The sequence below is a fragment of the Gastrolobium bilobum genome, unplaced genomic scaffold, assembly GCF_033153095.1.
Source record: "Gastrolobium bilobum isolate Gb01-03AN ecotype WA unplaced genomic scaffold, APGP_CSIRO_Gbil_v1 utg104670, whole genome shotgun sequence".
In the NCBI taxonomy this organism is placed as follows: Eukaryota; Viridiplantae; Streptophyta; class Magnoliopsida; order Fabales; family Fabaceae; genus Gastrolobium; species Gastrolobium bilobum.
Genome location: NW_026899565.1, coordinates 8,252 through 80,340, shown reverse-complemented (window position 1 = coordinate 80,340; position 72,089 = coordinate 8,252). Strand labels below are relative to the sequence as shown.

Genomic DNA, 72,089 nt, shown 5'->3' with positions numbered 1-72,089 from the left:
TTTGTTTCTCTGAGATGCATGCATTGATTGAAATGATTAAGGCAATTTTATTCTGTTAGCCATGGCCAGATAACCCACCTGTATGAATTTTTCCATTGCTAGCCCCCTTGAGCCTGAACTGTTTTGTTGATAATTGACCTGTGGCCTGATTGATGGCTTAGCCTATATCCAAGTGACTTACCTTAATTGAGATTGAATTACTGATGTGTTGAAAATAAAACAAAGAAATTGAGGTAAGCTCCACAGAGGTCAAGTAATTAGGGGAGGTAAAATTTCATTTGTGCCCTTAACACAAAGGGAGAAAAAGAAAAAGGAAAAAAAAAGCAAAGCAAGAAAAAGAAAAAGGGTGAATGTAAAGAAAAGGTGGTTGATAGGAATTTATTCCCGAAATTCTGTGGGAATGTTAGTGGAGAAAAATCATTGAGTTGAATGTGTTAAAAATGAAATAATATCAGTTTTTCAATCTCATTGTTGTTTGAGCTACTTTCCATATATTCCTACCCATTAACCCGGCCAAGTTACAACCTGTGAAGTCCTTTTGATCAATTGATGCATGTGTTTGATTCTTCATTTTTAAGAATTTTTGAGAATATGATCAAGCTTATGGTAATGTTATTGTTGTGATGGATTGAGTGATTGTTACTCCCCCAAACACTTGAGTGCTGAGCGTTATATGTTTATCTTGGTGAAGGGTGTTCAAGCTAGATTCTGATATTTTCATGAGAATAGAAGACATTGTTAGGAGTTCTTTCCATTGATTCATTCATGCTTAGCATAATGATCTCTTGATTGTCTGTGTGATGTTGTGTTGGAATACTTGATTGTTTCCTGGATTGAGTCTTGTACATTGCTGGGGACAGCAACGTTTAAATCTGGGAATGGTTTGATGTGCCTCTGGCGAGTGTGATTTTCCAAGCTGGAAATTATAAGAATTGAGTAATAAAAGAGCAATTTAAATATATATTTACTTATTATATTGATTCTTCTATGTTAATGATATTTCTCACCTATTGGTTGTGTTTTTACAGGAAAAAGATGTGAAAATTATAAAAAGCCTGTTGACGCGACTCTACATGGGTGTATCACAGTATAATTTCCAGCAACATGGCGCGGACTGGCGCCACACTGACGCAGACCCGCGCCGAATTCTGCATTTCACAGCGGTACTTTGAAAGTGGCGCCAACTAGCGCCACTATGGTGCCAACCGGCGCCAAATTAAAACAAAGCAAATTCCCACGCCAAAGTCAAAGCTAAATGGCTCCAAGAAGAGACAAAAGTGGCGCCACTAGGCGCCCAAAACATAAGAAGAATGGCGCCACTAGCCGCCCAAAATACAAGGGAAAGTGGCGCCAAGTGGCGCCCAAAAAGGTGAAGAATGGCGCCAACTGATGCCAGTTTACGTGCAATCAGGTCCGACTTTTCTGAATTGGTTAAAAGTGTGACGCGAACTGGCGCCACACCGACGCCAACTGGCGTCGGTTTGCGGGAAATTTGTTCGTGCTACGCGAAGGGTAATTTTGGAAGAAAGAAAAGAGGCTTATAAATAGGATCCTTATGACAGAATTGGGGATTGAGACCTATTCTACTGAGAGAGACGACGGTGGAGCTCCGAGAGGATTCTGAAGAGCAAGTTCTTCTTCTTCTTTCTTTCTCTTTAATTTTATGCTTTCATTGAATATCGAATTTTTAGCCATGATTATGTTTGGCTAATTTACTTTTTATTGTAGTTAGGGTCACGAGCCCTATGTGCACCCTTTTTACGCTGGATTGATTTATAATTATTCGTTTATATAATTATCTTTATCTCTACCCTGTTCGTAATTTATATTTTCTTTATTAGAATTGATCACTCTAATAGTTGATAATAGTCTGAGGGTTAGAACCCTAGATAGGAATATTGGGGTTTTAATCCTGAAAGGGGGTAGGATAACGGTTCGTATGCATACTAGGAATAGATGTGTATTGAATTGCGGATGCCTAAATTATTGATTTCATTGCTTAATTTTCATAAGGGGTTGCTAAGGGATTAGGATTCCAATTGAGATTAAAGGGTTAAATTGCCAAGGGATTGGGATTTAACTAATTATTTTAGATAATAATTTATCCGAGTAATTTTATAAATGAATATTGTAAGTCAATCCAAAATAAGGTGAGTGCGCTCTAGCTATAATGCTTTTCTCATTTTTATAAATCAAATCATTCTTGTTCTTATTTTTATTCTTCATCACAGAAAAATTACAAAAATAAGTCTTTAATTTCAGTTCTCAATTTCAAACCAATCGACAATATTTGTCAAAACCATTTGAACTCATCCATTCTTGAAAAGAATTATTAATTGATATTCGACCCAATCCCTGTGGAGACGATACTCTACTTATCATTATATTACTTGTGCGATCGGTACACTTGCCGGTGAGCATCACTAACATTGAATCAAAATGAAACTCAACAACTACTTGGCTAAGTGAAAAAGTTTAAATTAGTTTGAACAAATCAATTGATCTTCGTCAATCATATTAACTACTGATAAGCTTTCAACTTGTTATGTATTAAGAGTCAAATTGAGTATGAAATTGATCTAAATATAACCAAAGACATCATAATTATGATTAAAGTGCTATTGTACTCTCAGGAGTATTTTCATAGGAAATTCTTATGTTCTTGTGCTCTGTAGGGTTTTTGACTCATTGGAAGAAAATCAAGATGGAAAGCGTAAGAAAAAACAACGAAAATAACCAAGTGAGCTGGCGCTAAGGGTGCCAACGTCATATTGCCTCTATTTCTCCACGTTGGAAGTGCCAACACCACTGGTTGCCTCTGCCTCTCCACTTACATGCGCCAGGACCATAATAAACTTACTAGGATTTTCAATTCACTCACACTTCAATATCTGAGGGTATGTGTTTCACTCATGCTATAGGCTTGATTATATTCTCACTCTCCTGGTATACACAGTAAATCAAGAGGTCTTTTATTAAGGCTGTAATGGGGCTTGGCTAAAAGGAAAGGAAATTAATAAATGGAAAAAAATGTCTCTAAGACTAGAAATCAAATTCAAAAAGGAATAAGCATCATTGTATATCACATTTGCAAAACACATTTTCTTTTTCTTTTTCAACCCTTCCTCTTTTGCACTTTCTCACACCTTTTTGTTCATGAAACATAATAACTTTGCAACAATTAAACTTCCTTTTTTTTCTTCTTTTTTTTCTTTCTTTTTCCTTTTTCTCTTTCTTTTTGTTTTTCTATGCATACTTTTTTTTCTAACGACATCATATGTCATTGACTTTTGCCCTTTCTACCTTTACCTCTCATACATCAACAATTCAATTTACGATAATTATGTTCAATTCTTACTCTAAATCTGCAGTCCAATCTAAATTGGGTGAGGATATGTATGTGGAGTAGCTACTCACATGAATATGTCATCAAAGAATAAATAGGCCTAGGCTCAAGGGCTTGATCAAAGGAATTAACATACAGGGTGGTTTATTTGGCTATCTAGTTACTAGAAAAAGAATGCCTCAATCATTTTGACAAGTATATACCACATACCATTTTAAGTAAGAAACAAAATAAGTTTTAGAGTTTTTCATGTAGTGAAGTGCACACCAAATAAATATTTAGCTGTTTAGGCTCAAAAGCTCACAACTACGGGTGCAAGACTAATTTCCTACTCTCCAGCTCAATCACTCTAAGTTCTCCTAATATTCCAGTGAATTATTCAACCTACCCAACTAGTGCTCATCAGTGCATAGAAAATAATAACTTACATCATCATACTCTTGATCAAGACAATAATCAATTTTCTTGTCAATCATCCACTTATGCACCATCACTAATCAAACATTTTTTTTCTTACGCTAGAATTTTTTTTTCTATTCACCAAAAATAATAAATGGAGATGGGGGACACAACAAACTGAATAAAAAAAGTTATATAAAAAATAAAAATGAAAAATAGAAATTTTAAAAAAAAAGTTGAGATAGTTTCTTGTTCTAGTCGGATAACTCAGTACATGCTCATGAAATCCTCTCCAACCTCACAGTGTATCAAACGATGCCTTGCATTCCTCCATTCCCATATTTAATATATTGATGTCCTCAGCAATCAAATTAAATCGCAAACATCACCAAAAATAAAACTTTCTGCACGTACTAGGAAGAAGATGATCATGAATGTCATAGAAGTTAGAAAAGTTAGCTCAAAAAATTGTCAGGGTACTAAATTCAACATCTCCTATTTATTCAAAATAAACTAAAAGTAATAACGACGGAAAACTAAAATTAAATTAACCGAAAGCCGAAAATTATTGGGTTGTCTCCCAACAACCACTTGTTTAACGTCACGAGCCTAACGTACCTCTTTGTGATCATGATGGTTGGAAACATGGGCTCAGTAATGACTTTACCCCCTCAGTCAAATAAAATGCACTTCCATAATACTCCTATTCATATGGATGAGATAAAGTAGCTTCAAGAACTCTAAACTTAGCTTTTACATGTTTTCCCTTGATCCTAGGTTTTTTCATCTTAATCTTTGGTTTGCATTCTTCATATGGTTGAGTAGACTTCTCCTTGTGTTCTTCCCCATCTCTCTTTTCATCAATAAAGCAAACTTGGTCTTGAGGTTGAGCTATAGGCGGTGGAACTACTTTCTCGAAAACTTTGAATATTGCTCGCTCTCTTGACACCCTAAAGATTAACTCACCCTTAGGTACATGAATCAACGCTCCTGAGATTGCTAAGAAGGGTCTCCCAAAGATCATAGGAACAATAACATCTTTTTCTATATCAAGGATAACAAAGTTAACAGGAATGATAAATTTGTCTACCTTGACTAGTATATATTATATAATGCCATAAGCTTGCTTTGTGAAGCGGTCATCCAGTTGCAATATTGTCCTAGCGGTCATCCAGTATATCTTATAACAGGAATCTGCTGTTTGAGTCTCTGTGGATAAGAAGCTCGCGCATAAGGTGACTTCCTAAGGCTTGTCTTGCTTCTCTTGAGATTCCTTCCTTTTAACTTTTTCTTGAGTGGCCTTCCTTCCTATAGTATCCTCAACCTCTTCCTTCTCGTTTTCTTCAACATTGGAATCAATAGCATTCTTCTTATCCTCAGAAGATTTCGTTATAGGCTGGATCATTTTCCCACTTCTGGTAGTAATAGTATTGCAGTGTTCCCTTAGATTGATAATTGTGTCACTAGGACAAATGCCTTGACTCCTCTTAGCCAATTGTCGTGATAGCTGCCCAATTTGGTTCTCCAAATTTCTTATTGATGCTTCCTGGTTGTTAAAAAAGAATATGGTCTCTTGCGTGAATGCAATTGTCTCATTTTTTAAGGTGTCGGTACCTTGCATGTAGTCAATAGTAGTCCTTATAAGTTGCAAAAGCGCTTTTTCTAACTCTGAAGTATTGTTCTGCTGAGGAGGGGGTGGTAACAACTGCTATGGTGATTTGTATGAAAAGCCTAGATGATTCTTCCATTTGGGATTGTATGTATCACCATAGGGATTATTCTGGTTCTTGTGGGTTCTCTATATAGTTGACTTGAGCTGGGTCTGTCCCCCAAAAGCATCACAATTGCTACTAAAATTGTTGCATTCCCAATACTCACAAATTGGAAGATGTGCTTGAATAGCAGAAACTTGATATCTCTCAAACAGATTGATGAGTTTTGCTATTTGTTGAGACGAGACTTTTTGCTAGGCCAACATTGCATCATTATTTTCCAGTTGAATGACTCTTTTCTTAGGTTGTGTGGGAGCACTTTCATTTTCTAATGAATCTATAGGCTCCAATTATTCTAATGCTTGAGTTGAGTTTTCTGTCTCAACGAACCTTCTACAACAACATTAACGAACATTTTAGAAGAAAAGGTTAAAAAATTAAAGAAGATGTGCACTTTCTGTCCAATAGATAGCTCATATTGCGAGCATCTCCTAAGCAAAACTTTAAATCTTTCCCATACAGAACACAGAGACTCTTCTTCCTGTTAGGTAAAGTTGGTGATCTTATTCACCATCTTATTGTACTTAACCATTGGAAAGAATTTAGCCAAGGACTTAACTGTTAGATCATCCTAAGAGTTGATACTGCTGTAGGCTGTTGATTCAACCAACTTGGTGTCTTGTCTTTCAATGAAAATTGGAACAACCTTGATGGAAAGCGTCATCAGACACGCCATTCATCTTTACAGTATCACAAATAAAAAAGAATTTATCAAGATAAAGGTGGGTCTTCCACATCGCCTCCTCCAAATTGATTATGTTGGACCAATTTAAGTAGTGATGGCATATCAAAATTATTTGCAGCAATTGTTAGTCTTATAATGCTTGATGTGACCTTAGTGAAGTTTATAGTCATGAATGCATCCATCACCTATTTATGGGGAGGATTATTGTCTGCTATCGTGGCTACCACTATTGACAATGAACTAAGAGCTTCTTGATGTCTTCTTTCCCTTGTAATGATGTCAAAAACTTGTAGCAAACTCGGCAAGTGCGTGTACGAGAAATAAAGTGTATAAGTACGAGATCGTTCCCACGAGGATTAAATTTGAACCATTAATTTTGCTATTTACGCTTATGTTGGATAATTAATCATGAATATTATATGAAAACTAAACTAAATAACTAACAAAAACGTAAAAGTTAGATTACTTGACAATCAAGAAATGTAGCTAGGGTTTCGATTTCCACCGATCTCCCCATTATGTTATGAATTAAACCTTTAACAAAACGTCTTTTTCATATCGCCAATCAATTTCCCTAAGTTAATTAAGACGCAATCCCTTGAAATCCTAATTCTTTACTGTCTTTAATAAATCCCAGTTCCTCATTTATTCTTCAAAGAAAATAAGCATTAAATCCAAGAATCTTAAAGATTGTATTATTCCTATGTCTATCCCTAAAATCATAAGAATTAACGATGAATTTACCATGCATGGTTCATGTACCAACATCACTATTGTCATACACTCACCCTAGCTCAATATACAAGATCAAACTCATAGAAGGCATGAAAAAATAAAAAATGCATTCAACATAAAAAGGAAATTTGACATTAAAGATTATTCAAAAGATAAATCTTTGATTGGGTTATTCTGATTTCTCTTATTGTACCAAATCGAATTCACTTGGGCTAACTTCGGTGCTCCTATAATATCACACTCGCTACTAGCATGCTTACCTCCACAAACTTCACAAATTGCTGGTGGAGTATTGACTGCAGAAACTTGGAATGTTGCGAATTGGTTTGAGCTTCCAATTGTTGTTGTCGTCTCTTGTTTATCTGCATTATTTGCTCATTTTGAGCCAACAACGTATTATAGCCCTCTAACTGCATGATCCGTGCTTTTATCTGCTGCACTAGAGCATTATCAAACTCCTGAGATGCCAAAGACTCAAGTAACTCAAGTGCTTCTTCTAGAGTCTTGGATTTAAGAGATCCTCCAACTGCAGCATTAACCATCAATCTTGAAGCATGAGTCATTCTAGTAAAAAAAATTTGAGCTTGTTCCCAAATCTTAAGTCCATGTTATGGGTACTTCTTGAGTAATCCTTTAAATCTCTCATACGCTTTATAAAGCGACTCATTTTCCTTCTGAGTATAGCAGGAAATATCAGCCTTAAGCTTAGCTAATTCGGATGAAGGGAAGAATTGAGCTAGAAACTTTGTCGACAAATTATCCCAAGTAGTAATGTTCCCCTGAGGTAGTGCCTGTAACCAGCTTCTGGCTATATATTCAATGAGAATGGAAATATCCTTAGTAAAATAGCATCTCGAGGAACTCTGTTCATCTTCAAAGTATCACATAACAACAAGAAATTCTCCAAGTGAAGATGAGGATCCTCTGCACCTCCTCCACCAAATTGCTCACCTTGGATCAGCTGCAGTAGTGATGGCTTGATTCAAAGTTGTTTGCATCCATTGGCGGCCTCACAACACTTGCAGTAGGCGAAACTCTGGATGGAGTCATATAATCTCCCAGTGTCCTTAGAGGAGGTGGTGGTCGATTTTTGCCATGATCTCTTCCTCCAATATATAGGAACTTGATGCTTTTTGCTGTCTTTTTTCCTTGCGATCTTTCTATTTGTTTTTGCAATTTTCTCTATCTCTGGATCAAACTGTAAAGACCTAGTGACAATGGTACCTCGAATAAATCGAAAAATAAAATAAAGACAAACAAAATAGCAAAAATTAAATTAAATAACAAAAAATAAAGGTCCAATCTAAAGTGCTTATAGTTATTATTAATGTTGAAATAGACTAATCCCTGACAACAGCGCCAAAAACTTGTTACGACTTCGCCAAGTGCACCTGTAACACCCCGTGTATACCCGGTTTGTTAACATATCATCGTATTAAGCTGCGCTTAATTAAAAATGCAGAATATCTTTTTCTTTTCAATTATGACGCCATTAAAATTAGCCAAGTTGATTACTTAACCATTTTAATAAAATATCGCCTTTATGTAAATTGCAAATAAACATCTAACTGGAATACCTCATAACATAGATAAAGTGAGTATCTAAGATCACAGTTCTACAACACGTAGTCCGGACAATATCCTGATACATTAATACAACTCCAAAAGAAACAAGACATAACCAAGTCTATATGGCATGGACAATCCCCATGCTCACCAAATCAACAACATAGCCAACAAAGTCTCAGCATAGAAATCCATAACTGAAGCTAAAATCATAAAGCAGTAAATAAGATCCAGCATCCAACATAATTGTCATAACAGCAAGTAATCAGCTAAGCAGCATAAATAAGTATCAACTAAGCTCTAGCCTTCTGCCACTAGAGGTATCAACCCCCTGGTTACCTGAACCTGAAATAAACATTCCCCAAACGTGGGGTGAGATCTCTAAACCAGAAATCTCAGTAAGACAAGGGGTCCTCAAGGATCTTCCACCCCAATTTCACTTACATGTGCAATATAAGTTCTAAAAGCAGTATATCAGTATAAGTTCCAAAACTATGCAGTGCAGCAAATATTCATGACATGTGTGTTATAACTATTCTACTGGCCAGAGAAATGCAAGAATACGTCTATTACCTACAGATAGTACAAGGAACAGCGCTTGCACCTCACCCACAGCCTCACCATATTGTATGTATTACATACTCAGGCTTACCGTATAGGTGGAACACCACATGCATATCATAAAGGCACTAGCATATAACAGCTCAATAGCATTTCTAAAACATCAAAAGCATGTAACACAACATGCATATAACCATACCCCCATGGGACATGGTGGAACCACAACATGGCTAAACCGAGGACACGAAAGCTTACCTTGCACTCTCTCAATCCAATGCCAAGAGTCCAATCAAAGCTCAAAGCCCAAAACACAGCAGATCACAATCTGATGTAGGACCAGCAAGCATATCAATAACATAGCTCCAAAGCATAAACATAAAGACTACGTTTTTTCCTTTTACGTTTTACGTCTTAAGGCTTCCCACAAAGCCACAAGCCCTTAAACACTTAGGTTTTGACTTAGATAATCTATCATAGAAGTACCACTTCATCAAACTAAGGTCCACAAACCCAAACAAGACCTCTGTATGAACAGTACCTTACTGTTCATCGAAAACCCAGAATATCAGGATATATGTTGGGGGCATATCCGGATATCAATATCCGGATATCTCACTGGCAATATCCGAATATCAATATCCGGATATCCAGATCCCCATATCCGGATATCAATATCCGGATATCAATATCCGGATATTTATCGACCAAATATCCGGATATTTCGCGACAGAATGCAGTTTCTGCATTTCGCGAAGATATCCACCAAAGGTCCAACTTTTACCAATTAAATGCGTTCAAGACTCCATTTTTAGGCCTATACAGGTTCATACACATGTTGGTTAATTGTTTAACCCATTTACATGCAAAGACATCACCTTTAAACCCTTAAAAGTCATGATCAAGGTTAGGTAACTCACCAAAGCTTCAAACTCAGAAATGGAAGGCTCTTGGAGCTCACCAAACAGCTCCAAATAATCAGACTTGCAAGGAGCACGAAACTGAGATGAAAGGTTGATCCTTTGAACAACAAAAGGGTTTCTTGAAGCTCAAAGTGCCAACACAAGGCTTCCCACCACCCAACCAACCAAGTTAGCCCTCAAAACCACTCATCAAGAGTGGTTGAACACTCCCCAAGGTCACTCTTCACACTCACAAGACATCCACTCAAGTGTTTACAAGAAGAAAAGAGAAGAACCAAAGCAAAAGGTGCCAACTTGCTCAAGAAATGGTGAAGAAGGCCAATGGACAATATTTCTGGTCAGCCACCCTCACAAGTCACGTAACATGAAGGAGTTATCTAGGGTTTTGTGCCTTAACAAGCCTATATATAGTCACTTAAGCATTTAACACACAATATTAACTTTAATTTTTACGCTTAGCATTTTAATCTCAAACTTAGGATTCTTAACCTACTCAATTTTACAAGAATTATCATATTTTTCTTATATTTTTCGCAGCACCTTTCTGGTACACGCTTTTCATAGCCAGTATCAGTTTCTGGCACCAGTTCTCATTATTTTAACTTGAAACTCGTTTTACAAGTCCTATATATGTTTCCATGCTTTTGACTATACAGTATAGATGATTTTATCCCTTAAAACATGGTAAACTATAGGTTTATCAATTTTTTCACGTTGAAGGATTAAAATTACCGCCTCTTTTTTCATTGCTTATAAATAGAAGCGTAGGTTCTTATTGTTTGTATCAGTGAGTGTGAGAGACAGATACTTTAATTTCTATAACTTTCTTTGTATACTCAATTTTTGTGTATTATCCCATGAGGATTATGGGGTGTATTGGGATTGGAGTTTGAATGCTAAAGTTGTTTTCACCTTTTGTACTCTATTTTATTTTAGTAGATATTTTTTATCTGTCTTTGACTATGGAATAGATACGCTGCAGAACCACATAAATACTTGTGTCTTGTGTGTGTGTGCCATTTTATTTTCCCTTTTATTTTTTTTATCTCATATTGCTTTACTTCCCATGCAATTTTATTTTGTTCCTCTGCGCATAACACACTTGCAAGGAAAAACCATCCTCCTGAGCCAAATAAAGCATCCGGCTAGGTGTAAAAGTAAGAAGTTGCTACCACAAGAAATGAGAATAACTCGACTGAGTCAGATGAAACATAAAGCTCAGTCCAAAGGCATTTCAGCATTGAAAGAGGTGTCTGAGGATCTTATGGATGGGAATCTGTATTGCAACAAACTTAAAGGACAACAATAATAGGGAACGTAACGGTGTGAAGGGTGGGTGGGTGGGGGGGCATTATTTGAACATGGTGCACTTTCTTTATGTTGAATGCTTTTGTTTTTCGCATAGATATACTTAAGTAGTGCAGTACCTATACAAGCAACTAGAGAATATCATGTAGTTTATAATTTATTTTGTCCTTCAAATTGGTTGCATAACAGAAGAAAACAGAGCACTTTTTCCTTAATACTCATATTCACGCCTTTGATTAAACCAATGGTAAAAGAAAAGTGATAACCATTGGTTTAATCAAAGTGATTGCAAGGGAATTTATAAAAGAAGATATCTTTTAAGGAGATAGGGCTTTTTCTTGGCCTTTATCCTTCTTGTCTTGTTTCTTCTTTTCTGTTATTGCAAGTTGCAATAAATTATTATTTTTGTTCTTTAAAGATACAAGTTAATTTGGTCATCAAAAAAAAAAATTGTCAATAATCTCGTCTTTCAATATTACATATTGTCATCGCTTTAATCTTTTAATTTTTTTTATATCAATTTATTTCTTTAATCATACAAAATGTTATAATGAAATTTGGATGCCTCTGTTTAATCAAAAAAAAGTATTGTCAATCTCTTTCATACAGATCAGAATCCTCACTGTAAAGAAAAAAAAAAAAAAATTCATTGGACGCAACTGCAACTGGAACTAAAGGTGATGAAGACCTGTTTCCCAAAAAAAAAAAAAAAGTGATGAAGACCTCTTTCATTCTCTATAAATGGGGCAATATTGTCATTTCAAACTGGGAGGGAGATGCAAGAATTACTTACTAGCCATAAAGAGTCGCAGAGGGAATAAATTGTCATAAATGCATATATAAATTGAGAGAGATTGGTATAATTTCTCAAATATCAGAGAAACTCAAATTTTCAGTTCTATCGTAGGATGCGAAAACAATGATTTAATCTTCCATTTTATTTATGGGTTTTATAAGAGTTATGTTGTAAGAAAAGTGATTGTGTAATGTTATAGAGATTGTTTTGCATGCTATAATTTTTTTTTTCTTTTTGCTTCAAAAAATATGAACCTCACAAAATATTATATGTATAGAAAAATTTTTGTGTCATGTTAAATGATAAATACAAATCTTATTGAATAGATGTTAGTTATAATATAGCATGATATCAAGATCCAACACACTTTCTTGGAAATCGGTTTTGATATTTACGTACCACACAAGTTAAGTTAGGTCAAAGATTAATGCCAACCAATCACATGAAAAAAAAGGACAAATGCTATACACTGCAAGTCACATGGGAACTGAAATGATATTTAATTTCAAATATCCATGTGTGGTAAAAGTAGGCTACCTTTTTTCTGTTTAATTCATTAGGAAAAAGTAAACTAACTAGGATGTAGGTATGCAAATACAACCCTGGTGGATGTAAATGTATATCATTATTTGGTACTCTACATTATTAGTAGAGTTGCTGAAATAGGTTTATAGAAGCCTTAACCACTCAACTTCATGGCTTGAGCTGATTTACAATCTGCCTCACGGAGATGTAGGTACCCAATATTCCAATGAATGATCCCATTAGCAGAATTCCTATGATAATTATCAACTCGAACCCAAATCGCCTAGCAGCTTTGTTTATCTTCAGGTAACAGAGGCATGGGAACAACAATGAGATTGCCACACTCAGGAATGCACCAATAAATGCCATAACGTACCCAAAAAACGGAATGAATAATGCCATAAGCACAGTGCTGACCACGATGATTGTTCTAATGAGGATGGCAATAGGCCTGCTCTTGCAGAGAAGCGATTTGTCCTCAATAGCATTGGCTATTGGGGTGATTACAACTGCATACTTAGTGAAAGGATTGATTATTGTGGTATAGATTGCTATTTTAGTACTTATTTTATTTGTCGGTAGGTTTAAGGTGATTTGAGACTTCAAATAATCTCCGAACATTATGTAGCCTAAAATAGAAATGGATCCATAGATTATGGTGCTTGCCACGAAGCAAACCAGCAAAACCTGCATTTGGCAAACAATATGAGTGTCACTTCTACAGAAATAAAGAGAGATTAAATTTAAAATAGAAGTTACTCATTTCCCAATTCCCAAGCCACTTTTCCAATAGATGGATTTGAAGAGTCAAATAACAGGGATTTTCTTGGTTTAATTGCAATTTTAAGGACAACATACCTTGTAAGATTGACTTCTATCTTTCATGGAATTGATTAGTGTGGGGAGTACAGCATGTGCACCGTAACAAAAAGCAAAAATGCTCAAAGCAGTAGGCAATCCTCCCCAATTTACAAAGTGTCCTCTTTCATGAAACCCCACACTATCAACTTCACCCACCCACACAACACAACCAAGTAAAATAATAGAAGCCAGTACCCCACCAACAGAAATGTAGGCCAAAACTCCCAAGCTTCTCAACCAAGTTGTTGGTAATATTACCAAAGCAGAAAGCATGATAAAACCTCTTTTACCTCCAATTCTAAGGCCTGCAATTGTGAAGTTCACGCTTGGAAACAACTTCTCCAAATTGTCACCTTCTAATATCAGAAGCTCCACGGCAATTAAAAACAGCTCCATATATATTATAATGGCTACCACAGCTCTTCCTTTGTACCCAAATGCTACCTGACCTATATCAGGGTAGGATTTTATTTGTGGATTTCCATTCATACACCTTTGCAGAAGTAACGCTGTGTACCAGCACATCATAGCAAAAATAAATAGCAGTATTAAACTCAGCCACCCTCCTTTAGAAACTGCATATGAAATTGAGAGTATCCCAACACCTAAAAAACCATATTATCCAAGTTAGAATATTATAAGCACGCAGAGCATACCCAATCAACACTTCGAATCATAATTGTGAAAAGCCATGCAACATTCCCCAAACAATATAATAATTGAATGATTATTATGTTTCTGACATTTCAATCAAGAATTTCAAAAAATATTCTTACCTCATAAGTTTTACTAATTAGCATTGCATAATCACATGTCATGCAAAAATATTTCCTTCTATCTTGCTAAGGCTTGTAAAGTGGGAAATGTATGTGATATTTCATCCTCTTTGTATATATGACTTACTGTTCAGACACAGATTTTGAGAGAGAGAGAGAGAGAGAGACCTGACAAGGAGTTGATTCCATTGAAACATGTTTTTAAAAAGGTGGTTCCTCTGCTGTGTTGCCCTGAATTTGAAACTTGTAGTTGGCTTTGGCTCTCCATATTCTTTGAATCTTTGCTGTTAGGCAAGCCAATCTTGTTGCCCCCACATTATATATATTTGGTCAAATTAGTGTGACATGGTTGATTCCATGAGGAATCTCAATATATAATGAATCATCATGCACTTATATCGAATGTCCAAAAGACAATACGTGGTTCATGAGAAGAGATTGTGACTTAGTGAACATAATTAGATAACGACAATCTTCAATAATAGTGTTAGGCAGGTTTGTGCTTAGGAGGCGAGCAATCATAACTCAGAGAAGCCCCGTCACATGTCATGATCGCCTCTTTATAAGGCTGTTCGTGCATTCCTTTAGGTTGCTCTAGTGGGGTCACTTTTTTACTTCTATTGCATAAATTAGTATTAATTTACTTATAAAAAACATTTAAATTTAGAAGTGGATAATAAACGTGCTAATTTCTTCTATGATTGAAAATTTAGAATTCATGTCACCTTTTTTTTTCCATTTAGACACCGATATATGCAGTTCTAATGGGCCTATTAATTTGGTTTTGTGTTTTTATCTCTGCATTCTGAGGAAGAATAACACCTACTTTTTAGTATTGTCACATTACGTCAAGAGTTGTATAGGATTGAAGTGTGGACAATTTTATAGTTGTCCACCGCACCAAGAATTTTTTAGGATTTGAAACATGGACATTAAATTTTTTTAAGAGCCTTTTTTAGGGTTTGAAAGATGAAATTACACTTTTTTATTGGAAAAATACGGTGGTAGGAATTGAACTCAAGACCCCTCAAATCATAGAAGTTTTGATATTATATAAAAAAAATAATTCAATCCAAAAAATTAAATTATGATATGGAATGATAATATAAAGCCCATATTTAAAGCTTGAAACCATGAAAAAAGTATCTTCAAGATAATATTCCAAGTCAACAAAAGTTGTCCTGCATCTTTGCCAAGTAACTTTTGCAATCCCTCTACAAAGCTTATCTCAGGCCACTTACACATGATTACCAAATGTTGCAATCCCTCTACAAAGCTTATCTCATGCCACTTACACATGATTATCAATTGAAAAATGTTGCTGCCTCATCACTTGCAAGCAACTTGCAGCGATATCTCCCAAAACAGATCATCTTTCACTATAAATACAAGTGTGTTAAATATAAAGTATTCATTTCTTTCTACGTGAATAAACCTACTTGCACAAAATCTGACTTAAATGTTAGAGTGTCTTTAGTGGCGAAGCCAGCCTCCCAACTTAGTTAGGGCCAAGGAGAATTTAACTGGTGTCAAACATTAAAATGTGGAAGATTATTTAGTCATGTTTAAAATGTGACTAATTTTCAAAAATAAGCTAGGGTCAAGGTACCCCCTCCACCCGTGGCTTCGTTACTGAGTGTCTTGCAGGTACACTCTCCCTACCTCCCAAATGTTTCAGTAAAGATTCATGGGTTAAAGTTGTATCAGATCACTTGTAGAGGTAAATAATCATGTTCAGCCGAAATAAAAATAATTTTGATCAAATTATGATGTGAATGACATATTAGAAATTTTATATATTATATTTAACAACATATGCAATTCTCACAGAGTTCAATTAAACCTGCGTCTCTTTGAAACAAAGGAAGATCTAAATTTGATCATACTCTAAAAAGGAAGAACTAATTTTACATTCGAACATACCAAAATTGGGTTCAAATCAACCCGCGGACGTCTTCATGCACTAAACTTCTAATGGTCAATTAATCGACATGTGAATATCCTTGTTCTTGGCGTGCGGGGAAAGATTCAATTGAAAATATCCCCAAAAATATAATTTAAAATTTTCCAATGTATCCTCTCATGTTAAAAATTCACATGATATAGTCATGTGAAATTTTTGTATTTATTTATTTCTTTACATACATTAAATAAGTGGGGTCCAATTATAATTTATCAACATTAATGAAGAAATAAATAGACACCAAATTTTACATGACCCTCGTATGTAAAATTTTAACATCAGATGATCCATTGTCAAATCTTGAGATTCTCAAACATGCGAATAAACACTCCATTGAATGATTCGGCTTATAATGTGGTAAGTAGGGGTATTAAAAGAGCCAGGGACTTTGGTCCGGCTCGATAGGCCTGGCTTGGTCTGTGTGTTATGGTTGTTGGATCCAAACTTAGACTTGTATATTATGCTGCTTGGATATACATTGAATTTATGAATTTTTATGGAATTATTAGTGTTGCTGATCATATATTCTGTTTGGATAAATTTTTGTTGTCTTATTTTTTTTAACAGGCTAAGCCAGACTTTTATATTTTGTAATTAAGTCAGGTCACAAGCCGATAATTATATTCATAACAGGTTACAGGCTAGGCCAGTTTCATATATTTAAACACAGACTTAGCCTTTCAAGACCAAAGACTGGCTCGACTCGGCCCGTTAACACCCCTAGTGGTAAGTCAATGATTTCATCCATATGCATGATGTTAGATAATAATATAAACCACTAAAAAAGCTCTGATCCATCACCTTAAGATTTTTAGTTGAATTGGTTCTTTACATGGTATAAGAGCTTCAATAACTATAAGGTTATGAGTTTCAATCCTCATCGCCCCTATTTTCAAGTAGAATTAAATAAGCACAAGATAAAACAAAAACCAAAATTGAGCTTGTGCAATATCCACGCTTCAAGCCCGAAGCCCTCTTGCGCGAGGAGATGTGTTAGAAAATAATATAAACCATCAAAAAGGCTCTCACTCATCACCTTAAGATTTTGGGTTTTTGGTTCTTTACACATTACATTACAGTACTCGACTCTCTTTTCATTTCAAGTTTGATAGTAAGGGAGCTTGATGAAATTGGTAATTTGAAAGCTTGAATTGAAAAAATTTCGAACAAACACAATTATTCAATTCATAGTATGGTTCAATTGAGTTTTTTTAAAAGCTTAATGTTGTCCTCAGCAATTAACTAGAATAAAACTATGGGAAAATAGAGACAGCTAATCATGCTTAATGAATAACAGACAGGAAACTAATCAATCGGAATACATTAGAGTATTCAGGTTTAAAAGCAATGACACATCAAATTCAAGCAAACATTCATAATTCACTAGTCGTAAAATCTTAACATGAGTTTTCAAAATAGAGAGTAGTATGATTCAAATCCACAACACCCTCTCATTGGGATTTTCTTTTATTCACTCACACTCAAGTGTTTGAGGGTATGTGTCTCACTCTTACTTCACTGAATTAACACTACCATAGGCTTGTTTATATTCTCACTCTCCACAGTCTAACCGGTATACAAAGTCAATCAAGAGGTCTTTGTTAAGGTTATAATGTGGCTTAGGTAACAGAGAAGGAATTATCTGGGTAAGTGGCTTACTGATCAAAAGTCAAACTCAAAGAGGAACCAACATAACTGTTCAACACATAACAAACATAATTTTCTTATTTTCTTTCTCCTCTTTTCTTCTTTCACTTACTCATAAGAGTTCTTTTCTTTCTTTCCCTTTTTCTCTTTCTTTTTCTTTTTCATTTCTTTACATAAGCACATTTCAACCTTTTTCTTTTCATTTTTTTTCCACCACTTTTTGGCTTTTTCCTCTTTTCACCTTTTTTTCCATACACTAGAATTTGATTATTATTTTTTTCAATTATACCTAGTTCCTCATTTAAATTTGAAAATTAATCAGTTCAGGTGAGGATTTGTATGGAATGACTATTCATAATATATTGTCAATGAACAAACAGGCCTAGGCTCAAGGGGTTTAATCTAAGGATAAACATCCAGGGTGGCTATTTGGCTATCTAGCTTTTAGAAAGAACTTCCTCCATCATTTCAACAATTATATACCACAGACCATCTCAAGGAGAAACAAAACAAGTTCTAGAGTAATTCAAACAGTAAAATTTACACCACAAAAAAAATATATATATGTTTAGGCTCAAAAGCTCACGGCTAAGGGTGTGAGACTTATTTTTTACTCTTTATCTGATCACTTTAATTATTTTTCTCTTATTCCAGTGAATTATTAAGCATGCTTGACTGACGCTCATTTATGTATGAAAATAAATTACATCATCATACTCCTAATCTCAAAAATAAACAATATCCTGTAATTATTCATTTATTCATATATATCAAGCACAATGGAAATTTAAAAAAAATCACCAAAATTTAGTGATTGAGGATGGATGGGGATTTAAAACTAAAAATTATTCAGAAAATTCTAAAAAATTAAAATTAAATTTAAAAACGGATTCTAAAAAAAAAATTAAAAATAAAATTAAAATTAAAGTAAAATAATATTAAAAAGAAAATTGAGAAAGCTCCCTGTTTAGTTGGATATTCTCTGTAAAATCATAAATTCCTTCCGATCATGAGGATTTTGTGGTCTGATGGATCGCGTGGTACCCATTCTCAGATTTAAATCTTGTTGTCCTCAGCAATTAATTTAAATCTAAAAAGAATCCTTAGCGAGAAATCAGTAAATAATCGTGCTCTGAAACAGATCACAAATCATGAAAATACTGGTTAGAATGTCAAAATATCCACACAAAAAATGTCAGAATCAGTCTCAATATACACCACATATCATCATGAAAACAAAATCAAAAGAAAAAAATAATAATAATAAAGAAAAAATAAAAAATAAAAAAATCTAATCACTGAGACAATGGTCAATCCCCATCAATGTCAGTAGTGGGTGTAGTATCATCTCTATCAGCATCCTGTGGTTTCTACTCTTATGTCTACCTATAAATTCCATCTCAAGAATATAATCATCAGTCTCAGTGCCTAAATTTTTGTATTTTTATTTGACTTACAATAAAAACAAATAAAATAACTAAAAGTAACATAATGAAAACTATAAATTGTTGGGTTGCCTCCCATAAGCGCTTGTTTTACGTCACGAGCCTGACGTACCTGACTTGCCATCATGGCGGCTCAAAGCATTGGTTTAGTGATGACCAAGCCCTCTCATTAAGACATTGTGTCCCTCTATAATATTCCTATGCATATAGATGAGATAAAGTATCCTCAGAAACTCTAAACTTGGCTTTTATGTGTTTTCCCTTGCTCCTAGGCTTCTCCATTTTAACCTTTGGCTTACCTTCTTGAGGAGAATTCTCTTTTTGCTCTTCTTCTCCTTTCTTTTCACTAATGTAGTAGACTTGATCTTCCAGTTGAGCTACTGGTGGGAAAATTTCTTTGTCAAAGAACTTGAATATGGCCTGCTCTCCATCTACCCTCAAAATCAACTCGCCCTTAGGTACATCAATCAATGCTCCTGAAGTTGCCAAGAAGGGTCTTCCAAAGATCATAGGAACAGTAGCATTTTCCTCTATATCAAGGATGACAAAATCAACAGGAATGATGAATTTGTCAACCTTTACCAGTATGTCCTCTATGATGCCATAAGCTTGTTTTGTAGAGCGGTCAGCTAGTTGCACTATTGTCTTGGTTGGCTTTACTTCAGTGATCCATAGTTTCTTCATCATAGATAGTGGCATCACGTTGATGCTGGCACCGAGATCACATAGAACGTTACCTACTTCAACCTTGCCTATGGTGCATGAAATGTTGAAGCTCCCTAGATCCTTGACTTTGGTGGGTAACTTCTTTTGGATGATAGCATTATATTCCTCCGTCAGATTCACTGTCTCACATTCCCGCAACTTACGCTTCCTTGATATTAGATCCTTCATGAACCTTGCATAGTTGGGCATGTTCTCTAAAGCTTCAGCAAAAGGAATATTGATTTGCAGCTTCTTGAAAATATCAAGGAATGCAGTACTGCTGCTTTTGAATTTCTTGTCTGAGCCTCTGTGGATATGGAATTTTCGTATAAGGTGAGAGATCCAAAGGCTTGTCTTGCCTTTCTAAAGCTTTCTTCTTTTCCCACTTAAATAGTTTCCTTTCAACTTTTTCAGGATTGCTCTTGTCAACTTCAATAGTATCATTTGCCTTTTCTTTATTCTTTTCTTCAACTGATGCCTCCACATCTCTCTCATTCTCTTCAGGTTGCTTCTCTGTAGGCTGAATCATTGTCCCACTTCTTGTGGTAATTGCATTGCAATGCTCTCTAGGATTAATGACAGCGTCTCCCGGGAAGGTACCCTTGGCTCTCTCAGCAAATTGCCTTGACAACTGGCCAATCTGAGCTTCCAGATTTCTTAAGGAAGCTTCTTGATTCCGGAGTGCTGATCTAGTTTCTTGCATAAAGGCAGGTGTGTCATCTCTGAAAGTATTTGCACCTTGTATGTAATCAGAAGTGATCTTGGATAGCTGTGCAAAAGCTTTCTCCCACTCAGAAGTGTTACTTTTTTGTGGGTGATGTGGTTGCACTAGAAGGGGAGGGTTCAGTTGATGATTAGACTTGTAATTAAATCCTGGATGCTGATTCTGATTCTTCCACACTTGATTGTAGTTATTCCCATACTAGTTCCTCCCAAGATTACTCTGGATCTTTTGATCGTACCACAGTCCGTTGACTTCAACAGTTTCAGGTGCTCTCATTAAATCACATTCTTCTGTAGCATGAGCACTTGCACAAATTCCACAACTAACTGGAGGAGTCTTGACAGAAGAGACTTGGAAGTTTGTGAGCTGCTTTGTGAGAGCATCTAGTTGTTGTTGTTGTCTCTTGTTAATTTGTAATATTTGCTCGTTCTGTGCCAACAGTGCATCATAACTGTCGAGCTTCATGACCCCCGCTCTCCTCTGTGATATTGGAGAATTATCAAACTCCTGAGAGGCTAGAGATTTCAGTAATTCCAAAGCTTCCTCTGGAGTTTTTGTTTTCAAGGATCCTCTTGATGCAGTATTCACCAAGGTTCTTGTGTTAGGCGTCATCCCTTGGAAGAAAATTCTCCCTTTCTCCCAGGCTTCAAAACCATGTTGTGGACATTTTCTGAGCAATCCTTTGAACCTTTCCAATGATTCATATAAAGATTCACTTTCTTTTTATTCAAAAGAAGTGATATCCGCCTTGAGCTTTGCCATCTTTGAAGATGAGAAAAATCGAGCTAAAAATTTGGTTGCCAAGTCATCCCAGATGGTGATGCTTCCTTGAGGCAGTGATTGCAACAAACCTCTTGCTTCTTCCTTCAGTGAGCATGGGAAGAGCTTGAGTAGGATAGCATCACGAGAGACTCCATTCATCTTTAAGGTGTCACAATAAAGAAGAAAATTCTCGAGATGAATGTAAGGGTCTTCCGTCCTTGCTCCAGCAAACTGATCTTTTGAATCAGTTGCAATAATGCGGGCTTGAGCTCGAAATTATTAGCATCCACGTTTGGCCTAACAATACTTGCCGTCTGCGGAACTCGGGTAAGAGTCGTGTAATCTCCCAACGTCCTCTGAATAGGTGGTAGTTGATCGTTATCCACCATGGCTTCTTCTTTCGGTTCTGTCGAGCTTGAAGCTTCTTTTTCTTTCTGCCTCCTTTCTTTAGCGATCTTTCTGTTTCTTTTTGCTGTTTTCTCTATCTTCGGGTCGAATTGCAAGAAATCAGTGTCAACGGTACCTCATATAAACCAGAAAATAGATTACTAAAAGAGTAAATACCTTTTTTGATCCCTAACAAAGAACACGGTCCCCACTTTAGTCCCTTACAAAAATAAATTAGTCAGTTAGTCCCTAACAAATTCAAGGTGGACCCATTTTAATCCTTTTGAGGACTAATATGGGTCTTTTTTGAATTTGTGAGGGACCATGATTTCAACTAAATGGGTCCACTTTTAATTTTTAGGGACTAACTGACTAATTTATTTTTGTAAGGGACTAAAGTGGGGATCGTGTTTTTTGTTAGGGACTAAAAAGGGTATTTACTCTTAATAAAATAAAAACTGAAATTAAATAGCAGAAAATAAGGTCCAATTTAAAGAATCTATAGCTACTATTAATGCTGAAATAATAATCCCCGGCAACGGCGCCAAAAAATTGTTGGGACTCATAGCAAGTGCACCGGTCGTACAAGTAATATAATGATTAAGTAAGAGATCGTTCCCACGGTGATTATAGATCAAGCACTAATTCACTATTGCAACTTAAGTTGGACAATCAAAATTGGATTTGTAACAGGATTTGAATTGAAATTTAAAATATTAAAACTAATTAATCGCAAGAATTTAAAGATTTGATTTAATTCATGTAAATAAAACGTAGCTAGAGTTTCGATTTCCTTTAACCTCTCTATTACGTCTGAATTTCTTCTTTAAATTAATTGTCCTTAATATCAATCTAATCGATTCTTTCTTATGTAATTAGGGTTCAATCCCTTGTTACCCTAAATCTTTACAATCTTGCAAGAACCCTAGTTGTCCGGTTATTCCCCAAGAAAGTAAGCATTAAATTCAAGAATCTCAAGATTACGCAAACCCTATGTCTATCCCTAGAATCATAAAGCTTACGATGAAATTATCAGATACAGATCATGCACCAACATTCTTATTGTCATGCAATTACCTAAGATCAATATATAAGATTCAAGCTCATATACAACATTAAGAACAGATAATTTCATTCATGATAAAAAGAAAAATTAACATAAAGAATTGTTCAAACCATAATAAAGAAATTAAATTCTATCTAACCCTAACTACTAAAAAGACTTAGCCAGACATAGCAAGATCAAGAACGAAAGAAAATATAAAAGCTTCCCCAAACTTCATAGTTGATTGGTGAATCTTCAATATCTTCAGTGCAAGCTTGATTTTGGTTTGTCTCTGCCGCTCACGAACATGAACTGTGGATTTCTCCTCGTTCCTGATGCCTCCAAGTACCAAGAACTCTCTTTGAATTTCAAAAACTTATAAATTTTGCCCCAAAATGTGTTTTTATTCATAAAGAATCCTTGCCCTAAGTAAATACATCGAATGGGTCTAAGTTGGGTTTCTAGGGCGCTTAAGCCTCAGATTGGAGGCTTAAGCCTCCTCTTCAACAACTTGATAATCTTGATTTTCTTCAGATAAGATCTTCAAATCTTCTAGTTTTGATCTCCATCTATCCAATCTTTATATTTGCTTCCATTTATCTTCAAATCCCTTCAAAATAGCAAATATATATTATTTAATTCATAATTCATAAAGTTCATGATTTTGTGTTAATAAACCCTAGATTTCACTTATTTAACTTGATAATTCATGTTTTTAATCTATAAAATAAGATAAACTAAAGGTTTATCACTTAAACATGAACCAGAGTCATTAAGATAGTTCCAAAGTAACTAAAATACAATATTATATATTAAATTACAGTAAATTTATTACGAGTGATTAAATCTCCTAGTCAACTTTCCCTTGAAAGATTGATGGATCTTCACTTAATAGCTTAAACTTTTTGGTTGAATTGATTCTTTTTATAGTATCAGAGTCTCGTATCTCAGGTTCTATCCCCACCCCCCCCCCCCCCACCCCCCCTCCCCCTCCCAACTTTTTCTTGTGGAATTTCTTAGTACACGTAGGTGAACTATGTATTATCTATCCACCCTTCATGCCCAGTGAGCTCTCGTGTGAGGGGACGTGTTAGAGAAGTATATAAATCATTGATGGATCTTCACTTAATAGCTTAAGTTTTTGGGTTAAATTGAAGATATTTAACAAAAAATTGTCAAATTATTTTATTTTAAAAAAATGAAAAATACAAATACAAACTAAAAAAATGGAGTTATACAGCATAGTTTTTATCCTTGTGCTCTTTCTGCAAATCATGTTCCGCCAGTGAAATTGGATTGGCAATTTCAATCAATATGAAGGCAAAGATAATAGCTGACCTATTTGGGGTTGATTTTCTCGAAAAGTAAGTATCTACGGATTCTCTTCTCCATGCAGAAGTGTCAAAATGGACTGGTGTAGCTTCTGAGAGTGACTCCAAATGGGTTAGGCAGCCTTTCACTACATCTTCTTTCTTATAAATTTTGATGACTTACAAACATATTTCATCATGCTTTGAATATTAGATCATTCATGTGTTTAGTAGATTTTTTGAACTATGATGACATAGTAATTTTCCCACCAGTTTAATATTTGAGCTTTTCTAACTCTTTGATTAAAGTGTGTCAAAAGTCTTAAATCTCGAAGGTACACTTAGCTTCAATTAGAAAGTTAAATCAGAATAAAATTTGAATTCTCATTGGAAAGTTCAATTAGTATAGTATGAAAAAGTTGTTACCAGAAGTGCAAATGCTAATGAGTGGACAAAAATAATGGTTAGTTACTGTCTGAAGATTCGAATTATTCTATTAGGGAAAGATTATATTTATAATTTTTTTTATTTACAAACTATATTATGTCTGATCGATCATACTTCAATCAAAAGTGTATGACTGGTCATACTTAATGTAATTTGAAAAAAAAATTATAAACGAATCATTTCCTATTATATTATACATGCGCATTAACAGCTCTTCCTAGCCTGGAACCTTAAAGGCTGAACACTTGGTTGGTATCAGAATTATTGCAAAGGACAACATTATACTAATTCTGATCTTCTGATTAGGGGTGTTACGGGCCGAGACAAGCCGAGCTTTGAGCCTGTGTTTAAATGTGTCAACCTGACCAAATCTGATATCTGTTATAATTATACTTATCGGCCTGTGGCCAGGCTTATTTACAAAAAATAAAAGTGTAATTTAACTTGTTAGAAAAATAAGACAACAAAAATTTATCCAAACAAAATATACAATCAACAACACTAGTAATTTCATAAATATTCATAAATTCAATGTGTATCCAAACAATATAATATAGAACAAAATCATTCAAAAAGTCAGTTTAACCAATAAAATGAGGTGAAATGGATTGAGAAAAAAAAGAGCTATTATAAGTAGTATAAAAAATATAAATTAAAAACAAAATAATAATATACTAGCCCAGCCTGAGACACTCCAAGGTCGAGCTTTTTGAATTGGAGCCTGAGACCTTTTTATTAAACGAGTTTTAGTCAACAACTAATTTTAGACATGTAAACTCATGCCTTCACGAGTCGAGTCAAAAGCCCTGATTCGTTTACCACCCTAATAGTGATAGTGCTCTCATCACTGTGTCACATTTATGATATTTAGATAGTTCACTGTCTTTGTACATTCCTTGTATCAAGTCGCAAGCAATTTATGCTCTGATCTTTAGTGTTTTGTAACCACTCTGTGTGTTAGAAAGAGCAAATATAAAATTAAAACACTTTTATTCTTTTTGACCTGACCCGATAGTGCTCTGAATATTATAAAGGCTATGTGAGAAAAGAATTATTGTTCTTTAGCTTAGATAGGTGTAGGAAATCTTAGATTTATGCGGAAGCGGTTTAGGACCTAGTACATTGGTATGCTTACCGAATCATCCTTGTTTCACAATTACCTCTCGGTGCGCAGGTCTCGTGTAGAATCTTCCCTTGTAGGATTCCTCTTCACGAACAGCTCACCTCAGCGCCGCAGCACGAACAACCTCCATGAAGCTGGACTGTGGCAGATCTTCCAAACTATCTCTCGAAGAGGAAGGGGAAGTGTGTGGGCACTGATTAGATTCTGAGCTTGCCTCTTTCTCACAAAAGAGACCCTTGGAGGCTGATGACTTAAGAGGTACTAATTATATGGGTTCCAAGAAACCCTAGCTCATTGGGCTCTAGGTTCCTTGGGCTCTTCTCATACTAATAACCCATTTGGGCTTTAGTAAAAGAGCAAACCCAACAATCTCCCACTTGCTCTTTTGGATACAAACTTGAGTCGTAAAACCCAAGATCATGTAACCCATAAGTCATCATCTATCCAAAAAATACCCCATCCCTTGTCTCAAGCTAGCTTGGGGATCTACCATCTGTTATTAATCAAGGCTCCTGATAATCAACGAATGATTATCTAATCCGGTGCTACTCCACTAAAAGCCCGAACTTGAACTCCAAGATTAACAACACTTATAACATGAATATGCATCGCCCCTTTGTAGAATGTCTATAATTGATTGACAAGTTTTCTGTAACTCAATCAATTATTTATTCCCTTGACTATGATAGTTTCTCTGATGGATTACATGCACTGGCCAGTGTCTTTATATCCAAGTACCGAAACATATCAAGGGGACATATCCTACAAATTCCATGTTGTTTATCTCATAAATACCGATAATCAAATAATCTCACTCCCAAAATACCGAGTTATTGGCCGTCAATAGATCGAACCTCACCCGTTGGTAAATCAAAGAATGAAAACTATTTGATTACCTATTTATAATAAACTCAGGATTAAGAGCAATCACATAACTATAGTTAACTGGAGATTTGATACCTTATGACAGAAAAACAACCTTAATCAAATCTCTCCTTGATCCTTTCAATGTGAATGTTAATTCACACCAATATTTTACAATGATTCGGACAAAATCATTTCATAAAATATTGCAGCCTGAATAAAGTGCCCAACTTTATTTAACGGCTGTGACTCCATTCATCAATTGTGAGATCCTATGATCATGTCCTCCATGAACGTATCCATATGATCATATACTCCACAATTTGATCCGGACCTTTATGTTTGTAAATAGTGCGCAAAATAAATAAATAAAACCTTATTTATGAAATTCAGAAAATTATTTTATTGTTTCATCGTCTTACTCCAAGAGCACAATGAAACCAACAACTCCCACTTGCTTAATGCAAGTCTGGGATCCTCCTAAGACCCAAAGAAGTAATATGCCTCTCGAACACAAGTTCAGGCAAACTCTTAGTAACTGGGTCTGCAAGATCCACCTCTAATGCTATCTGAGTTTAGTGAAAAACTCATAGCTCGAGGTTGATTTTCTTGAGTCAATATCCACTTGAAAGAACTGAATTTTTGAAAACTTAGCTTTTCAAGACTCCCACTAGAATATACCAGCATATAATCTCTCGTTCTCCAAAGATACTTGAGTACATGCTTAACAATAATCTAGAATTCCTCTAGGTTCAAAATGGTACTATCTCACTACTCCCACTACGTGACAGATGTCTGGTTTAACGCCCAACATGATATGCGTGAGTCTACCTTTGCCAAAGCATAAGATATCTTGCTCATGCATTCTTCCTTCTTAGAAGTCTTTGGTCACTCCTTAGGAAGATGAATTCCACATCTGAGAATTAGAATTCTCATGTTGAATTTTGGCAAGAGTTTTGTCAATGTAAGTAGCCTGAGGTGATGCCAACAATTTATTCTTCCGGCCTCATAAGTGTTTTATACCAAGAATATAATTGGCTTCCCCAGTACTTCCATACCAAAACACTTAGCCAACTCTTTATGCTTGATATTACCTCCACATTGTTTCTAATAAGGAGCATATCATCTACATAAAATACCAGAAAAACTACTGTCTTCCGTTGTATCCTTTACATACAAATACACATCATTCATCAAGGTTCTCTCAAAATCAAAATTTTGATAACCTGATCAAAACTGATGTTTCAAGACCTGGATGCTTGCTTAAGTCTATGAAATAGACTTTCACAACTTGCATACCGTGTGTTCCTACTCATTTGCTATAAACCCTTTTGGTTGTTGTATGTAGATATCCTGACATCCAACTCCCAAAATGAAATCTCATAATTGAGACTTATAGCAACTAAGAGAATCTGGATAGACTCAAGCATGGCGTCTGGCAAAAAATGCCTACAAGCTAGCTTTGAAGGTTTTCACCTTCCTGTCCATCCTCTCTTTGCCTTTTATGTCCACATGCACCTTGTGGGTTTTACCGCTCTTGGTGTTTTCACTAGGACCGAACGGAGTTGAAATACAAGTATTTCATCTCATTGTTCATAGCTTGAGCAACACTTGATCAACAACATCTTCTAGTGCATTATCGTAACTAGTAGGATCAATGTCACTCAACAAGAGACAAATTGAGAGTTAACAAGGTTCTCTCCCACTACGAATGTACTGCACTAGACCTTGTGTATTTATAGGTAAAACAAATAATGGGTCAAATGATGGATCTTCAATTTCTTGAGGATCCGCTTATCCTTGATATTGTTCCTTTACATGTGATACTAATATTTCTACTAGTTTCACTTATATATTATCATGTTGAATTTCCAATCATGGTTCTCTTGTTTGTTCACTTAGAGATATATATATATCCCCTCTTGAACAATCAAGGGAACAGTGGATGAAGCTTCTAGAGATTCTGGAAATTCTTGATCTGAGATAAATCTCATCAAGAATAACCTAACTTAAGAGCTTATAATTTCTTATCTAGTCGTCCTTTAAGAAAATCATGTGAGTGCTCACTTAGATTATCTTGTCCTTAAGACTAAATAAGAAATCATCTCTAGTTCTCTTAGGGTAGCCAAAAGATATGCACTCTTCCATACAAGATTCCATCTCATTTGACTGTTGTTGTAGGACGTGTGCTGTAGCACCCTAAATCCGAATATGGTTTGATCTGGGCTTGCACCCTTTCCATAATTCTTTAGGTGTCTTTACAACAAACTTTGACGGAATCAAGTTAAGAAGGTACATTTCCTTCTCTTAGGCATCTCCCTTGAACAACATTGACAAAGATGAATAACTGAATATGATCTTCACCAAGTCTCGAAATGTTTGATTTTCGCATACTGCAACTTCATTCAACTAACGCGTTCTTAGAGTTGACAGTTACAAAAACTATCCCCTCTTAAATCAGGTAAGACCTGAACTCACCAAACAGGTAGCCAACACTTTATTCAGACCAAAGTGTTTTTGATTTGAACACCTACATGCTTTTCTGCCTCAGACTAAACCTCTTGGAATTTCCAAAAGCTTTAGACTTATGGCGCACTTGGTTCATCTGTCCAAATCCAGAGTAAACATTCATATAATGAAGTACTCATCACCTCTTCTGGTCTGAACGCTAATTGGTCCACATACATTAGTATGTACCAGTTCCAGTTGAATAGTTGTGCAAACCATTTTGGCCCTTGTAAGATTGCTTGGCCACTTTACCTTCTAAATAGGACTAACATGTAGCTGTTAGTTAAAAGATTCTTGAACTTTCAGTCTCTCTTTTAACTAAAACATATTTTCTACTTGAGATAATGTGACTCAATCACAAAAGCCAAAGTTATGTTTCATTTGAAACTTTTATTTCTTTGGTGAAAGTTCTTGTTCATCATCCTTTCCATTCAACATAACAAATTTAAAAAGGGTATAGGACATAGGTAATAAAGACTATTTAAACAATGTACCAGAACAAAACAAGACGAAAATGAACTTCGAAATGTAACTGAGGAATCAATTGCATTGTCAAACCATGTTTTAACCAAAACAACTAACAAAAATTGAATTCCTCTTGAAATCTGGAACAAATAAACAGTCACCCAAAACCATAATCTTATTAATAACTTGTCCTACTGCAAATGCAGACACAAGTTCCCAATTTCAAGCTTAAAATATCTATGTCCATTGCTGACATGTATGCCATGTTTGAACTACTACAAAGAGTAACAAACATAATCAGTGATTCCTGAATCAATGATTCATTCACTGATCAGGCCTTAATATACCCATGTCTGGTTCTTTTCATCACCTTTGGGCAATTTTTCTTTCAGTGTCCCTTCAGTCTGCACTTGAAGAACTTGTCTTGCGGCTTCTTCAAAGCAACTGGTTTGACAACTGATAACCAAGTTATTTTGTTCTTGTTACCACCCTTGGGTTTCCCTTTGGATTTAACAAGACTCTTAGCAAAGCCTGCACCGACTGCATTCTGTCTAGCAGAACTGCTAGACGCAGCAAACATGTCATTAAGAGTCTGAAGCATTTCTACTCCACTCTTAATCATGTAGACTTGCTTCTGCAAGTATTTGGAAAGACTGACAAGAACATAGCAGCGAACTACTATATCTGCCCTTTCCCAATCTGAGAAATGCATCTTAGTTTCCTAAGACGCATCCTCTGCAGGTTGCTATGGCCCTCGCATTGTCAGAACAAATTTTAGCTTCCATGTTTTAGAACAATATCAAAAAATTTGCTTTTCACTTATTCATAGTTTGTACCATCTAGAGGTTTTCGACTCAAAATCATTTCTAAGATATTTTCTGAAAAACATATAAAGCACACAATTACAAACAAATAATGCAATAAACAAACGAAGTGCAAGTAGATTCTCATGACTACTCTTGTTTATTGTTAACAATCCTTCAGTTTATCTTTACAAGGCTTACAATGGGCAAGTCACTTGTAAAAACCAAAATTGTTATTTGGGCCTTCAGTGCCATTGCCAGAGCCTCGATGGGAGGGTTAACAATTTTACCAAAGTTGAATGTAATTAACCATTGTTTAATTTCAAAATTATCCTTAGTGTCTAAGCATTGCCGACGATGGGTCGTACAATACTTTACTAAAATTTTGAAATTATTAAGATTTAATCTAGTGAAATCTGATTATCCTTATCCGATGGGGCTTCAGCGATAATCATTTCACTAATAAACCCACAAATGGAGCCCGCAGGTTTTAAAATTAATTAAATTTTAAAACCTTCACCCATTCAACATTTTTGTTTGAGAATTTTCATAAGGCCAGTCGAATTCATTGTTTAATTTCAAAATTATCTTTAATAACTTAGTATTATCGACGATGGGTCGTACAATACTTTATTAAAATTTTGAAATTATTAAGGCCCAATAAAATCCAATCATGCTTATCCGTTGGGGCCTCACATGATTATTTTATTGATAGGCCCACAATGCGCCTGGAGGTTAAATTAATTTCTTAATTTAAATCTCCTCCCATAGATATTTAAGTCCAATCTAATAAAATCCAATCATGCTTATTCGATGGGACTTCACATGATTATTTTATTAATGGTCCTATAATGCGCTTGAAGGTTAAATTAATCTCTTAATTTAAATCTCCTTCCATTCAACATAAGCAACATTTTCTAATTTCCAAGAATTATTTAATTGAGAGTATCCTTTGTTCGATTTCAAAAACTATATAAGTAAGAGCGCCGATAAACGTGCACTAAGCTTAACATAATTTTGAAAGCATTAAGGTCCTGAAATCCGGTCACTTTACGTCAGCGTGTGCTCCAAACAATCATGATACATGAATGTTGTATGCAGCGTGTGTTATTCCATGACCATTTCAGAAAAACCCACAAATTACTCGCAAAATAAAAGAATTCTCTTAGGAAATTTTCTCTAATTATTTTTCTAGATTTAAATCATCCAAATAGCTGACTTAATTATTAATCTAGATTGCAACAATCATAATAATTATCATTTATGAGGATAATTTGAAATCAAAATAATTTCCATAACGATTATTTGTCTTGATGTTAATTATCCAAAATTAATTAATTCAATTATTAATCTAGATTTTTAATAAAAATCATAATAATTATTAATTAATTTCTTAGGATGATTTAAAATCAAAATAATCCCATAATAACTATCATACTAGTCGCTGAAGACATAATAGCTATTATGCTCATGCAATCATACAAGTTATGCAACAATATGGCACCACTTATTCTATATGGCATGTTATCGCAATAAAGCATGTTATCAATCATATAATTTATACCAATCAATAAAAGCATTAAATCATAAATCATAATTACTTTAATCCATGACCTTCCTATTTTAAAGAAAATAAAATTAAATTAAATTAAATAATACAACTTTGGAATTCGACTTTCGCCTAGCCCATAGTATCTTTCTCAAGCCCCTTTAGGGTTTCATGGGCCCAAAGACCCAATCCTTTGGCGAGAAACCCTAGGACGCGAAAGAGGAACCCTAGCCGTCAGGTCTGCCGCGCCGTCACCCGAAGTCAAATCAGGCTGAAACTCCAGGGGAAGGACCGCCACGTAGAGACTAGTGCACCGCCGCCGGAACCACCCAAAAAAGTAGCCGGACGCTCCCTCACTCTCCCATTCTTTGCCGGAGAGTGGCGGCCACTCTCAGCCGCTTGTGGAGGCGCGTGGAGTAGCGTGAAGGCTCCGATGGCGGAGATCCACCCACTGTTGCGTTTGTCTTTCCGTCCTCTTTCCAACCATATATAGATCGCCCCATTCCGAGATCGGTAAGTCCTCGAAAAGTCTCCGACAGTGCTGACTGCGCATCTTACTCGCGGTTTCTCGATCTTGAACTTTTACAAAATATTGGAAAAATACACAGAAATTCCGAAAATAAATAAAAACAACAAGGAGGAAACCTAATCATATGGGATTAGCCTCCTTGTTACAAATCGAGAAATACACGAGAGACCCTAACCATGGATTAAAGCATTTTTACCGATTAGAATTTAAACTTTTATGAAAATGAATTATAAAATACACATGCTAGATTCATACCATAATCCTAGAACCCTAGGTGCCACATTTCAAGAAGCAAAACTAATTACATAAATAGTGAAACTAGATTCACATACCAATGTACAGCCAAGGCTCTGATACCAACATGTAGGAAATCTTAGATTTATGCGGAAGCGGTTTAGGACCTAGTACATTGGTATGCTTACCGAATCATCCTTGTTTCACAATTACCTCTCGGTGCGCAGGTCTCGTGTAGAATCTTCCCTTGTAGGATTCCTCTTCACGAACAGCTCACCTCAGCGCCGCAGCACGAACAACCTCCTTGAAGCTGGACTGTGGCAGATCTTCCAAACTATCTCTCGAGGAGGAAGGGGAAGTGTGTGGGCACTGATTAGATTCTGAGCTTGCCTCTTTCTCACAAAAGAGACCCTTGGAGGCTGATGACTTAAGAGGTACTAATTATATGGGTTCCAAGAAACCCTAGCTCATTGGGCTCTAGGTTCCTTGGGCTCTTCTCATACTAATAACTCATTTGGGCTTTAGTAAAAGAGCAAACCCAACAATAGGTTGTGTGGCAAGAATGCTAGGAATTAGTAACCCCTTTAGGTGGGTGCTAGGGACTGGATGTAGGCATATTTTGGCTAAACCAGTCTCCTTGTGTTAATTTTGTCTTTGATTCATCTCTTTAACTTCTATAAAAGTTTTATTTTTATTTTTATTTTATGTAATCTATAAAAGTTTTATTCTAATAAGTAGGTATGTTTGTAAAAATTGATTTTTAATCAATATTGTAAATCAATAAAAAAAAAGTAAAACTGTTAGATAAGTTTCTTAAAAGGTGCATTGCACTTATTTTTAACTATGTACTTTTAGAAATATATAATTGTAACATTAAAGTTATTTTTTTAATTATATACTCGCAAAAATACATAGTTAAAAAATAGTTGCAGAAATATATGTTTCTTAAAACATTATAAGGTTTTTCTAAACTTATTTGTACTATGATATTCGGAGCTCACTATCAATTTTTTTTTTTTTTTTGTATTCTGAGCTCACTATCACTTGAATCATACAAGATTTTAAAATTGAGGGTGCTTGTTATAATTTAATTTCAGAAAAGATTTAGAAAATTAAAAGAAGCACGATTTTTTTTCTAAAAATAGCCATCTTCAAAAACAGTTAAAATGTGTGATGATCTGTTAGTATTTGAATATATATATTTTGGATTTTATTTTTCTTATATCACATAAGATAAATATTCTCTCTTACTCTCACAACAAATGGTGGGATCCATTTTATTTTATTTTTAAAGAAGAGAAAAAAATAAAACACGAAAATCAAAGTGAGAGTAGTAGATAAAATTTCTCTTATGTGATATAAGAGAAATAAAACCCATATATTTTACCAACAAAATAAAAATATAAAATTTGTGATATGCAATTGAAAAAATTTAAACAGAATTTTCTTTTAAATTTTTTTTAAAAAAAATTGACATGTCTGTTAACTTTTAAATAGATAAGTAATTCTTACCACTATATTTTATCTAACAAATAATCCTGAATAGGTAAAAACTGTTAAAGTTTTAAATTTGTTAAGCATACTTGGATGTAAATAAATTACTTTTACTTTCAAAATAAAGGATTTGTGTGGGTTTTTCTTAACTGTAATAATATTTGTGTTCTTTTAACTGATGTGACATTTCGTTTGGGTCTTCCTTTAATTGTAATAATAATGTTTGTCTTTGACCACCAAAAAAAAAAAATGTTTGTCGTCGTTTTCAATTGAGAATCACGTTAAATGAATTTCTAGATATGTATGACCCATCCGCAAATAATCTCATGGTGGGCTCCCTCAGTCTTTCTTTTGCAAATTCAGGTTAATGAAAAGATTGTCTCGCCATTTAACTTTATATCTGATTAAATAGCACCTTACGACAGAATGAAATATGATTACAATTAAAATTGATAAGAAAAGTTAGGGATATAGCCACTCTAGCAGAATTTAATGACATACATACGAAACCTGCTCTAACTATCCTCATTTGCATTATTTTTTTCTCGTCAAAAACGTACAACATAAACTATCGCCAAACTTTAATGACCGATGACGACCGGTCAATATCAAAGTATGGATTGTGGTGTAACAATTGATACCCCAACGACGGTTCAAATTGCCTTTTTTTCTTCTTTATCTTTTTATTTTTATTTTTATTTTATCTATATTTTTTCTTCTTTTTTCTTTTTATCCATACTTTTGCTAATGATGCATTAATCTTTATGAAGATAAGATAATAAAACTTTCCTTTTTAAAGTGCAATGCTATACAGCTATGGGAGAACGTAATTAGAATTTTTATAGACTCAGTCACTGATCATTCACTTGCATTCAGGATTTAAATAAATGAAAAAAAACAAAAGGAAAGTCTACTAAGTGTAGCACTAAACCACTCAAATCCTGGAGTCGTTTTCTTTTTTCTTTTTTAAGTTGATGTTTTTCAAATTATGGAGCTTTACTTGCATGGACCCAATGCTTAGGATAGGCATACATTCAACTGTATACAGGTCCTAGAGTGATTTCACGAGTCTGTCTGACACGCTTGTGAGTGTGCCTATCATAGACTCTAGTACAAATACTCTCTTTTTTATTTTTTTGGAGATTGACTCTAGTACAAATACAATGCAAGAAATTTCATCAATTATGTCACTGCTTCTTTTTAAATGTTCATTTAATACTAGAAGTTGTCAATGAAGCAATATAGAAGTTTCAAATATTTGTACAACATAAGCTTGCTCTTGACATCTCTAGATCTTGATGCCGCTCTGTAACACTCATTTGATCATGATAAATTAGAAAATGAAGAGAGGAAAGCAATTAAATCAACAAATACTGTGAAAATTGCTTTCAGCTCTTAAAGGACTTCAATCAACTTTATTGAATTACTAAGCATTAATTATCAAATCGTGCTAATATTTCATACATGCATTGGCGTTCTCCTAGATACTACATTGAATATATATGAAGTAAAATGTAATTTGGTAATCCAAAAAACAAATATAAATAACACGTTACAATATATATACCTAAATAGATATTTGTAATGTATATAAAGGGTTCACTTTTCTGCAGTTATGCAGATAAGTTATACACAGTGAGTTCAATATGACGTCGTTTTGAAGCGAAAATCATGGTGTTTTTATAATTTTAATTTATTTCAGAATTATAATAGTCTTTATATTTATATTTTTTTAAGATTTCAATACCAGAACGACGTCGTTTTCAGAATAAATGCAGATAACTTATCTGCAGTAACTGCAGAAACATTTTTCTCATATAAAAATCAATAATATTCTATTCTATCTTCTAGTTGAATTCAGTGAGCACTATAAGTTAAGTTTCGGTATAGTTGATGAAGCTATGTGATATCATGTAAATAATTCCTTTTTAACAATCAGCTGACCATCGCAACCGGTCTAATTTATCATATACGTAAACAGACATAGTCGAAGTTAAATAACCTCCTTCGTATTAATTCATAAGTAATTTGTTAGCATAAAAGAAACTTCTGCGTTGGCAAGGAATTATAATTCTGTTCCATATTTCAACCGCACAACATGGCAATCACGATTTCCTTCTTCATTTAACACAGCAAGCAATATTGTTTATTTGTTCCACAACACCCCCATTTACTTTGTCTAACATTAGTGATGAAGCTCCCGTACACTATTTGCCACAAGAAATATTTCCAGCGTTCTTGGCACTAAACCCTCCAAATAATGTTCTAGAAATAATTATTGTGATTATAGCCTTCCATTGTGATCATATCTCTTAACAATCTCTTCCAGCTTAGGTGTGTTTTTATGTGCTTTGGGTTTTCAGAGGAACTTTGGTTCTTTGCTGCTTCTTTTTTTTGGTCGTTCAGTGTAGAAGTTTTAAAAATGATTGCTATTTGGGCTATAATGCTCCGGTGGATTGGATCTGAGACTAAGCTTAAGGCAAAATAGGGATTGGCTTATCCTAGGTGGGCTAGGCTTCGTTTTCCTTAAATTAAATAGGTTGGTGTATGGGCTTTACCAAGGAAGTGGGTCTTGCTTGACAAAGAAATGGCTATAATTTTTTCACTTGTTAATAGGCTTGGGCTTTTGTTAAGTACATTTGGCATTTTAAAAAAAAAATGATGATTGAATAAATGAAAATAATAAAAGAGAAATACGATGATGATTGGTAATAGTTAGTTCATGAGTTTTTCTCCTTGCTTAATTTTATGACCTTGGCCTAGCTTGTTAAAAATTAAACGCTGGCTTATTTTATTTTTTTTGTTTGGTATAACTTGAAGATATTCTCAATTTCTCATTCAATTTCCTTCTGTAGAGTATGAACTCCTAACCCAAACAAATCCTTGCAAGGTTAGTTGCCATCTGAGATACTATTCTCTAGAGCTTTAATTCTGTGCTCTTGGTGCACATTTCAATGAGTGGTCCGGAGGAGAGTGAGGAGAGAGGAGAGAGAAAATTATTTTTTTCCTCCAAGTATCACATTTTTAGTGGAAGGATCATCATGGGCCAGGATCACATTAAATTTTTCCCACCCTCTAAGTGATATTCTGAAATAGCAAAATTTTTCAATTTTATACAACTGAGATTGCTATGCAAATTCAAATGATGAGTAAATTTTTTAAAACCTTCTATCTAATATGGTCAACTAAAAAACTCATCTCAACTTTTGTAGTTACTCAAAAAAAATTCTCCTACCAAACACGCGTCGAAGAAATCAAATTAGAAGTTAGTGACCTCTCAATGATTTTCATTTATTTTTATAAATGTTATAATTTTTATTTTTTTTATTTTTTTTAAAATACTCTCCTCCGTTCTTTTTTAATCACCCTGATCTGATTTGTACGAGGGATATAGATATGTTTCCCATGAGGGATAAAATATCTGGACGTAACATTAATTTGCTAATATTATGATATGAAATAGAGCTCAAATCACGAATCATTATTAGTTTCAATTTCCATGCAAAAGTGGAGAATTAGGAAACATGAAGAGCACGGTTATGGCTGTAGCGAGGCTGAACCTTAACAGTGTAACAACAATGAGAGCGTGGGAAAAAAATTAATTCCGGAGTGAGGTATGTTGGGACAACAGGATTTCTTAATCAACGTGGAAGCAGTTCGCAAGTTGTCAAATGGAGCTCACGGCTCGGCACTTAGAGTTAGAGGTTAGCTTATAGTCAATAGATTGGCTAAATCACATAACAATGAAAAATGCATAAATGAGAGATGGAGAAAAAAACATATAATAATTTTTACATGAAAAACCTCTTCTAATACAAAGAAATAAAAATCACAAGACCTAATCCTGAAAATTGTTCACTATAAAAATAATACGATTACAAAAGTCAAGTTTCTTTGGTCAATAATTGTGGTTATAAGATTCTTCTCTAAAAGAAATTTTATACTCAAATTTATCTTCAAAGGATTTTCACTAGTCTCACTTAACTAACCTTTTACAAAAGGTTTCCTATCCTTTTTTTTTTTTTTTTTTTGGTAAAGAGGTTTCCTATCCTTTTAAAGGTGAGGTAAAACCTCCATTTTTTTCTAAAATCCTTTTTTTTTTTTTAGGATCTTCAATAATCTTTATCATTGATAAGGTAGGTAGTATTTATTGGAAAAAGTTCAAAAAAAAAACCCTATGATTTCTCTTTGAATCACTTAGCTCTTTGTACTTTTTTTAAATCACTTACACTTCCATGTTTTTTTTTCATCTAAGTCCTTATTTAACATTGTTAAAAATTTGATAAATCTATATACTAAAAAAAATGGTAAATCTGTCTATTTACTCCTTTATATCATCTTGCTTCTCAAGCTCTGGAAAGGTTTCTCTCAATACAATCAAATTTTCTTTCATTATCCAAGTACAAAAAAATTTGTGAAGTGACACGTGACTAGTGAGATTAAAACATTTATAATAGCTGTTTGAGTAATTTAATAATTTATATTTTTATAATAAAGTATCACTTTTTATAATTTATTAAAAATGCACATTGTTATTGCTATTTAAAAAAGTTAAAAGGATAGAAAAAAATGAAAATTTTAAAAAGTATATATATAAATAAAATGGAAAGTAAAAATTTTTAAAATAATAATAAGTAACCTTATGACAATAATAATGATGATAATAATAACAATAAATTATATAGGCTATAATGTTTCTAAAGTGAATGTAGATAAGTTATCTACATTCGCTCCCAAAACGATGTCGTTTTGAGTTGAAAAATTAAAAAATTATAATGAAAAAAACTATTATAACTCTGAAATAAATTATAATTATAAAAATACCATGATTTCCGTCTCAAAACGACGTCGTTTTGGGCTTATTGTAGATAAATTATCTACATTTACTGTAGAAAAAGTGAACCCAATTATATATTAATCATAAATAGGAATATACATTTAATAAATGTAAATGCATTAATGATCATCTTCAATCTGAAAATGAGATAGTTCATTTGATTTACGTGATTCGGATCCACAAGGCATGCACATCTCAAATGAACCGTTCAAATTTCTGTTCATTTTTTTAATAAAATGAAAAAGATATAACTAATTAAAAAGTATAAAAAAGGTTTTTTTTTTAATTATAAAAGAATCACCATTACCGGAGAAAATTTACAGTGGTTCAGAATCTGAAAATTAGGTGGTTCTTTTCTTAAAATAAAAAAAGTAAATTCATTTAAATTCCTCATTTTTTTCGTAATTGTCTTCTAATTCTATCTCTCTTTTATTTTTGGCCGGAAGCGTAGTGCTCCGGAGCACCCAAAATGTTCTCCCATTACTGGTCTCAATAAAGCCATTTTTCTACATAATGATTCGTGGCTGCCGTTGACTAGAGCTCCAAATAGAAAACTTGGCCATCTTTCAATACCGTTTTTCTTTGCATGTCTAAACTAGAAGCGTTTTAGGTGATGATGGGTATTAATAATTATTAATATTTATTTCGTATACCATTTATGACTAAAAATAATAACTTGCGTTGACGAGATTCTCCATGTCATGTAGCCAAACAGATAGCATTTTGATTCTCCTTAAAAATAAAAATTACCATGTGATTTTGTAGCCGTTTGAAATGGAGATTGACGAAGGGTATATATAAAATTGATGAATGCACAGATGATCTGAAAATACAGCTCACGAATTTAGCTTACGAATTTAATGCTGATTGAAGACCTCCCATGTTAAGTTGGAAATAATTAACATAAGGATCTGAATACCTAAAAAGAGTTGACTTTCTTTTTCAAGGAGCCATGCTTGTCTGACTTCTCAATGCTCCCAAGTCACCCACTCATAAAGTGCACATAAATTATCTGTAATAAATTTAATATGACATTATTTTGGAGCGAAAATCATAGTATTTTTATAATTTTCATTTATTTCAGAGTTATTATAGTCTTTATAATTATAATTTTTTAATCTTTCAATCCTAAAACGACGTTATTTTGGAGTAAATGCAGATAACTTATGTACAGTAACTGTAGAAATAGTATTCTGATATATATATATATATATATATATATATATATATATATATATATATGGCAATTTCTGCAGCCTCTTTACGTACATCAACGACACATGTGTATGATTATGATTCCACATTTAATGCTTTCATCCTTTGTATGGTTATGATTTATCGCATTTAATATTTTCAAATATATATATGGCAATTATTTGATTGTTGCACGTATAGCAGTTACAGAAATGTAAAACCCCATATATATATATTAAGGGTTTTCTTTTTCTGCAGTTACTACAGATAAATTATCTGCAGTAAGCCCAATACGACGTCGTTTTGGAACGAAAATCATGGTGTTATTGTAATTTTAATTTATTTCAGGGTTATAATCGTCTTTATATTTATGATTTTTTAAGATTTCAATACCAAAACGACGTCATTTTGGAAATAAATGCAGATAAATTATCTGCATTAACTACAGAAATATTTTTCCCATATATTAATATAAAGTATTTTTTATTCTAATTTTCTTTTTAATACTTTATGCAAATTTTTTTTTTTTTTTTTTGATAACATACTTTATGCAAATTTAAAAATAACAATTGAAGACTTGAAGTTTTAATATATGGAGAGGAATCTTTAGATTCTAGTATAAAATAATCCTCATATATATCATAAGTTAATTTAATTTTCATTCGTATGATAACTTTAATTTATTATGTATTAGTAAATAATTAATAAATATCATTTAATATGTTAAAATCATTAGATCTATGGAAATCAAAACAAACTTGAGGAGGGACTAAGTGTACTTTATCTTGACCCATATATATGGGTTTATCGTTTCTCAAGTTGTTTGAGATAATTTTATCTCTGACTACTAAATTATAACCGTAAAAAAATTGATCAATGGTGATAAAGGAAGAGAGAGAAAAAAAAAGAAATCATAACCATTCAAAGGTGAATAAATAAACAAAACAACGTAGTTTTTGGGTGCACGAAAATAAATATATCTCAAACTGTTTGAGAAATATTTTTCTCAAATATATATATATATATATATATATATATATATATATATATATATATATATATATATTGAGAAAAATATTTCTGCATTTACTCCCAAAATGACAACATTTTGGAATTAAAAAATTAAATAATTATAATTATAAAGACTATAATAACCCTGAAATAAATTAAAATTACAAAAATACCATGATTTTTGTCCCAAAATGACGTCGTATTAAGCTTACTGGAGATAACTTATATGCAGTAACAGCAGAAAAAGCGAACCTTATATATATATATAGGAAAAAAATATTTCTACAGCCACTTTAGATAAGGTTGTCTACATCTATCTCAAAAACTACGTCGTTTTGATTAGTGAGGGATGTTTATATAATTTTAGGTGAATTAATGAAGGGTGTTTCCATAATTTTGTTTATTTTTATCATATACATTTTACGAAAACACCCTTCATTAATTCACCTAAAATTACATAAACATCCTTCATTAATCAAAACGACGTAGTTTTTGAGGTAGCTGTAGATAACCTTATCTAAAGTGGCTGTAAAAATATTTTTCCCATATACACATATACATATATGTGTAGGGGTTTACATTTCTGCATCTGCTATACGTGCAGCAATCAAATACTTGCCATATATATACTTGAAAGTATTAAATGCGGAAAATCATAACCATACAAAGGATGAAAGCATTAAATGTGGGAAATTATAACCATACACCTGTCGTTGTTATACGTAAAGCGACTGCAGAAATGATTTTACCATATATATATCAGAAAAATATTTCTGCAGTTACTGCAGATAAGTTATCTGCATTTACTTCCAAAACGACGTCGTTTTGAGATTGAAATATTAAAAAGTTATAATTATAAAGACTATAATAACCTTGAAATAAATTAAAATTACAAAAATACCATAATTTTCGTCCCAAAACGACGTCATATTGGACTTATTGCCGATAACTTATCTGCAGTTACTGCAGATAAGTTATCTGCATTTACTCCCAAAACGACGTCGTTTTGAGATTGAAATATTAAAAAATTATAATTATAAATATTATAAAGATAAACTTGGTACTGTTACTGTTCCTCTATCATTCAAGTGCAGCCCTTTAAGTAGGCTGGGATCAGTACAAAACTGTTATACCAAATATATTACGAAGGTATTCTATCTAAAGGCTAAAACTAACTAACAAACAAAATACTCTAACGGCTAGAATATCTGCTAGCTAAAAAAGAATATCGACTTAGCTAAACCTATCTAAGAGACTGTTACAAGTTTGAGTTTGAATATTATTGTTACAATATTCAGCAACTAACTCCAATACTCCCCCTCAAGTTGGAGCATGTAAGAATGAAATGCCCAACTTGGGTAAAAAATCAAGGAACACACGATGTCCCAAAGCCTTTGTAAAGAAGTCTGCAAGTTGGCAACTAGAACGAACATGAGCAGTCACGTTGGTATTGGCCAGGATATGTTCACGTACAAAATGGCAATCTAATTCAATGTGCTTTGTCCGTTTGTGAAATATTGGATTTGCAGCTATGTGTAGGGCTGCCTGGTTATCACAAAATAGTTCCATGGGGCTTGAATGAGTGGCACCAAGTGAATTAAGGAACGATTTAAGCCAAATTATCTCCGCATTTGCTGCGGCCATCGATCTGTATTCGGCTTCTACTGAGGAGCTGCAGACAGTCACTTGTTTCTTGGTCTTCTAGGAGATTGGTGATGATCCAAGCATAACAAAAAAACCGGTGAGGGATCTTCGAGTAAGAGGGCATGATGCCCAGTCAGAGTCACAGTAGGCATGAACTTTTAAATCACAATCTGATTTGAGAAGAAGTCCTTGGCCAGGATTACGTTTCACATATCGAAGAACACTAAGTACAGCTTCAAAATGAGCTTGCTTTGGGTGTTGCATAAATTGAGACAAAATATAAATAGCATAGCTTAAGTCAGGCCTACTGATGGTGAGATAAATTAATTTTTCTATCAACCTTCGATAGCGTTCGGGATTTTCATAATCTAGACCGTCGTCCAAAGCTAGGCGGTGAGAGGGCTTGCTTCCACTAAGTCCCGCTTCAGAAAGAACATCTAAAGCGTACTTGCGTTGACACAAAAATATCCCTTCCTTGCTTCGGGAAATTTCAATGCCTAAGAAATACTTCAGGGCTCCCAAGTCTTTTATCTTAAAACACTGATTTAGATAATTCTTCACCGCAGTACACGCTTGAGCATCATTCCCGGCCAAGATGATATCATCAACATACACCAAAAGTGCTAGGAAAACCTTCCCTCACTGAAACGTAAAGAGTGTATAATCTGCTCTTGATTGTACAAACCCATATGTTGTCAAAGAGGTGCTTAGCTTGGAGAACCAATTTCTTGGTGATTGCCGTAATCTATACAAGGATTTTGTAAGTCGACAAACCTTGTTATTAGAACCATTATTGAACCCAGGGGGAAACCGCATGTAAACTTCTTCACTTAGATCACCATTCAAGAAAGCATTGTGTACATCTAGTTGATGCAACTCCCAATTCTTCGCAGCAGCTACGGCCAACAGCGTGCGAACACTCACTATTTTTGCCACTGGTGCATATGTCTCGCTATAATCTTCTCCAGCAACCTGATAATTACCAGCAATCACCAACCGCGCCTTGTATTGTTCCACTTTTCCATCAGACCGATACTTAATTTTAAAGACCCATTTGCTTGGCAGAGCACGTTTTCCTGGAGGCAAGTCTGTAATATGCCAAATGCAGTTTTCTTCCAATGCATTGACTTCTGCTTTCATGGCTTCTATTCATCGTGTGTCTTGCATGGCTTCCCGAAAATTTCGCGGCTCATGACTGGCATCAATTGCTGCAACGAAAGCTTGATGGTGCTTAGAAAAATTATTTAAACTGATATAATTGCATAACAAATACTGAATACCTGAGGAGCGATTGGTTTGGACGGTAGAAGATGTGTGTGTTTCAGCCATGTGGCAAGCATAGTCCTTCAAGTACAATGGAGGTTTTCTTGGATGCTGCGAACGTGTAGTAACATCAGATGTTTGTTCGGCTGGTAGTGATTGCACTGCTTCAAGCTGTGATTGTGTGGGGACAGCAGGTGGTTGCACCGCTTCAAGTTGCCACTGTGTAGGGACTTCATGTTGCGGCTGTGTATGGTCAGGTGTCTGCTCAGCTGCTTGTGAACGTGTAGTAACATCAGATATTGGTTCGGCTGGTAGTGATTACACCGCTTCAAGAGTTGTTGGCAGTCCCTCATAAACATTCGATGGAGACAATTGAGTGAAAGGATCATTCTTTGATTTCTCCCGAAATGGAAACATGGCTTCTTCGAATTTCACGTCTCTTGACACAAAAAGCTCTTGGGTCTCTAAGTCCAGCAATTTCCACCCTTTCTGACCTGTTGGATAGCCAATTAAAATGCATCAACGTGACCGTGAAGAAAATTTATCAAGAGGTTTGGGTCTAACGCTAGCAAAGCATAGAGAACCAAACGTTCGTAAAAGGTTGTAATCAGGAGGGACTCCGTGCAACACTTCATGGGGTGATTTGCCTTGAAGAACTTTTGTGGGTGTGTGATTGATCAAGTGCACAGCCGTAAGAACGCTTTCTTCCCAAAACTGCACCGGCATACCTGCATGGAACAATAAAGCGCGCGAGACATTAAGAATATGCCTATGTCGCCTTTCTACTCTTCCGTTTTGTTCTGGTGTATAAACACACGTAGTTTGCTGCATAATCCCTTTATCACTCAAGAGTCTCATCATATTATTGGATTTAAATTCTGTACCATTATCCGAACGAATTATTTTCACATTCTTTTGGAATTGGTTAGACACCATGGCTAGAAATTTACACATTCGATCATATGTTTCTCCTTTTGTTGCCATCATATATACCCACACGTTCCTACTAAAATCATCCACAAGAGTTAAGAAATAATAAGCACCCGTAAAAGACGGGGTCTTGTAGGGTCCCCAAGTATCACAATGAATCAAATCAAAACATGGTTTACTGCGTGAAAAACTCAAAGGAAACATAGACCGAGTTTGTTTGGCACGTTGACAAACTTCACATGCCTTATTTGATACAACTATTGAAAATTTAAATTCTGGAATCAAAGATAACACTTCATAAGATGCATGACCCAACCTGTTGTGCCACAATTCCATAGCGTCTCCTGCTTGAATTGCTGAAACCGAAGCACGTCTGGGCTGAAACACGTACACACCTTCATTTAGCTCACCCAAACCAATCTCCCTCTTCAGTATTTGGTCCTACAACATACAGTTTTTATCAGTGAAAGTCACCATCTTATTACTATGTCTCAATAGTTGTGAAACGAATATCAAGTTGCAACGTAATTGAGGAACATATAACACATTATGTAATTTGAAATTTGTATCAAACACCATCACTCCTTGTTTTTCTGCATTTGTAATAGACCCGTTTGGCAAAGTTACAGCAAAGGTTGAATATTTGTAACTTCAGCCAACAATTTCAAAGAACCAGTCATGTTTCGAGAGGCTCCGCTATCAACAAGCCATTGGGAGTGAGTATTCTTACCAGATAATTTTTCATGGGTCGATTGAGGTTGTTCTACCAAAGCCATGAGCTTGTTCACGATTTCTGGCGTCAGTACGAAATTTGCAGCAGTAGCAACTTGCTGAGGCGCAGTTATTGAACCAGCTTGTTGGAGGTTATCCCAAGTCATCGTTGCATGTGCCTGCTCTCGCATGTATCGTCCCCCTGATCGTCCCCTTCCACGTCCTCGTCCACCATTTCGGTTAGGTGGAAACCCAACGATGTTCCAGCACCTCGAGGGATCATGATTGGTTTTCCCACAATAAGGACATGGTACTCTCTCAGCTTGCTTTTCAAGGACTATACGTTGCACCTGGTTCTCCATCTTTTCCTTGGAATCAACCTGAGCTACATATCCCACCACATTTCTTCGTTCATCTTGATTACGAGCAATATTACGATGAGTTTCTTCTTGCGTGACAATGGCATAAGCTTTGTTCACAGTTGGCAGGGGAGAGCTATTTAATATTTGTGACCGCAAATTGCCAAATGTTGCTTCGTCCAATCCCATAAGGAACTGGTACACACGGTCATCTTCCATTTCCTCTTCTGTCTCCTTCGCGTACGCACAGTTATCTCCACATGCACACGTCTTGCGAGTCTTACTTCCTTCAAGCTCGTCCCATATTCCTCTCAGCTTCGTATAATATTCTCCCACGTTGCTTCCCAGTTGTTTTATACTAACCAAACTCGTTTTGAGTTGGTACTGTCGTGGGAAATTCTCCACGACATATCTTTCTTTCAGGTCGTCCCACAAGTCCTTCACTTCATCAAAGCATTTGATGAACGGTTGGAGCTTTGGATCAATGGTGTTGTGTATCCATCCATTTATCATGGAGTTGCACATCTCCCAAGCTCGCCATTCTTCTGCATCTGCTTCGTTTGGTTTCTTCACGGATCCGGTTATGAATCCCAACTTGTTTTTCGCCTTAAGTGCGTTTTTCATGAGCTTCGCCCAGTTTTCGTAGTTGCCCTCTCCTCGCAGCATCATAGTTGTAAGCACGATGCCTGGGTTATCTGAACTTGGCAGATAATACGGCGACGCAGGATCTAAGGGCTTCAACTTGCTGACTCCTTCTCTGACCATACTCGTAGGGCTAGCTTTCGCACTTTTCACACAGTCTTTGCGGAAACGTTGTTTTAGGAACGCTCTGATACCAAGATAAACTTGGTACTGTTACCGTTCCTCTATCATTCAAGTGCAGCCCTTTAAGTAGGCTGGGATCAGTACAAAACTGTTATACCAAATATATTATGAAGGTATTCTATCTAAAGGCTAAAACTAACTAACAAACAAAATACTCTATCGGCTAGAATATCTGCTAGCTAAACAAGAATATCGACTTAGCTAAACCTATCTAAGAGACTGTTGCAAGTTTGAGTTTGAATATTATTGTTACAGTATTCAGCAACTAACTCCAATATATAATAACCCTGAAATAAATTAAAATTACAAAAACACCATGATTTCTGCCCTAAAACGACGTCGTATTGGGCTTACTGCAGATAACTTATCTTCTGCAAAAAAAAAAAGTGAACCCATAATCTAAAAGATTTTTTTAAATGACAATGTGTGAAATTATTATTCATGTCAACATAATTCTTGCTAAAGTGCTGGTTGGAAACCTTCTCCTTCTTCTCGGATTAACCTAAGGTGGTGTTTGGTTGGGAGCTTTTCAGCGGATATCTATCTTTCTGAAGTATGACTTTTAGAAACACCATGTTTGTTTCAACGTATTTTCACCAAAACCCATCTATCTAATTTGTCTGGATTTATGAGAAACATAGATATCCGCACTGTTTAGAAACCCAATTTGAAGGTGGGATTTTCGGAAAACCGGTTATCTGACTTTTAATGCACTGTTGATTTCATAAAGTTACCTAATTTTTCCAGTAAAACTTTTTCCCACCAAACAACTTTTTTTTACATTTTTCTATCTATCTCAATTTATCTATCTTTCCAATCATTTCTCTATCTATTACATCTCTCTACTATTCCAAAAATAATTCTTCAACCAAACGCCCGCTAAATGTTGTAGCTATTTGCCTTACTTCTCGTAGCGCTGGTTGTAGTGAAATCTTCAATAATGCACAAGGCGTGTGGATTAATGGATTCTCTTACCATATATGTTGGTGCAATCCAAAGGAAGTGGAGCTCTAGGCTATTTTTATGGGGTTAAATGTTGCTGAGACCTGGTTATTCGAAGGAATATAGCTAAGAACTGGTTGATCAAGCCTCTGTATGTTCCAAGGCAAGGAGATACTTTTTAGCCAAGAAAGCATTAGCACCAACTTCAGACTAGGTGATCTAAGAGGAAATGCTCCAGGTTTTGTTTCCGTATTTTTCTGTGTTTTTTATATTTTCTTTTGGGTTTTACTTTTACCCCTCGTCCTCTTCCAAAATAATAATAATAATTTGACTATTATTTTTTGGAAAATCATGCTCTCATGTAATAGGATAGTAAAAAATTTTCCTACACAAATTTATTTTTCATGTCAATTAATTTTTCATTTCTTTTCTAATATAAAATATGGAACCAACATTTTATTTGTCTCTACTTTTGTTCTCTCATGTTTTCATGCAACATAAGAAAACATCAACTCTTATTTTTTTTCTGTCTTTGTCCAAAAAATTCATTCCACTCTATTTTTTTCTCGACAAATGAAGAAAGAAAAAAGAAATATTAATAATCATATTGACATTAACGAATACTGATAATAAATTTGATATTTTTGAACATGTAAGGATTTTAAAATATTAACATGTAAATGAGAATCATTTAAATTTTTAATTATTATCTTATATAAATTGTATTAATTTGATAATATTATTTTGTAATTAATTGAATAAGTAAATAATAATTAAAAAGGAAAATTATTCTCATTTATATATGATATTTTGAAATTCCTATAAATTCTAAATATCAAATTTATTATCAATAAAAATAATATAATTATTAATTCTTTTCCTATTTATAAAAAAAAATTGAGTGGATTGAATTTTTTGGATAGATTAAATAAATAAATACTCAAATTAATACAATTAAAAATAAATTTAGCGTTAATGATTGTTCAACGATTTAAAAAATTACGTTAGATAAATGAAAATTATTTATAATTTTAAATATTATTTGACTTAACAAATTGAATATCGATTTCTAATTTAAACAAATTTTATATCAATTAAATAAATTTAGTTAATTTAATGCCCTCTACCTTATATTTACTCAAATAATTTTTTCAAAAAAAGTATAATTGGTTAATCAGCCACATATGTAATATTTAAAATAATTTATAATTAATCTTTTTAATGAATATAATTTATATATTTCAAAATTAATAAAGATTAAGCATGCATTTAAAAGGATATTTCATAAGACAACATTCGATATAATTAATAAATCATGATGATAAAAATTAAGAAGAAAAAAAGGGAAAAAAAATTGCTCGATCCAAAAAAAAAATAGTAACGAAAATAATAATAATTGGAAGCTGTCTTCGAGGCAAAAAAATTAAAATAATGTAATTAATTAAAATAATTACGCATTTAATGCTGTTTTATTAAAAATTACATATTTGTTGCACAATGAGACGCCTTCTTTGGGCGTCACATGTGACGCCCCAGTGAGGCGTCTCTCTCCTAGAGAAGACGCCCCAGTAGGGCGTCACATGTGACGCCCAAAGATGGCGTCTCATGTGCAACCTATATATACCTCACTTTCCTTTTTTCACTCCTTACTCATTTACCTCTCTAACCTCTCTCTAACCTCTCTCCAACCTCTCTCTAACTGCGGTTCGTAGCGAAGCTCTGCCAACGTAGGTAAGGTCATAATACCCCATATGTATACATTTAAATTACAGTGCTAGTTAGTAATACATGTTAGGATTGATTGTATATTAGAGACTTGGAACATTAGGATAGTCACTTAGAAATTTTGTGTCATGCTATGAATGTTGTAATGATATAGTAATATTATTATTACGTAGTTATTATTATTACCGATTTTTAATTATGTATTAGGGTTTAGCATATTAATTAGTGATTTATAAATAGTGTTAGAGACTTTGTAAATTTCGTATGTATGATGTTATTAATGCGGGAGTGCATAACTTTGTAGTTAGCTGCGGATAATGGCTGAGTCATCATCTTCTTCGGGATCTGATTCGGATGTAGAGCCCACCGATCCCAGCATGTGGATCATACCTGGACCGTACAGGTGGGAGGTCCTTCGTCAGAGGACGCAGAAAGGTCATATTTCACAGCGAGTGTGGAATACTGAGCATGTAAGAAAGATTAAGACTAGGCATGGGAAGCCACAAGGGGCCCCACCTACCGGTGCTATTCCACAGGTTGTGGAAGAGTACCTCAGACAGACGGGTTTCATACATGTTGCCAGGATGCAACATATCCAGGTATGTTATTTATGTCGTTTTGTATTTATGTAATTATTTAATAAAATTCGTTAACACTTGATAACTGCGTAATTTATCACAGATAGATACATTTTTAATTAGTGCTCTGGTCGAGAGGTGGAGACCAGAGACACATACCTTTCACATGACCCAAGGTGAGATGACGATCACCTTACAAGATGTGGCAGGCATCTTGGGCTTGCCGACCGACGGTAATGTCGTCATCGGATCGACCTCTGAGGATTGGCACGCTGCTTCTGCTGCTGTTTTTGGACATGTTCCAGAGGCCGGTGAGTTCCATCATTCTGGCGACCTCCGCATCTCATTCTTGGATCGACATTATACCCGGTGGACTGATCATGAAGGGAATCATGCTGCCGAGATCTACTTCACAAAAGCCCACATTGCCCGGATGTTGGGGACTTGGTTGCTGGCGGACAAGTCTGGCGGACAAGTCTGATAACTCCAATCAATGTAAGAATAATGCGGAATTCCTTCCCAAAAAGGAATAACATCTGTGTCACCTGCAATTGCGGATTATAATTTTTTAATACGAACTTACTAATTCAGGTATTAAATCAGTTATTTATTCACGCAGTATACAAATGGGAACAATTATCTTCTTGTGGAATACCAAACAGAGCAGACGCAACGTCATTCAACTGCGGCATTTGCGCGACGACTGGTTGATGGAATATTGGAATTTCAGACGCACCCATCTCACAAGATTCATCTCCTTCTGAAGCACTAGCATCCTCCGCCAGAAGATGTTCTTCCATTGCCATGTTTTCATCGTCATCATCGTCATCTTCGTCGTGCATTTCCCAAGTCGGATCATTTTCATCTCCCTCAGAAAAGATACCAACTGGAGACGCATGAGCGGCAGGAGAAGCTGGAAGACGGGGAGAATTTAAATAAACTGACATCACCGGTATGGGAGCATTCTCCGTTGCAACGATGTCGACATACAACTCTAGAAAATCTGTCCTTGACTGGTTGCAAAATTCTTCCATTGTCATCTCCAAGTCTTCATCGTCTAGCACTTTCAAACTAATGTATTTATCACCTTGCCACACCCTTGTCGTGATCTCAGTGATACATTGGTTGTCTTGAAGACTTAACTTCTGCCGAATTCCCTGATGCAGTTCGCCAATGGTTGTGTTGCGTTGGATACGTGTCGGCCTTTTTTCACCTTCGAATATGACACCTCGTCGACCTTCTACCTTCCTACCAACAGAATCAGGATTTGAGCTCATTTTTAAATAGAATTACAACTAAAATTCAAATACTAAATTAAAGATAAAGGAATGTTGGTGGAGAAGAGAGATATGAAGAGCGAGAGAAGAGATGTGAATTGAATGGAGGGGGTGAGGAAATATATAGAGCACACATGTGACGCTAGTTTTGGGCGTCACATGTGACGCCCCATTGAGGCGTCTTATCTATGGGAGAAACGCCCAAAACTGGCGACACATTGTGCAATAGATGTGTAATTTTTTACGAAACAATATTAAATACATAATTATTTAATTTAAATACATTATTTTAATTTTTTTGCCCTGTCTTCGATTACGAAGAAAATCTGTCTTGACTCATAAGACGTGGGTCCCGAACTCGGTCACACAGACGGGGGGGAACGGGTCGTTTACGCGGCAGCGCAAGACAATAATAATACCAACATCATCGATACATGCCTGTCTCAAAATGACCATAATGTCCTTTTCTACGTTCCAAAATTCCACATTCGAATTCTAGGAAGCCACCAAACCAAACCAAAGAAACAGCACCATTCACCATTCACCATTCACCAACACCAACACCTCTATCTTCCCTATATATGCGCCCAAAGTCTTATTTCCTTCACACGCAAACACACACTCTCTCTTCCCTCTTTCTCTTACAAATTATTACCCTTTTTCTCCGGTGAGTCTCAGATTCCCTCATTTTCTCGGGATCCGCCGATTCACCGCGTGATCTTGGGTTTTTCTTTCTTTCTTTCTTTTTTTCTCGGTTCCGTTCGATTCCATTCCATTCCATTCCCCCTCTTACTTTAACTTTTTGAAATTTTGATTTTGATTATATTGTTCCTCAGGGGGTTTGGTTTGGGTTGGGTTGGTTAGGTTTGAATAAATAAATAAATAAAAAGCATCAATGAGCGATCATTTGGTGCTGTATGTGGACCGTCTGGTCCGCCCCGTGCCGGTTGAGCCGCTGACCCAACACCCGGCTCAGCCCTCTCCTGAACCGGTCGATGAGGGGCCCTCCGGTTCTTCTCCGGCGACGGAGGAGGACGAGGAGGAGCCGCTGTTACAGATGGCGGAGTGTCGCATTTGTCAGGAGGAGGACAGCCTCAACAATCTAGAGTCACCCTGCGCCTGCAGCGGCAGTCTTAAGGTACATTCTTGTTTTCTCCGGATTCCAGGTCTTCGTTTCATTAAAAAGCCAAGAATAATAAATAAATAAATAAAATTGGAATTTCAGGTGTTATGGTTAGTGGTGATGATAATTAGTTAATTATGGCTCCAATATATGCTATTATGCCCTTTATCCTATCGGGTTACAAATTAGATCCTTTTTTTTTTTTTTTTCCTAATTGAGATATGGAAAAAACTTGCTTGGTAATAAAATGCTTCTGGGAAGCACCGTCTTTTATTTTTGATAGCATAATTGGTTTCCTGTGTTGAACTGGTAGATGCGTTATTGATGCTGAGAACGTTGCTTTATATGTGGCATTGGTTTTCATATATCTCGTCTCTGTTTTTTTCTTCCTAATTCATGAACTGATGGAATTTGTTTTTTGCACAGTACGCTCACAGAAAGTGCGTCCAGCATTGGTGCAACGAGAAAGGAGACATTATTTGTGAGATATGTCATAAGGTATGCTTCTTTTACATTAAATTTTCATATTTCATAATATTGCAAGGTTGTGAATCTTGTGATGATGGTAGATAATGGTTGTGACTTGTGAACTCCCTTTGGTCATACTTTTTTTTTATTTTTAAAATAAATAAATATAGCTTTATTGAATAATAATTTTGTACAATGGTATCTCTGAATTGAACCAAATGCTCTCTCTCTGAATGTGTCTGTATACTTTAATCCTTCCATTGATATTAAATTAGTGCATATCTTTGATGTTAGTTTATTTTCCTTTTGTTTATTGAATTCTCAGCCCTATCAACCTGGTTATACTGCCCCACCACCTCGCCCACAACCCGAAGAAACTACCATTGATATAGGGTAAGCTGAAATTTTCTATTTTAAAATAGTCTAGTTCTAGTATGTTAGTTCTATGTATAAGCAATCTATTTCAAACTCTTAAAAAAGATATTTGTTTGAAACTCCTGTCTCATGAGTTATGACCATATTTGCAGTGGAGGTTGGACAATCTCTGGCACGCCTTTGGACTTGCGTGATCCTCGACTCTTGGCAATTGCAGAGGCAGAACGCCAGTTCTTTGAAGCAGAATATGATGGATATGCTGCTTCTAATGCCAGTGGAGCTGCATTTTGTCGTTCAGCTGTTCTAATTGTAAGGATTATTAACCTTGAAGTCCTTTTTAACAAATTATTTGTAGAATTCAGTCATATATGAATGAGCACCAGACATCCATTTTCTTGAGGCCATGCTATTGGACAGTAGATATAGAAACAAAAGTGTGAAGCTTTAGGCATATTGTTTGGAAATTCAAGAAAATTGATTTTACTTGATATGATCTTTAGGGTCTTGATGCACATTGACTATGCTAGTATGCTAACACTTGGACATACTTTCAAGCCTAATCCATTCTATTTGGTGCAGTTTATGGCCCTTTTACTCTTGAGGCATGCACTTTCTGTCCCGGATGCTGATGCTGAAGATGATCCATCCACTTTTTTCTCTGTAAGTCACTTGAGTTCCTTGTGGCTAAGTAGTTCATATGGTTATTGTTGTATTGTACTATTGCTTTCAAATGTATTGTCGAGCAAACCTAATTAACTGACCATTTTCTGCAGCTTTTCTTGCTTCGAGCTGCTGGATTTCTTTTACCTTGCTATATCATGGCTTGGGCAATCAGTATTTTGCAACGTCGCCGACAAAGACAAGTAAGTTTCAGTTGTAGTTCTGACTAATTTTTGGTTTTTTTTTTTTTTTTTGGCCAATTCAGTATTTATAAATTTTGTTTTGAAATGATGCTTTTTGGCTCCATTTTTGTTCATATCTCTTGGTCGTGTTGCTGGGAAACTGCAACACATGGAGATGGATTATCAGTTATGTTCTGGGAAATTCTTATCGTTTTCATGTTATGGTGAAGCAGGAGGCTGCAGCACTAGCAGCAACCCAAGTTGCTTTCGTTCTACAATCAGGGCAGCGAAGGGGTCTGCAGTTTGCCATAACACCTGGACAAACAGTGAATACACACCAGGAACAAGTGTAATTTGTATGTCAGTTTATGTACCAAAAATTTGCACCATGTAAAGAAGGCTTGTTGAAATGCCATGCGTTGTTGTTCATGATTTTCTCAGCTCTAGTGTACGTACGTACATTATAGCTTGAGCGACTTTGAGATGGTGGTTAATATTTTGGAATTCATATGGCCTTTTCAACAAAGAACATCCTCGTTTTATAATATTGCTGCTTCACCAATTCTTCGAAAGTTGTAGCAATGTTAATTTTATTAGGAACAAGTCATTCCGTGACGAAAAGGTTGAACCCGTGTCTCCATAATCATTATTATGATTGAAGCAACCAAACAGTAGAAGACAAACAATTTGCATTTGATTTCACGAGAATCTCTCATCGACCATCCGTGCTTGTTGGCTTTTTATACTTTTTGCTTTGCTTTCAAACAAAATGGCTTCTCTATAGTCTTATAGGGATATGTCAAAGGTGTGTAATATACTATTTTTAATATATGAAATGACAATAATATTCTGATTGGCATTCTTTTTAACACACTTTTATTATTGAATTATTTTATAAGAGTTTCACTAAATGGAAAATAATTCCAAGTTATTTTGTGAAATTAACCCCAATATTCTGTGAGGTGAAGCTCGAAGACTTCAAATATCGGAGTTAGAAGTCCTCGTTTCTTATTGAATGCCACACACAATATACACATTATTGGAAGCCGCTCCCAAATCAACCAGCAAGTTGATCATTGATGAGTAACATTGTTCCCAGTTACAATCAAACATTAAGTTTCATGGGTGATAAAAATGATCATTGAAACACGATTTTCCGCATGGGAAACATTCACCCACGTCATATTTCCCCATCTTTAATATTCTTAAATTGAACATATACTTAATTACCTATTCACTTAGATTTTAATGGAATTTTCTCTAATTAGGACCAATACATTATATTCTCTACCTCCTTGCACTTGGTTGCCAATGCCTTCTATGCAAACATTGAGGATATAAATAATAGAAGAATAATGCTGCTCATGCAATTGTTGGAAGTTGGAACCACAACTACAGATGTGGCTACATCCGACTTTGACCAGGAAAATATTCAGGTAAAGCAGTGCATGCAGTTGTGTCCAGTTATGACTTGTATGGGTAGCATTGTCCTGGCTAGAGAGTCACTTTTCTGATCAAAGTCACACGTATGCCTCTAAGGAGAAAATCTTTGGTAGAGCGGAAGTATTTATATTCATATTAAAAAGGGGAAAATTTTGAGACTTAAAAAAAAAATGAATTAAAATAATTTTTTTTCTCCTATTTAATAAAAAGGAGTACTAAATTACGCTGTATTGAAGAAATTTCCGCCCAGGACATAGCTTACAATAGCATTAAACAATGTAAGAGTCCACTTGTCACGTCATTTACAGTCGATGCATAAAAAGTACCAGTTTACTTGTACAAATGAAAATATGGTGAAACCTTTCGGTAGTATATACCCTTTGTTTAAGCTTTTTCTGTATTTTGTTTTTTGTTTTTTTAAGTTAAAGTATAAAAAAAGAGTTTTTAAAATAAAATTATAAGTTTTTTGGTTATTATATAAAAAAATTAATTTAAAATTATACATTTCAAAAACAAGCGCACATTTTCAAAAAAACTAATAAATTTTTTTAAAAAAAAATCCTTATAAGAATTTTTAATTTTTTATTTTTTTTTTCATTATAAGAGTTTTTATAAAAATTTATTTGACATAACTTCTATTTATAAAGAGAAAAAAATTTAAAATAAGACCTTCCAAACAAACAATAAGAAAGAAATTCGAAACATAAAATGACGTTCCATGATGAACGGACTACCTGAATTTAAATGAACCGATTGAGATAAAAAAAATAGGGATATATGTTTCTTATGTTGTAGGAAAAAAATTACTTCATGTTGTAGAAATAAAAGTATAAGTGAGATCATAGATAAGAGGAGAGAGAAAAAAGAGTGATGGGACCCAACCCCTTCTTGTGTGTGCAGGAAAGTTATTTATCTCACATAAAAGAAGATAAACATAACCCAAAAAAATATGTTGATTGAGACACGACATTGCATGCTTTATTGAGTCCACGAGCCTCTCGTCACCATCTTATGTTGCACCGACTTTCATTTGGAACACGATATATATTCTAACATGTTAATTTTAAAAAATATTAAATTTTGACACATTAAGATATATTTTGATATTAAATAATTTTAAATTTATATAGTATATATTCTATTTAATATTATATAATTTAACAAAAAAATGAAGTTAAACTTATTATATCCATTAATTTTATAAAGAAACATAAGATATCACAAATATTTATATTAAACTCAATAAAATAATAATCATAATTTAACAAATCTAATAGTTGAAACGAAAAACGTAACGCAACGCAACTTTTGAACTCTTTTTTAAGTATCTACAATGCATGTTGAATTGTCAAAATGTGTCAAAATGTCAGACATCACACGTCAAAATTTTTGAAGTGTTGATGCATTATAGTCACCAACACTTTAAAAAAGTTCAATCCTGCTTTTCAGACAACAATACAATCACCGAACATTGATATCTATGAAGCAAGCATATTTTTTGGGGTTTATCATCTATCTTTTAACATTATCACAAAAATTTTTCTACACACAACATTTTGTGGGGCCCGCAGCAAAAAAAACAACTTCGGCACACAAAACGAATCTCTATAACATAACACAATCACTTTTCCTACAACATAACTCTTATAAAACCCTATTTTTTGTGCAACAAAACTCCCTTATAAAAAATAACATGAAATGAAATAATTGTAAAGATAAGAATAATATAAATGAATTATTTTTTATCATATTTGATAAATGACTTATTAAAAAGGATACTAAAGAAAATAATTATATATAAAAATAAGATAATATAAAAATTATTTTTTATCATATTTAATATATTATTTTAAGCTAAAATTAAAAAAAAAAATTGAACTTAAAAAAATAAAGCTAAAAGCTATTTGGTGATTGTATAAACTTTTAGTAAGCTTCTGCTTATAAAAAGGAGATAAACTAAAAATAAGAGAACCAAACTGGCACCAATTGTTCGGTATATTTTCCTATGAATCTGGCTGGGAATAAATAACAACCTTCCAACCATGAAGCAGGAATATAGCATAACTATCGAAGCTTACCAAAAAAGTGAAAAAATTTAAGTATCGAAAAGAAAACGAGTCGTTTCACTGTTCTTGAGGTCCGTTGGGCCATAATTAGCACACCCAAATTCTTTTAGTGGATTGGGTTTAATAGCCGAACACTTGGTTTGTTATTTCAGCGACACTGTGAAAGCCGGATTCACAAATCTTATATTCATATTCATATTATTATTATTTTTTGGAAAAAACAAATCTTATATTCATATTTTTGTATTACTGCGTGGGTACGTGTAGTTAAATTTTTGAATAATATATGTACAAAATTATTATATTTAGCATAAATTGTGTACAGATACTGATATTACTTTAGAATAATTGTGGGGCCTAGCAAAATAATAAATTCTATGATGTAAAAAAATTTAGAAAAAATATGTTAAGTAGTATTTTGTTTAAAGTTAATAAAGTAATCTATATAAACTGTGAAATTATTTTAATAATAATAATAATAATATTAACAATAATAATAATAATAATAATAATATTATTATTATTATTATTATTATTATTATTATTATTATTATTATTATTCAATCAGAAGAGAACCACTATAGAACGATACACCCTAGCTAAAAGGCAATGAAATAAAAAGGAGTTTTTTTCTTCTAGCAAATGAAAAACTGATCATACAGATGGAATATTGAGAAGAACAGATCAAACTATTTATTTATTTTTTTGTTTAGTTAACCTAACTTTAATTAATTCTTTGAAGCGAGTTGACTCCTTCCGATATTTCCACAAATTTTAACTTTTGAATCGACTATGAGATTAATCCGAGACCAACCAACAATAAAATCTTTCATTACAAATGCAGATAATAATTTCTGAGTGTTGGTTAAGGAGCTGGCCTCAATGAAGAATGCGGAAGGAAAAAAAAGAAAACAAATAGAAATGCAAAGGAAACAGAGATAAGATCGAAACAATTTTAATGCGAAAAAATCCCCTCAAAGTGAAAATCTAAGCAAACTTCCACAATGAAAATGGGTAACAAAAATGGTCTCTCTATCATGAAAATCAAATCAATTGCATTTCTTCACCCACTATTGAGATGGATTACAATGACTTTCTCTTTTAAAATAGATTATTTTTTTCAGGCTCATTTCTCTCACCCAAGATGGATGATTCACCTTCGGATAAAACCCTTTTAAGCAAAACATTAAGCCTCACATGTATCTCTTTTAACACCTTAAACCTTATTAATGTTATTACGCACGCACACGTTTGACTTTTTGTTGAGAGATATAGTTTCATATTAGTTGTATGGGCAACTAATGTGAGATTTATAAGGTCTTGGCACTCCCACCTTTTGAACTAGCTTTTGGGGTGTGTATCCCAAGGTTCTTAACATGGTATCAGAGCTTGAGGTTCGATCCTTACCGCCCCCGAGCCTCTGCATAATCCACACTTCAAGTCCAAAGGGCTCTTGCGTGAGGGGGCGTGTTGAGATATATGTGCCAACTAATGTGGCCTTTATAAGGCCTTGAACAATCTCATCCTTTGAGCTAGTTTTTGAGATGGTGTATCTAAGGTTCTTTACACTTTTAGCCTCTTATCCGTACATACTACATAATAATCTGCTATGTTATGCATTTATCTCCTCCACGGGTAAATTTTTGGTACAACAATAGTGGATATTATCTTACAAAAAATAAAAATAATAGGAATATAAATGAAATAAACATAAAAGTAAGGATGGTACAAATGTGTAATTCTTTTTTCATATTTGATAAAGTATATACCGAGTGATAAATATATCTGAAGTACCGAAATTATTTTTCTCCTCCATATATACTAATAGTTTATAGATCCACTAAAATCAACCACTTATTTATTTATTTTTTTCTTTACTTTGTTGTGCAGAATCTTTTCCTTACGAACAAAACTTTGGTACTATGGAGCATTCAAGTGAGTATATTTCTTTTTTCATCACTTTTAGAAAACAAAAATTCCATCACATTAATTTTTTTTTTTAAAGTGAAAAAAAAGAAAAAGGAATACCCATATAACTGAAGTACTCTATAGTACCAAAGTTTTCTTCCTCCGTAACGGCTATATGTGCATTAAACTCAAAAATTAAGGCAGCTTTGTTTGTTGGGCCTAGGTCGATCATGGATGACAAAGAAATCCCATTCTCAGACACCGTGCTGAGAGTTGCACTTTCATTGAAAGGATGCTTAACAAGAAAAATAATAATATCATTGAACCTCTTCTTATAGGTGTGACTATTGTAAAATCTATTTTGTTCTCCTTTTTAGCCATATCATTCAATAACCTGGACACATTAAACAGGTTAAACTGAACGTCCAAAATTGTATTTTTCATTTCAATTATATATGTCATATATGGTAGACGTGAAATATATAATTTTTTTTTTTGCAATGTACCTGTAATTAAAATTTTATAATAATTAACATAACATTATATCATAGCTGGGTCTAATACTTTATCAACATTAGGAAAATATGAACAACTAGATGATTTTGCCCGAATTTTGGTGCTTATTAATTATCGATAAATATTTATGTTTATCTCTTAAAAAATGCATATTATTAAAAAGTGAAGAGCCTTCCTCGTCCTATATTTTTATATATAAAAATAAAAAGGTAGTGCGTACTATATTTCTGTTGTGATATATAGTCTCACATTGATTGTGTGAGAGCCTTTATAAGGCCTTGGACACTCCCACCCTTTGAGCTAGCTTTTGAGGTAATGTATCTCAAGGTTTCTTACATGGTATCAGAGCTTGAGTGACTATAAAGTCACGAGTTCGATCCTCACCGCCTTTCATTTTCAAGTGGAATTAAAATAAAAAGGATAAAAAGGTAAACCAAAAATTGGGTCTGTGCAATTCCACGCTTCTAGCCAAAAGGGCTCTTGCGTGAGGGGACGTATTGAGATATATAGTCCCACATTGATTGTGTGGGCAACTAATGTGGCCTTTATAAGGCCTTGGGCACTCCCACCCTTTGAGCTAGCTTTTGGGGTGGTGTATCCTAAGGTTCTTTACATGGTATCAGAGCTTGAGTGACTAAAAGGTCACAAGTGATTCTGACGGCCCCCCACTTTCAAGTGGAATTAAAATATAAAAAAAGTACAAAAATGTAAACCAAAAATTGGGCCTGTGCAATTCCACGCTTCTAGCCAAAATGGCTCTTGCGTGAGGGGGCATATTGAGATATATAGTCTCATATTGATTGTGTGGGCAACTAATGTGGCCTTTATAAGGCTTTGAGCACTCCCACCCTTTGAGCTAGCTTTTGGAATGGTGTATCCCAAGATTCTTTACAATTTCCTTTGTCATAATATAATATATATAGAAATGGTAATAATATTTTTTAACATATTTTTTAAGTGAATTTTATTAAAAAAAATGAATATATTTTTTATTTTAATGAAATTCACAAAATATGTGTTATTAGTACTTTCTCAAGTGCATTGAGAAGAAACCATGCTCACTATACAACTCGTGAGCACTTTTTAAAAGTACACAATATATAGTTGACCACTGGACATATGATTAAAAACACCAAAATTATTATACATAAAAAAAAAATTAAAGGAAAATGCATCCAAATACAAAAAAATTATGAGATTATGCAGTATCCTATACTCAATAATTACCGGATAAATCTTATCTTCAAATAAAAGTTAAAAATGACTTTTGTCAGAAGATATTTTGCTTTTCCGACCCTTGATCTTATCTGCCTCTGTAATATATTGTATGAAAGTCCATAAATGCTTTTAGGTGGATGCTGATCCACCCGCATTTTCAATTTACTTTGCTGTACATTATCTCTTCATATTATTTAAACTTTATTTTTGAAAAACGAAAGCAATGGGTCTGTTAATTTTGGGTCCACATCCCTTAATTTGTATGCATTTGACCTAAGGAATCTGGTTCTGTTGAAAAACATGGTGTACCCCTCTCTCCCAATCAATGCAGGATGCAAAATATTGCATTTGGGTTATGTGTGTGAGTCCCTAACAAATGTGAAGACTTGGCAGTATATGGTAACGGCATGCTTCCCTTATCATAAATTCAATTATTGCACTAAAGCCATGTTGGTTGTCTCCTTTACCATTTTTTTCTTTAACCCTAACCATAACTTCAATCATTGCACTAAATTCATGTTAGTTGTCTCCTTTACCACATTTTCTCTCTATCTCTTTAAGATATATATGCAAATTTAGCTAAACAATTTTAGTCTTTTTCTGTAACAGTTTAGCTTGCCCATCTAACCAAGAAACTTGACCCAATTGCACAAGTTTCAGGCCTAAAATTTCCATTTTTGGGGTCTAGAAAACTTGCAAATCAATATAAGTTGCACAAGTTAAGCTATATATTTAGGAGAATTCATTGGGTCAAATAGTAATGCCCATGTCTAGTACTTTGTGTCACTCCGCGCATGCTTCTTTGATGATGACAAAAATGTCAGAGAACTGTTTCATTCATTGAGGATTTTTTTGACCATGAGAACCATGAAAAAGCCGAATTTTATGGCTTAGAGTGCTCTCAGCCTCACAACACACCATAAATCAGTACTCATCTGATAGGTTATTAGGTTACCAATTAGCTATCCTTCTCTTAAGTAATCCCAGCAAATTAGGCACGCCATAATCTTTAACATGTCTTATCAACCCATAAAAGCACACATTTATGTTTCTTGGAGTCTAGTGTAGCATGTATCTTAGAGGAATAGCTAGGCTGAAATAGAGAGAGACAAGATTAATTAGCATATGACTATGATCAAATTGTGCACCATATGAGTCATGAGGTATTGCATCGGAATGTTGCTAGAGTAGGTATCTCAATTTCGTGAATAGGACACAGAAATATAGTTCACCTAATATCATAGGGATGATTGCAGATTTTTTTTGTAGCCGAAGTTTTAATTGATGAACTTTAATTGTTATGAGATCTCTGATCAACACCGTGTGAAGCATAATCAATAGTCATCACAAAATATAGTAGACTAGCGGAAAGAAAAGAAGACATGGGCTTTTAACAATTTTCACTAAAATTGGTTAGTGATAAATAGCTTTTAAGTCGTGTTACTATTGTTAAAGAAATAAAAAGATTTGTCTTTCTTAACAGTTCAGTTTATGAGACTTTGGAATATGTTGAGAGAATAGCCAGATTTGTCCTTTCATAAAATGGGTCTTGAGTCTTAAAAAAGAGGGCAAAAAAAGAAACCAAAACATGCTAATATAAATTTGATAATTATATTACAAATATTTCAGCAAATATTCTTTTTATTATCTAAATCATGCATTTTTTTTTTTTGTACAATTAAATCATGCTTATTAGCTAATGAGATTTAAATACTATATACTAAAAAATGTGTTTCTCATATTGCACTAGACAAAATTATCTAATGCAACATAAAAAAAAGATAAATAAAGCTTACTAAAAAGAAGATAAATAAATAAAAAATGAATTTCATCCATTTTTATGTATATATCAAACAAAATTATCATGAGAGACACATTTCCTTTATATGTTTGGAACAACAAAAGAAAATGATACAGAGAAGGAATCCGTTGAAAGCACTACAGTTTGTGCATGGCGTGTGGCCTGATTACATCGCAATAGTTTTACAACACGTGGAGAAAGACCAAAATTGCTTGCTTTACAGGGAGGGTGGCCCCTGATCAAAATTTCTGAAATTATAATTTTGTATTCAATTCGATTTAATTGAATTCGAGTACCGTGGATTGATATTGGATAACTCTTTCAATATTATTCTTTCTATTTTCAGGACTCAAATTTAAAACCTCTAATCAAAAAACAAGTTTCTTGGATCAATTAATGATAGTTGGTTCTGATTTTGTAATTTAGTTTATGATGAACCTTACTTTAATAAGCAGTAGTTCATATTTGTCCAAAATCATGCGTGAACCAAGAAAGGATGTCAATTTGCCATGATAAAAGTTTTGCTTCTTTGTAATCTTAAAGTTAATGGTAATAATTAGTTGGAAAACTAACAAGGATCTCCTTGATGTCTAATTCATTCATTTATTATTTATTGCGGGGTATTGGTATTCTCGACTATCTTGAAAAAAATTCTCCTTTTGAAGAATATTAGATTCTTAAAAAAAATAAAATAATCCCAAGTCAAAACTTATTTCCCTCAATCCTTTTGATTATACTGTTATTGTACAAATTTGAATATATATTTTTTGACAGTTAATCAATTTTAACTTTGAAAAGTAAAAGAATAATGGGTTTGTAGGAAGAAGATAAAATGATTATATTAACATAAAGAAGGGGAATAAAGTTTATCTTGGATTTCATTTTTATACAATAAATTGCAAGTGGATAATGATTGATAATCAAATGTATAGATTACTACAAGTCTACGAGTGAGCGTTTGGTATAAGAGAATTTTTTTTTAACCAAGTAAATATAAATAGTGGAGAAATGGTTGTAAACTAAAATTAGTGGGGAAATTTTAAAAAAGTTGTTTGGTAGATCAAAATATTACTAGGAAAATTGATTTAAATTTTCGAATTCCATGTTTGGTTGAAGCTAAAATATAGATGGAAAAATCGATTGAAATTACAAAATTAACCATTTTTTATTTTTTGAATCTGATCAACCCTTGCCCAAAATGACAGTTTGTAAAAGCCAGCTTAATTGGTGTCATGGTTTCAACAAATTTTACTTTCTTGAAACTCAAAATACGTACTTAATTTTTACTTTGCCAGCAAACCCCCAAAATACGACCCTCAAAATGGTTTTTTGGAACCGTGCAAAACAAGAAATTTTGCAAAGAAATCAAGTTGGCTGGGAAAAGAATTTTGCTACCCAAATTTTTGTAATTCTTGTACCAAACTTAGGCAAATTAAAAACCCATTTCAAGTTGCCTAGGTATCATTGTCAAAACCCCTTACCAAACACCCCCCAAAATTATTTGTAAAATCCACATAGGCTAGGCAATGGCAAATTCATGTTGCATCTTTTCTTATATGGAAAAAATGTGTGTCATTTTAAAAGATGTAAAATTGTGTCATTTTAATAGAGAGAAAGAGATAGATAAAGGAGAAAAGAGAGTTGACAAAAATAAAATAAAGGTATGGGTTCCACCTTTTTGTGAGAGTGAAAGAATATAAATTGTGTCATTTAAAAGGATAAATATTTTTTCCTTCTTATATTAAACATATACATTTCGAGTAAGGATATTCTAACTACAAAAAACTCTCACTACTAACTTACTACCCATCACATCACCATTGGATCAAAAAGAGAGAATATTAAAAAGTTTTTGAAGAGAGAGAAAATGTTAATCTAATGGTGATTAGATAGGTAGTAAGTTAGTAGTGGAAAATTTTGATAGTTAGAATATCTCTCCTCACAACGATATTTACTCCAAAAAAAATAAAAATACATTTCTTCCTTGATAATGTCAAATAAAATCGAAAACTCTAAATAATATGGTCTAATCAATTAAATAGTAGTAATGGTTTTGACAAGCTTTTTTACATGTGCTAACAATATTTCTTCTCAGTAATCATGAAAAAGCTTGGTTCCACCATATGCACTTTATGTCTCTCTCTCTCTCTACTGTTTTAGACATTCCAATTAGGCTTCCAGTGTTTCTTCTGCGTCATTCCCAACTGGTTTCACTCACGATTTCTCAATTTCACAACCCAACTTTTATTGGTATTTGTCAAATTCTCCCTACCACTCAACCACTGTACTGTCTTTGTTGACAGTTGCATTTGTCACCTCTGCATAAGTGAAATGTAACAAGAAAATATTTCATGGTTATTTTTATTTGTTCTGTTACCATTTCTGGTTTGGCCCTCACACAGGACCATCTATGATTTGTTGCTATAAATTGGATTTTCGTCTAGATGTCACCAATCTTCAGGATAAAGGCTCTTAAATGAATGCCCCTTCTTGATCCAATAACGATGACAAAATCAGACCTGAGACAAGTATGGCACGCTGCAATGACTTATCAATTCAAGAAGAGTATATGATGTAACAAATCTTCAGTGAATTGGATCTAGGTACAAACTTGGCTTATGAATTGGATTACTTTGGCCATGCCTGCTTTTGAAATGATTGAACTATCGAACCCCATATGGCAATTAATCATACTCTTCGGTTGTGTTTCTCTTTTATGCCCTTCCATCTTTGATTAAAAATTGGTTTAATATGAGAATTATTAAGGAGTCTGATTGAAAAGTTGGTGAAATTACCAAGGCAAAGTGAAACATTTTGGAGCTAGAGAATTAGAGAGTCAGAACTTAGAAACCAATTATCATGTTGTAGAATATGAACTGTTATATTTGGTTGGTCAAGCAACAGAACTTCGGAATCAACATCAACATCAGCTTTCTTACTACGGTAGATGAGGAAATTAGGAAGTTGAAAGTACATAAGTTGATGCTGGAAGCCAGACTTCATAACTTGGAGAATTATGTTAAACAAAGCGATAATACACCACAATAAATAAACTCAATACCTTATAATTAACAGAAAATTTTAAGATTTGAGTTTTTTTCACTTATGTTTCTTTATAATCCATTCTTATTCGATGTGACATTTGAATTACCAACACTAATCACATTTCTACAAGAACACACAGAAATGAGTTCCACATTAACATCTTGATCATCAGCAATCCTTATGGACGCCAATTAATTTAAGCTTCTCATCCAGTCTTATTAAGGAATTAAAGAGTAAGTTTGAAAGCAAACCAAATGCAAGACCTGCTCTTAATTTTCTTAAGGTTTAGTAACCCAAAAGAGCTATGACAAAAGCTGTGCGTTGCAAGATAGTTTGTCTGAATTTGATATTTGGTACATTTCCAAACAAATCCCTTTCATCTACACACGTTGTCGGCCGCAAGAGTGAGGAAAATGGCCAACTGTTGAAGGAATGAGGTCCCAAGTTCCTAACACACTAGTGCTCCATCAATTGGCCATGAGAATTAGATCACATGACCTTGCTTCACATAGTGGAAATACTTTAATTTTTTCTTTCCAATTTTGTTTTCACTGTGTCCTTGACTTCTTGTTTACAGGTTGCGTATAGATATATATGTTCCAGGTTTGTATATTGTAATTCCTTGTCCATATTATTATTATTATACGTGTAACAGAAAAATAAGGCTATAGTAAATATGGTCTTCAAAACTATAAATTATATCAGTGCAATTTCATCCTATCCCATTAAAAATGAACATAGTTTTATTTTTCAAACCTTTTTTCACCTATGTTTAATTAAATTCAAAATTCAAAATATCCAATATTCTATGGTTGGAATCTCCCTGAAAACAATAGAAAAGGTTTTTGAGTGAGCATTTGAATATATGAGGTAAGCTTTTGTTGGGAAGGAGCAGCAAAGTGATATGTTATCAGAGAAGGAAAGCAAAACCAGAAATCATGTGTCTGCATTTGCACTTTGCAGTGTAATGAGCTGGCCCAGCTGGGGTTGAGATGTTCCTTGGTACTATGCAGCAAGGTAGCACCACCTGGGCAATAGCCACGTACGTACCCTCTCTAAGGCTCAGCTGAAGGAGACACTGACTCTGGCGTGAATCACTGACCTCAACGAATATATTCTTGCCTAATATTTTCAGACAAATTTAGTGCCCCCAACTAACACATGTGATTCTTAAAGAAACAACATTAAAAAAATATTAAACAGAAATGAGTTACCCACAATAGATCAAATCTTAATTATTTCAAAATATAATGCAATTTAGAATGTTATTTAATTTTTTTAAAAATGATGAGTAAATATATCTGCAACAATTATTACTGTGATCTCTAATATATCCCACTAATTAACCTTTACCACCAGTAAACTCGTTTCCAAATCTATTAGATTTTCTTTTTCTTTTTCTTTTCCCTATAAATATTATGTAACTCTTCCTTTTCTTTTTTATTGTCTTGTTTATGTTCTCAGCTCAAATCATTAGTGGTTGAGATTTTGGGACCCTACAGTATTGCTGTATCCCTCTATATCTCCTCACAACCCCATTTAAACCTCAGATTTTGTCATCACTTCTCATTATAACCATCATCATCATCACTCTCTTTCTTCTAAACTATTAACCTTTACCTTGTTTTCCCTTTTCTTTCTGTTTTGTTTTGTTTTGTTTCCTCTCCCCTTTCAAGCCTACAATTCATCGTTTAAAGAAAGCCTTAAACTTGTCAAAAACCCTAATCCCCTCTTCACTCTCTCTCTCTCTCTCTCTCTCCCCCTTCGTGTTATATCATCCTTGGAGAGACAGACATGGACTTGACCTCCAACAATAACCAAAACTTAGATGCAGATACTCAAGCCACACCACCAACCCAACCCACCAACAACAACACTTCAAAGTCTTTATCTTTGACCAACGGCACACACAAGCGCCACCCCACAACCACTGCTCCGCCGCCACAACCACCGTCCATGGTGGTTTCCTACAAGGAATGCCTCAAGAACCATGCTGCCAGCATAGGTGGCCATGCACTTGATGGCTGTGGAGAGTTTATGCCTCCTTCTTCCATCAACCACACTGATCCTCGCTCCCTCAAATGTGCAGCATGTGGTTGCCACCGCAACTTCCACCGCCGTGACCCTCAAGAACACTCCAAAAACCCCACCTTCCTCAGCTGCTTCTACTCCCCTTCAGCCACAGCACCACCACAACCACAACCACCATTACCACTACCTCACCGTGTCATAAGCCAAAGCACAAGTCCGAGCCTTAGTTCTAGTCCCAGCCACAGTCTAAGCCCCATGTCAAGCCCTTCACCACCACCACTCTCACATTTGCCACCTTCATACCACACTTCAGCACCTCACATGCTCTTAGCACTTGGCACTGCCTTTACCGCTCCCTCTGATGAACAGCATCACAGGAATCTCAACTCATCTTCACTGGTGAAGCCTGAGAATCCAAGTGGGAAGAAGAGGTACAGAACGAAATTCAGCAAGGATCAGAAGGAGAAGATGCATAGCTTCTCTGAGAAATTGGGTTGGAGAATGCAGAAGGGGGATGATGGATTGGTCCAGGAATTCTGCAATAACATTGGAGTCTCTAAAGGGGTCTTCAAGGTTTGGATGCATAATAACAAGAACAATTTTAGGAAGAGATCTGAAGATGGAAATGTTCCTCAAACTGAAAAGATCAATGGGGATGATGATGATGATGATGGTGGCAATGATGGTAGAAGTGGACGTGGTGGTGGTGGGTTTGATAGTGATATTAACAACCCTTACAACACAAATAGCAGCAACAATGACATTCACAGAAATGAAGATGGATGTGTCGATGTTCATGTTTCTATTAATGGGTTGTCGTCTTAATCTTCATTTGTTGAGAAACTTAGATAGATGGGAACAAAGCTGTATCAATTTGGCCATGTTCTTGATCATTTTTGTTTATTACTTACTATCTTTATTTTTTTTTCTTTTTAAATCAGCTAAGGCTATAGGATAATTCAGTTGTCTTAGTTTATATTATAATGTCATATGATGTTTATTTCTGTTCATAGCCCCTGAAATTAGTATCATCAAGATATGTTTCATCCTCTTCTGCTGATAGCTTTTATTGCTGTAACGTTTTCTTCTTGATAAGCATAGGTTTATTTTAAGTGACCTTTTTGAACTTTGAAACGTTAATATTAATTGTTTCATCCCTACTTTCTTAGAAACATCCACCTCCCAAAATGCCCATACTTGTTTGTCCAACACACGAGCTTTATCAATTCAGGGGTGGAACCTATCTGCAATTTTGTCCTTATTCATTTATGGAGATCTCTTACCTTTACAGGATTTTATCCTAGAGATAATGCTATTGATGCGTCTGTGAAGCATTGCATGAGGCCGACCTCTAAATCTAATCTTCCTATTAATTTCATTTATGATTTAATCATAAATGAGTATGTATAAGTGGTCCTAGATAAGTTTTCTCGAAAAGATGAAAATGAAAAAGTTCAGGCCCATTAATCAAATTGAAAAGGACATTAATCCATGCTATTTGCCAACTTGGTCTTCTCTTCGATCCTATAGTATTATAAAGCAGTACAAGCATTTTTTTTTGGTATAAAAAGGAACAAGCAGTATACTACTTTGGAATTGGAAGATGGCATTGGGAATGTGACGTGTCTATGGCCGTGTTTATCTATTATTATTAAATATTATTTAAGTATCCTAATCTTTTGTCTGTCTAAGATTAGAAAGCAATCCGCATGCTTTGGTTAATTAATTAATGGAAAGTAATGCAGGCAGTGATAAAGACATCATCTGTCTTCTTTCCATATAGGGTTGGTTCACTAAAGTGGCAAAATTTTGTTGTTTTGTTTTTTTTTTATATATATTTAAGTTTAAGGTGAGATATGGTTTTTAATTTTAAGGTTAGACTAAGTTATTGTTTTTTGTGAGAATTTACAGACATCTCACCTAAAAATAAGGAACTTTTTGCATTTAAAATGTAACTAGCGAAAGTTCAACTAAAGAAACTAACCTTATACTTCTTGTGTTTTTAATCTGCAATGATGACACCCCTATATGCTAATCAAGAAAGTCACTAGGTGTAGTCCTTAATTAATAATTTATGAATTCAGATGTAAGTTTGATCTGGTTTGTAATTATACCTTTTAAGCTGCTACGTGGTCTTTTATCCTTTGAAGTTTATAGTTTTCGGGTTTTTTTTTTAAATGTTTTATGTTGGGATAGAAGTATCTTTATTATTTTTTCTTTATATTGGCATATAAGATAACAGCTTTTCCAGAGAAAGGACCACCGAGGAATTAATGCCATTTTCGAAGCTTTGTTGCTACGTTAGTGGAGCTCGTCTATTTTTTGCTTTTTTTTTTTACTTTGTGATTTATCTTCATTATTACAAAAAGACATATTTGATGGAAGAATTTTAGTTTCAAATGTATCAAGAACGTGTGGAAGCCATTGTGTCATGTTGTGTGTGTAGTTGAGAACTTAATTATGTAGAATTAAATGCATTTGGGCTGTGAAAATAACAAATATACTTAAGTAATTGATAATTGAAGGAAGTGAAAAATGAAAATGCAATTCTCTCTATCTCTTGGGAAAATATTTCTTTCTTTTTTTTTTCTTTTTTTTGGAACCAAATCTTTCGTTAGATGTATTCAGCTCATATAATAACCCTCACATATAGTGTTGGATTTAATTATGAATTAATAATTTTAATCATGATATTAAAGAATAATTATAAGAAAAGTAAAAGAAAAAAAAAGTCACATTTGATGAAAAAAGGAGTTAAAATGATAGTTACGGAGTAAAAATACGTGTAAATAAAGTTACCGTAAAAAGTAAAATTATAAATATTACCATAAAAATATTCTGGATTAGTGTGCAAAGTTTGGTAATGAATGCAGGTGCGTAGATAAATAAGATTTTACCCAATCAAAATAACTTAAGTTTTTAAGAAAACAAACACTAGAACAGTGCTTCATTTTCTTCTCTCCGCGTGCGTTCCTTTTCTTTCTTCTCTGTGCGTGGACGACCCGCAGCCATTGAAGGAGAGCTTTAATTCCAACTTCTCCATTTCTTGATGAAATCAAGTGAGGTAAAAAGCAAAGTTGCTTAGAATTGGGAGACAAACACAACCCCTAATCCATAATCTATCAAAAAGCCTTGTATTGAGAGAAAAATAGAAGGAAAAGTGGCGCCTCTTTGTTGATTGAAGGTCCAAGAACGCGTTTTGATCTCATTTGAGGTTGGGAATCCACTCATTGGGTGATTCTAGGTAAGTCTATGTTAAGAAATTCTAGTTTTCTGTGAGTTTTGAGAAAGATTGATTTAGGTTTTTATTTTTAAAGTTTGGCTTGATTGAGCATGTTAGAGCTTGATTGAGGCTTAGCTCATGTTGAGAAAAGTGTTTAGATGAGGATTTTAACGATGAAAATGTATTCGAAAAAATTAGAGATACCGTATTTGTGGATAGTATCGTATACATGGATAGTATTGTATAGATGAACAATATTGTATGTATGCATTAATGATGGTGATAGATTAGTGATATGCTAATTGTATTCACATTTTTGGAACTAGGTTGTGATCGTGGTTGTGAACCCTTGGACTCGAGATTTATTGAAGGACTTTGCTTGCGAGGTAAGCTTTCGGTCCTTGGGGTTAATCCCCTGTTTGTTCCACCAAACTCCGAGGGAGGGTGGTAGTTTGATTTGGTATGTGGATATAAATTGTT

At 34.3% G+C, this 72,089-nt stretch overlaps 4 protein-coding genes and 2 non-coding genes across 6 annotated transcripts; 4 read left to right on the top strand and 2 right to left on the bottom strand.

Annotated features, from left to right (window-relative positions):
- The first annotated feature begins 7,537 nt into the window (after window positions 1-7,537).
- On the top strand, window positions 7,538-7,644 carry LOC133291575 (small nucleolar RNA R71). The gene has a single exon (XR_009748814.1). It is a non-coding gene; the product is annotated as a small nucleolar RNA R71 (small nucleolar RNA).
- A 5,137-nt stretch (window positions 7,645-12,781) lies between these two features.
- Window positions 12,782-14,518, bottom strand: LOC133291572 (amino acid transporter AVT1I-like). Its single transcript, XM_061489847.1, has 3 exons — window positions 14,419-14,518; window positions 13,472-14,079; window positions 12,782-13,300 (listed from the first exon to the last, which is right to left on the bottom strand). Exons 1-3 carry the CDS (start codon window positions 14,516-14,518, stop codon window positions 12,782-12,784), a joined length of 1,227 nt encoding a protein of 408 aa, XP_061345831.1.
- A 4,985-nt stretch (window positions 14,519-19,503) lies between these two features.
- Window positions 19,504-20,199, bottom strand: LOC133291570 (uncharacterized). Its single transcript, XM_061489846.1, has one exon. The coding sequence runs from the start codon at window positions 20,197-20,199 to the stop codon at window positions 19,504-19,506; it is 696 nt and encodes a 231-aa protein (XP_061345830.1).
- A 1,184-nt stretch (window positions 20,200-21,383) lies between these two features.
- LOC133291574 (small nucleolar RNA R71) lies at window positions 21,384-21,490 on the top strand. Its single transcript, XR_009748813.1, has one exon. It is a non-coding gene; the product is annotated as a small nucleolar RNA R71 (small nucleolar RNA).
- A 30,591-nt stretch (window positions 21,491-52,081) lies between these two features.
- LOC133291569 (uncharacterized) lies at window positions 52,082-55,162 on the top strand. Its single transcript, XM_061489845.1, has 7 exons — window positions 52,082-52,688; window positions 53,100-53,171; window positions 53,467-53,534; window positions 53,669-53,825; window positions 54,096-54,176; window positions 54,290-54,379; window positions 54,592-55,162. The coding sequence occupies exons 1-7, from the start codon at window positions 52,446-52,448 to the stop codon at window positions 54,709-54,711; spliced, it is 831 nt and encodes a 276-aa protein (XP_061345829.1). The 5' UTR covers window positions 52,082-52,445; the 3' UTR covers window positions 54,712-55,162.
- Window positions 55,163-67,993: 12,831 nt separating this feature from the next.
- Window positions 67,994-69,431, top strand: LOC133291568 (zinc-finger homeodomain protein 11-like). The gene is made up of 2 exons (XM_061489844.1): window positions 67,994-68,568; window positions 68,644-69,431. The coding sequence occupies exons 1-2, from the start codon at window positions 68,150-68,152 to the stop codon at window positions 69,209-69,211; spliced, it is 987 nt and encodes a 328-aa protein (XP_061345828.1). The 5' UTR covers window positions 67,994-68,149; the 3' UTR covers window positions 69,212-69,431.
- Window positions 69,432-72,089: the final 2,658 nt, after the last annotated feature.

What these genes read in the sequence shown, in the direction of transcription:
- LOC133291569 (XM_061489845.1), top strand. Translation starts at nt 52,446, where the DNA reads ATGAGCGATCATTTGGTGCTGTATGTGGACCGTCTGGTCCGCCCCGTG. An exon ending in GAAACTACCATTGATATAGG is followed by an intron (nt 53,535 to 53,668) that starts GTAAGCTGAAAT and finishes CCATATTTGCAG; the next exon opens with TGGAGGTTGGACAATCTCTG. An exon ending in ATCCATCCACTTTTTTCTCT is followed by an intron (nt 54,177 to 54,289) that starts GTAAGTCACTTG and finishes CATTTTCTGCAG; the next exon opens with CTTTTCTTGCTTCGAGCTGC.
- LOC133291568 (XM_061489844.1), top strand. Translation starts at nt 68,150, where the DNA reads ATGGACTTGACCTCCAACAATAACCAAAACTTAGATGCAGATACTCAA. An exon ending in CAACCACAACCACCATTACC is followed by an intron (nt 68,569 to 68,643) that starts ACTACCTCACCG and finishes TCTAAGCCCCAT; the next exon opens with GTCAAGCCCTTCACCACCAC.
- LOC133291570 (XM_061489846.1), bottom strand. Translation starts at nt 20,199, where the DNA reads ATGAAGGATCTAATATCAAGGAAGCGTAAGTTGCGGGAATGTGAGACA.
- LOC133291572 (XM_061489847.1), bottom strand. Translation starts at nt 14,518, where the DNA reads ATGGAGAGCCAAAGCCAACTACAAGTTTCAAATTCAGGGCAACACAGC. An exon ending in TGGAATCAACTCCTTGTCAG is followed by an intron (nt 14,080 to 14,418) that starts GTCTCTCTCTCT and finishes ATGGTTTTTTAG; the next exon opens with GTGTTGGGATACTCTCAATT. An exon ending in ATAGAAGTCAATCTTACAAG is followed by an intron (nt 13,301 to 13,471) that starts GTATGTTGTCCT and finishes TGCCAAATGCAG; the next exon opens with GTTTTGCTGGTTTGCTTCGT.